Source organism: Coptis chinensis, chromosome 4 (assembly GCF_015680905.1).
Source record: "Coptis chinensis isolate HL-2020 chromosome 4, ASM1568090v1, whole genome shotgun sequence".
Classification (NCBI taxonomy): domain Eukaryota; kingdom Viridiplantae; phylum Streptophyta; class Magnoliopsida; order Ranunculales; family Ranunculaceae; genus Coptis; species Coptis chinensis.
The window spans coordinates 91,489,884-91,561,972 of NC_141459.1; the positions used below are offsets into that span (position 1 = coordinate 91,489,884).

The 72,089-nt window shown below is 37.4% G+C and overlaps 3 protein-coding genes and 1 long non-coding RNA gene across 8 annotated transcripts; 2 read left to right on the forward strand and 2 right to left on the reverse strand.

The window, feature by feature from the left end:
• Nucleotides 1-288: 288 nt before the first annotated feature.
• On the reverse strand, nucleotides 289-7,251 carry LOC147505632 (uncharacterized). 4 transcript variants are annotated; one of them, XR_015193424.1, is made up of 3 exons: nucleotides 6,328-7,238; nucleotides 1,375-1,455; nucleotides 289-1,061 (listed from the first exon to the last, which is right to left on the reverse strand). It is a non-coding gene; the product is annotated as an uncharacterized LOC147505632 (long non-coding RNA). The 4 variants fall into 4 exon arrangements; XR_015193426.1 differs by lacking the exon at nucleotides 1,375-1,455 and having other exon boundaries at nucleotides 289-870; nucleotides 980-1,061; nucleotides 6,328-7,228; XR_015193425.1 differs by lacking the exon at nucleotides 1,375-1,455 and having other exon boundaries at nucleotides 6,328-7,251.
• A 2,076-nt stretch (nucleotides 7,252-9,327) lies between these two features.
• On the forward strand, nucleotides 9,328-24,170 carry LOC147505633 (tRNA nucleotidyltransferase cca2-like). Of its 2 annotated transcripts, none has more exons than XM_086558120.1 (14): nucleotides 9,328-9,803; nucleotides 9,879-9,996; nucleotides 10,134-10,186; nucleotides 10,647-10,696; nucleotides 10,785-10,874; nucleotides 18,020-18,129; nucleotides 18,277-18,407; nucleotides 18,946-19,012; nucleotides 19,634-19,726; nucleotides 19,950-20,012; nucleotides 20,177-20,315; nucleotides 21,595-21,762; nucleotides 23,561-23,658; nucleotides 23,735-24,170. In XM_086558120.1, exons 1-14 carry the CDS (start codon nucleotides 9,364-9,366, stop codon nucleotides 23,837-23,839), a joined length of 1,725 nt encoding a protein of 574 aa, XP_086414246.1. In that variant the 5' UTR covers nucleotides 9,328-9,363; the 3' UTR covers nucleotides 23,840-24,170. The 2 variants fall into 2 exon arrangements, with proteins under 2 accessions (XP_086414246.1, XP_086414245.1); XM_086558119.1 differs by having other exon boundaries at nucleotides 9,329-9,803; nucleotides 10,776-10,874.
• LOC147505634 (uncharacterized) lies at nucleotides 14,025-17,972 on the reverse strand. Its single transcript, XM_086603708.1, has 3 exons — nucleotides 15,491-17,972; nucleotides 14,876-15,339; nucleotides 14,025-14,193 (listed from the first exon to the last, which is right to left on the reverse strand). Exons 1-3 carry the CDS (start codon nucleotides 16,229-16,231, stop codon nucleotides 14,025-14,027), a joined length of 1,374 nt encoding a protein of 457 aa, XP_086459834.1. The 5' UTR covers nucleotides 16,232-17,972.
• Nucleotides 24,171-24,375: 205 nt separating the features above from the next.
• LOC147505635 (mediator of RNA polymerase II transcription subunit 9-like) lies at nucleotides 24,376-27,563 on the forward strand. The gene is given in 7 exon segments (XM_086558121.1): nucleotides 24,376-24,489; nucleotides 24,492-24,601; nucleotides 24,762-24,824; nucleotides 24,902-24,982; nucleotides 25,785-25,843; nucleotides 25,919-25,999; nucleotides 27,270-27,563. Coding segments are annotated over 6 exon segments (468 nt in total). The 5' UTR covers nucleotides 24,376-24,392; the 3' UTR covers nucleotides 25,977-25,999; nucleotides 27,270-27,563.
• Nucleotides 27,564-72,089: the final 44,526 nt, after the last annotated feature.

The following is a 72,089-nucleotide window of genomic DNA, read 5'->3' on the forward strand; positions in this document are numbered from 1 at the left end:
CTTATAAATAGAATAGTTGAACTACGCTTGGAGTTGGATTCCTATACACAGGATACGTAAACAGCCATTAAAGAACGTGGTTCAACTCATCATCTTCTAAATCTCTTCTTCTTATTGATTCAATACTTCTAGTTGTTCTTTGATCATCAACAAAATATTTATGTTTCTTGATTAGGAAAAATCATCACACAGTTGTGTTTCAGTAGATTTCGAAAAATACGAAGTAACTAGCAGCAATAACTTAACAAATTAACAACAAAAATTAAGCAATGCCATTTAAAAAGTTAATGACGTGAAGCCAACTTAAAATTAGCTAGTCGAAAATTTGATTTCCATTAACCTAGCCAACTTAAAATTTATGAAGATATATACATACATGAATATATACAAATCAATTGGTGCTGTTGGAATATACACGTAAGAATATAAAGATTGTCCAAGATATTAAATAGCCGAAGGAGAACAGTACTAAGTACAAGATAAAAATAAGTAGTTGAATTCTTGTATGTGAGTGTTTGCACACATTAGGCAGTTTTCATATAAAGCTTCTCCAGTTCAATGTGTTCTTTGGGAGCAGTGAGGCTCTTCTCTATTTCATGGAGTGAGTTTAGTTTCTCAGTTTTGTCCTTCTTCTCAGATAGAACTCTTAGTTGTAAATCGGTCTCTTGCTCCCTTTCCTGAATCAATTCTTCACACTGCTGAAGATCAACCTCCCTTAATTAACAACCCCGTCTTTTGTTGGTCTCCGTCTCGTCCTCCATTTATATTTGTTTCTGCTCCATCTGCTTCTAGTTCAAATTTGTTCATCTCGAGAAAAGCTTCATGCTTAGCTATCAGCTTTGAATCTCAACTTCTGTGGCTTACCATTAACTACATTATTTCCCAGGGCCAGGGTTTGAAATATTGAAACAGAAGCATCAATAGGATTACGATAAAACAATATGACTATATTATTGTTAATCTAAAAAGAATCACTCACAAGCTCCTTGCTAGCAAGCTTTTCCTGCACGCAAAGTAACCCCTTTTCTCTTATCAAGCATTGCTTCCCTCCTATTAACAGCCTGATAGCAAGAAAAGACAAACTGAGCTATGATGCACAAATACTCCTAAAATGTCATTGCACCCGTATCGATCGGGTATGATACCGATACGGGTACTGGATACTTCTAGGGTACTGGAATCCTTGAAATAGACCTGATCCGATAGTTCTACTCCGTTGAAATGTAAATTGTTCTTGAGGCTTCAAGTTGTATTGACTTTGACATGTGCTATAATAGTTTTTCACATGTTCATGACTAACTTTACTCAAAGAACTACTAACATAATTTTCAGAATACACATATATTTTAAAATATTCATATTCAGTAGTCGTACCCATAAGCCGTACGCGTATCCTAATATTTCAAAAAAGCCATATTGTACCCCATACCAGTGTCGCCATATTGGTATCCATACCTGTATCCGTGCATCATAGAAACTGTGTAAATATGCTTCCAAATAGAACAATAATCCAATTAGCATAAAATGGAAGAGAAAATAGCTTGATGAGGCACCTCTGCAAGTGTTAGTGATATTCAAACACCACACTTCCTATCCTAATTGCACAAAGAAATAGAAACCAACATCTCCTCCCTAGTTGAAAGGGTGGCCAAATTTAAGTACGAACTTCCTCATTCAGAGCTTCAAACTTGGGTTTTGAATCCTGACTCTTTCCTAAACCTACTCAAGTGTTCATGCTTTCCGCTGACGTACTCCTCTCTCCTATTTAGCAAGGCATGAGAGTGAAACAGTCTTTCTTGTTCTTGTTGGCAAAATTTTATATCTTTCAAATAAACACTGCCTTTCAAGAATGAGAAAAAAGCTTACTTATATCTGCCAATTGTCATTAGAATAGAAATGGAAGCACAGGATTCAGGGGTGTGCATGTGTGCAACTACAAAGACAGACCCATAGATTTCTCTACTATTACATACTCTCACAAAGTTGTACTTTTAAACTTCAGTTTGAACAACTGTGTGCCCTTGACGCCCCTTGGCTCTGCCCCCTTTGATAACCAAAATCTTCATAACGACCACCGTGGTTACCGACACGGAAAACTTTATTGTTAGCCATCAAAAGGTTGGATCAATGAAGAACGGAATAAAATTTCAGTCCGGAACGGACAGAAATGTCACTTATGCAGTACCCAATCGTATATGGTTGGTTCAGCGAAGCCTCTAAGACCTATGTTTGAGGAAGGATGCTCCAGCAAAGGGAACATCATGCCATGCAAACAATTCTCACCACTCACCATGACCAAATTCAAACAAAGGTGAAGTTTGTATCCTCTAGGAGTAGGGGGACTGTTAGTGATGTTCAGATAACTCAATACCACATGTTATAACCTCATGACATATATCACCATTAATAACTATCTTCTCTTACATACTGTGGTTATGTCCTGCACACATTCATAACTACATTATTCAGTAAAATTAGTGTTTTAACATATTGGTTGCATCCCTTGAGCAAATCATCCATTCTAAAATCTATGATAGTCAAAGGAAGCCAATACTAATGAGTCAAATTTTTACATCTATACGCTATTGGTAACTATAGGATCACCCCCCATCCCCCCTCCTCCCCCCACAAATTAAACTGCACATCCAAGTGAACTTGAGTTGACTGTTAACTTTGTGGTCAAGTTAAATAATTAGGGGGTAATCCTAGTTAATCCAATATATATTTCAACGAAAACCCAATTCAACTTCCAAATTAAACCACTTCAATTCACAAATATATTTTAGACCCAAATCTATATTATCTTTAAAACCCCCAACCGAAAGCTAGAATCATAAATAATGGAGCATAGCCACATAACAATTACTCACAAAAATCTCAAATCTCAACAAATCCAAACAGACCCTAAATCTTAAAACCATCAACATAAACGTTCCACACCCATTTCATAACATATCTTGACAGCAAATTAAACAATAAGCACTTGGCAATCGAAAACAAGTTCAATATTAGATTTCATACATCTATATAATAAAGCAGCTTGGTCTTTTATGCATTTATATCAAGCGGTTAGAAAAAAGCAATTTTGGGAGATCCTACGGTAAACAATCGCTTTCTTCTAAGAGTCTTACTAAAAACAACCAAATAGTCCTATATATACTTACTGATATTTAAAAGCAATATATGTCACAAAAATATCAAGTGAGAAGAAAAACAAAATGACTAATTGGTGTAAAACAGAGTTACATAGAAATTGGTTATTAGTAATTGGATGTTAGAGGAAATGACCCAACAGAAATAAGAGCTTAATTTTTTGTCGGAAAAAAAGAAAAAGATGAAGATGCGGAATATGGTCTAAATCCGTAACTTCAAATTTGGTAAACATGGAATTGTGGTGTAACTGATAGAGGCATGAAAAATAATTATGTTTGGATCAGTTTGATAGGTGACATTAATTAAGGTACCTTGCTGCTAGCCCAAATAGAAGGTACCTCCCCTCGCTTCTTCGGCCTATCTAAAGCAGTTTTGGGAAATCCTACGGTCAACAAATCACTTTTAGTTACCAAAAGAAAAAGAAAACCCTACGTCTTTCACTCTTTCCTCTTCCTCACGAAGATACCTTATAACCTTTTCTTCTTCCTAACCAGTAAGATAACACCCCTTCTTCTCACCTTATCATGTTTGAGTGCAAAGATCTCCAGATGCAATGCAATCCTCAATTTAAGGTAAAAAAACTCATTATTTCGTTGTTAGTGAGTTTTGTTGCTTTTTCCATAGTATTTTTAGTAACCTTCTTCAACACTATCTTCTTCTCTTCAATAATAACTCTTAACATGATTTATCTATTTCGATTCTCTCCACCACTTTAAGCCTCTTCATCAACAGGTAAGATTAATTTGTATTTAGTTTACATAATGGTTCAGTGCATAGTTGTGGGCGCAATGAAAACTCTGCCAATTTGGATTTCGGCGGGATAAGATTTCGGCAAAATCCCATAATGGTGCTAACCCGAGGGATTTTGTACATGCTCTACCTTTGTCCCTGTTTAGCATGCTAAGTTACTTTAAAGCAGCTTGATTTTTTATGCATTTATATCAAGCGGTCAGGGAGAAAATAGTTTTGGGAAATCTAATGGTGAGATAATCTAATCGTAATTATGGGCATTAAAGTCAATATATGTTTTAGGAGTTTTCATTTTCTTAAACTCTTACTAATCACTCGAAAAAGTAGTTAAAAGGAGATTGACTTTTGTTAATCTCTTTCGTGGCTTCTTCGTCTTCTCTCCCTTTCTCTATCCCGAAACATCATCTCATTTCATCTAGAAAGCAAAAGGTTCTTTCTTCCCAAGCAGCAAGGGTCTATTAGTTAATTCATCTCCAGAAAATAATATATAGACGGTGTTGTTCTTAAAAAAATGGAATGTGTTTCATAATACCCTCAATATAACAGAGTTCCCCCAGTGTAGAAGTTTCTCTATAATTGTCGTTTTCTTTCTTTTGATAAGTTTTTGAACTGTATTAGTTGTATGAGTTTTGGAAGAGTGTACAGTATTAATTACACTTGCATTTTTGCAACAAAAAAGAAAATACTGTCTTTTCATTTTTTGGGTACCATGCTTACAATCCCAAACTTCGGTGGAATTGGTGCTATTAGCCTATTAGGATCAGTATTTATTTATTTACAAATTAGGATTATTGCAAGCTAGCTATGCATGCAATACATGTACATGCTTCATTGCTTCTTCTCTCTCTTTTTTAACAAATTATTTTTTCTGATCTCTTTAAGATTTTCCTTTCTTTATTTTTTTAAGTGCCAAAAAGTTGGAGAGAACCACAACCCATACGCCACCAAGGTGTCATGTGTAGCATTGTAACACCTCGAAATAATTAGGTGTAACATCTTATATTCTTAATTAAAATGTTCTAATAACCAGTGTTCTTTGGTTCTTTCAAAGTAAAATAGCTTGGTTTTTTTAAGTTGTTATATTAGACGGGCACGGGCAAGGGCAAGGAGAAGACACTTTTAGCATAATCAAACGGTGAAGTGAGATTAACAATTAAGAAAATAAAGGATTACCCGTAAGATTTTCTTAACACTTTGTGCATCTATCATATCTTGCGATGAAAATTATGCCTCCATGAACTCTTCATTCATTCATCAAAAGCAGTCAATACTTTTTTTTTTCTGAAATCAATCGTCATTCAATGGAGTGGATCTTGAGTTCTATTCATCCATTTTCTTCCAATAGTTGTGTCTCCTCTCCCACTCAAAAGCGCAACTAAGAATCTTAAGAACGTACACACTATTAAAAATAATGGCATGGCCTCAAAACTCTACAATAGCTAAAAGAATTTGGTCGCCCTCAAAACTTAGGGATATTGTAATGACTTAGGTAGTGGCTTGGAGTTATGACAGTATGTTGCTTCTCATACAAAGTTCAACCACTGGAGTAACGAGCGAATGGTATATAGACCCCCTCTCAAAACAGGAGCTTCTTTTTTAATTTAATTTATTCTTTTGTTGTTAAATATATGTTGAATTTTTTGTATTCTCTGCCTTTTCTGTTATAATCTGGCTTTGCATGGAAATACGTGATTGATAATGGAGTAATTGCTTCATATATTTGGGAAGTCATGCGCTATAAAGTTAGGATTTGTGAGAGCCCCCCCCCCGTTCAAAACAAAATTTGAACTTAGTCAAAAAATTGGGCACGCATAAAATAGGAGCAACATACAAAATGTAGAAAGCTAACAATGATTGGCCATCCTAAGCATAATGCATGAGTTGCTAAGGTCTTTGTGTAAGCAATTGTTTCTTGCAAAGAAATTAGTGTAAAATGAGACATGCATTTATTTCGCTAAATTTACCCCTAATGACAATCCAGTGGTATCGCCACGGGTTAAATTCTAGTATATCTATAACACAAAAAGTTGATACATTTTTGTACATATAATTCTATGTCTAATTTTGCCAAACATTTTGTTCAAGTTTAAGAGTTTCCAAGGGTCCATCGTTTTTCAATTTTGCAACACTCTTTTGACAACTTTAGGCATACTCAAAGGATCTGATATTTTATAAACATGATCTCCTCACCAAAAGATGCACCCTAACCGTTTTTAAATCTTTAAAGAAAACGAATATATAAACTTCAAAGTTTGTGTGGACATATAGAAGACCAAAATCCTCGACCCACAGAAACAAACAGAAAAATGAGGTTATATCAAATTCAGAGGGGTCCTAAGATCTTTTATCCTATGAGATTCATCCTAAGTTATAACCTACAACGAAAAATATAACAGGGAATAGAGGTGGGGAAATATCAAATACCTGAAGAGTAAATCCAAGACCAAGACCCATCATAGCCCACCATACGAAAGCAAAGGAGAGTGATCCTCGAAGTCTAGTAGGTTAACATGGAATTCAAACTCATCATATTGGTATGTACGTATCTTCAAAACGAAATTTCCTTAAGAAGTTTCTAGCATGTAACCCATGGATCAACACAAAAATATAACGCCTTTATTCGTCACTCAACAAGAACTTACGAAGTATATCTATACTTTCATCATTCGGTCGATCTGCCAAAAGCAAATCTAGAATCACTGATGTAGTTTCTGCATTCACTGAGATACCCTTCTTAGCCATTTCAACCAGAAATTGCACTGCCTTATGAATATCCTTTTCCATGAGAAATCCTTGAACTATAATATTCAATGTGTTGTCATCTGGAGCAATACCCTTCTCTTCCATATCCATCAACAAGCTTTGAGCATCATCTAACATATCTCTCTTACAATACGTTATAGGTTACGGTGTTTGGCTGCACCTCTTTTGAAGAAAGGCTGTAAAATAGTTCCTTGTCTTTGCACATGTGGTGAATAATAGTGGGTACAAATCACAACATCGGCTCTCAAGTCTCAACCCCCTGCTTTCCATCAAACGAACCAATTCCACTGCTTTTGAAAGTCCACCATTAGCACACACACCTTCTATTAATGTACCATATGTGACAGTATCTGGACTTTGCCCATGAGTTTGCATCTCTTCAAACAATTTCTCTACATCTACGACTCTTCCAACCTTACAAGGGTGTTATATGCAATAACATTAGGCTCCACTTTCTTGCCAGTTCATATCCTTAAAAAGTTGCATAATCACTGTGTTATAACAAACAATATCGGGAAGTGGCAAGGGTCGCATGTGAATCAAACGATTGAAAAAGCCCAAAGCGTCATCATTCGTCAAGACCAGGTGAACCGTGAACGTGAACCTGGCACGGGGTCAGTTGCATTTCACAAATTTAGGCCCAAACGACCAATAATTTCGGTTTTAGGCTTGGTTCACCGATAATTACGGTTTTATGACAAAAATGGATCTATCACTAATAATTTCACTATAAAGACATTTTCGGGATGATGTTAGCAAGTTATTTTTTATTAATACCAATTATGACATTTTTCTCCATCTAGTAAAAAAACTCAAACTAGAAACTTGTAAAATATTTTTGAGATCTAATTGTTTCCATCTTTGAACTAGTTGATTTGTGCATTGTGAACTTGTGATTAGTGATTTAAGATATGAGAAAACATTTCTTTTCTTCTCCATCTAACAAAAAAAACTCCAACTATAAATTTGTAATTTTTTTTTAGATATAGTTGTTTCTATCTTTAAGTTAGTTGATTTGTGTATTGTGATTAGTGATTTAAGCTATAAGAGAACATTTTATTTTCTTATGACAAACACTCTTCTCATTTTTCAATTATAGATTATTGATAATTGAAAAATAATTGGGTCGATTTCAGCACCGGTTCGACAAACAATTGAACAACAATTGAATTTTATTTTTTCAAATCCTTGAATCTTGTGTTACTTAATCAATTGCGTGATTTATGTTGATTTTTGATATTGTTATTGTCGGTGATATTTTTAAGTTTGGAGTAGTTGTTCGATACACATGCAAATACCACTATGCATGTGTACAACACACATGCAAAAACTACTATGCATGTGTATAACACATATACAGATACTATATATGTGTATACATGTGCATAATAAACATACAAAAACTATTATGCATGTGTATACCACACATACACACACCAATATGCAAACACCACTATACATATGTACAACATGAAATAAATTAAAATTTTCATGTTAGTCCTAACATAAAATGTGAGTGTGTTTGAAAAGTCACATGGGAGTTTTCTCCAACAGCCACAACATTTTGATTTTGATTTAACTGATAAAAACTTAAATAAGGATAATATAGTATTTCAGCAGTGGTCAACCTCGGTTTGTCATATAGCCTTAATTATTTGCGGAACTAAACTAGATGGGGCAAAATTAAACTCAATTTTGTCCTACGAGCTAGGGGTGGGAATTTGACCCTAACCCGGCCCTGATCAACCGGACCCTAAGCCCTATAAAGCCCTTACAACTAAAGCCCTCACAGAGTTTAGGGCAGGGTCGACCCGACCCTAAGGCCTTCTAGGGCAGGGTTAGGGCTAAGATTCTGAAACATAGGCCCGACCCTAATTCAGCCCTAGTTATAGTTTCACATTTTTCACTATAAATACACGTACTATAATTGTCTAACTCTTTGTTAAATATTTTAAATTAAAATAACATTGCCATTTGTAATTTATCACTTACACCCAAGGGTACTTTCAATAACTTGTCTTATATAACAAAACTTGTCAACCTATCTAGCGACCATGAAGAACAACAATGAGCACTTAAATAAAAAAAATAAGACTTTATTCATTTGATCATCAAATCAAAGTCTAGAACTTATTTTTCTCAATTTATTTTCCCACTTACTTCTTATAAATTATATTTTTATTCACATCCAAACCAAATCTAGAACTAAAAGTTTCCGTCTATACCATTAAAGCGAAATACAGAGCATAAATTTGTAACACAGAAACCAAAAAAACAACTTTTGTCTGAAAAATGGTATTTATAAAGCGAAAAAAATATATAGGCCCGACCCTAAAACCCGACCCTAAAGCATTTAAAGAGGGCTTAGGGTAGGGTCAGGGCTTGAGATTTAGACTTGTGACCCGGCCCGACCCGACTCTATGCTGACTTTAGGGCTAGACAGACCCAGCCTTAATATCTAAAAGGTTTTTAAATGTTTAGGGCCGGGCTAGCCCGACCCGGCCCATTGCCCACCCCTACTATGAGCCCGTGGTTGCATTTTCACACTATTGTTTTTTTTCATTAAAAGTGGAAGCCCAAAACCCAAACCCAACCCAAGATATGAAAGCGCAAGCCCAAAACCCGAGCAAAACTCTCGTTTGACCCGTTTCAAGACACAGACCGAATCATGAAAAACCAAAAACTAGACCAATACTCATGGAAATAGCTTTCAAGGCTCACCGCCTTTTATTAACTTACCCACAACGCCACCTCACTTTTCTCGCGCCTTTCAAACTCCCAAATTTCCATCTAAACTCAAAACTAGGGTTTTACAAAAGTTATAATTGCAGAGCAGTACAAACAATGTCTATTTCTTTAACAGAAGGACAACAAGAAGTTAAAGTGAAAGAAAAAATCCAACTTAATGAGAAAGAAAAACAAATATTTGATCGGTTACTTCAAGTTGTTACTCATTTTAATCTTCAAACTCAACTTCGTGTTGCTGGTGGTTGGGTTCGTGATAAGTTGTTAGGGAAAGAATGTTATGATATTGATATTGCTTTGGATAATATGTTGGGTAAGGAGTTTTGTGAGAAAGTGAATGAGTTTTTGTTACATTCTGGGGAAGACAAGTGTGGAATTGGTGTCATTCAATGGTAATTATTATATTATATTACATGCTGGTGTGATGTCGATTTTTTTTTTAATGTGTTGAACTCTTATTTTTTCAGCAACCCTGATCAGTCGAAACACTTGGAAACGGCGAGGATGCGGCTTTATGATATATGGATTGATTTTGTTAATCTGAGATCGGAAAATTATAGCGAGAATAGCCGCATTCCTACTATGGTACATGCTCTTATTATTATATTGATATTTGGTTGTATTGACATTATGTTAGTGAAATTTGGTGTTATGAGTATGAGTATGATGAATCATAGTTCAGTTCTTTATTTGAATGTTGGTTCCTCAATTTTTTTTTGCAGACGTTTGGCACAGCAAAAGATGATGCGTATCGAAGAGATTTGACAATCAACAGGTAAAGGCTCTGTGTGTTTTGTTACTTACGTGTTTCTTAATAGAACTTACTAGTTTTCTTAGGTAGTTGAGAGACAAAATGCATATCCTTTTGAGTATTTATGTTTTCACATTGAAGTGTATGGGTCTATTACGACCTTGGTCATAGTTGTTGTACTAAGTAATAATCTTGAAAAGTATTATAAAACTAAGTAAACTTTAAACTTTGTATGTTAAACATCACAATTCATATTATTTCCTTGAGAGCTGTTTTCTTCTATAATTATGAACAACTTCCGGTACATGTATATGATCTGGCCTAGTGTCCTTTCTTTTAGCATTTTTGCATGACACAGTCGACAACATCACTATATATTTCCCCATGAAATGGACTCGTTATGTACAAATGTGCATGTTGGCTCTGTGATTTATAACTACTCTCTCGCTTCTCTCTATTTTTCTAACTTTTTTTTCTTTGGCAGCTTGTTTTACAATATCAATACGAATGCAGTTGAAGATTTTACTGAAAGAGGTTAGAGTTGATAAATTTCCCTATGTGCTTCAATGCTGTAGATTCTCTTCCAGGATTTTTGACAAGTGGTTTTTTTTAGGCATTAAAGATCTAAAATCTGGAAAGATAGTAACTCCCTTACCTCCGAAGGAAACATTCTTGGATGATCCCTTGCGAGTTCTTCGAGCTATTCGTTTTGGTAAGCTAGATGCTCTGCTTATTTATGTCCACAGTGAGGACGGTTCCTGTGAGATTATCTTTAATTTAATTGTTATATTCTTATGATTGTAAAACGTAAATGTCTATCTGGTATAGCATGTAGCCGAAAGATTGGTGCCTTGTTGTTATTTTCGTTAAGTTAATGAGGAAGTCTTAGGATATGCATGTGATCTGCAAGATCTACTTGGAAAAGGCATATTGTCATCCTAGATTGTGCTTCCTATAGTGTTTTCTTTAGGAGATTGGATGATGTATCTTTGTCGCGGAAGCAAGAACAATAGATACACAATGTATAAAAATACCCAAAACTAGGGTTTAATAAATAAAAATGAATTTCATAAATTCAATCTAATAATAAATCAAGTCTGAAAATCTTAAGGTTTACATCTGCTTATATAGAGAACTAGTTAGCAAATCCTAATCATAATAGAACTTGGGAAACTAAAATAGAAGCTAGTCTAATTCTAATTAACTAAGGATTTAAAATAGAAATAGAATAAAAGATAAACTCTAGCTGTAGCATTATGCATGTGCTGTGCACATGATAATCTATTGCGTCCTCGTATCAATCCCCCCAGCTTGAGAAGAGCTCGTCTTCGAGATTAAGTCCTTGTACTTATGGTAGAAAGTAGGATCTATGAGTTGAAATTTAGCATTAGAAATCCATGAATTTTCTGAGAATGGACGGCTACACCACTTCACCAAATAACGATCATAAGTACCCTGACGAGTCGTAGTAGTAGAAACATCAATGATAGTTTCAATCCGATATGTAGCAGTAGCAGTAGCCTGTGCAGTTAAATCGCTACTCGGTCGCTACTCGCTTGAAGAGCGAATAGCGAGTAGGTGTAACCGGTCGGGGATTAATTGGGATTAATTGGACGATTTTTCATAACACTATATTTCTTTACAAATAATTATTAAATATATTTAACGTTGAAATACCAACATAATGAAGCCAATTAAGAACCCAATCAATCAATAAACAATTAAAACACTCAATCAACTAAAATAAATATGATTAAAGTGTAGAACTTTACGTAATCGAGGGTTGGTCGAATCGGGCGAATGCCGAAGTTCAATGTTTAACATTGAAATAGTGAACACAATTATTTCGGCTAATCGGGCCTAATCGGCCGAAAGTACGGGGAGTTTTGAGCCCGATTGTGATCGGGGATTAAATTGTTAGTCGGTCGGCTAAGAAATGAGTAAGCGAGTACTCACCGATTGATTTTCGGAGAGTACTCAACGATTTAATAGCCCAGGCAGTAGCAGGAACAACACTATGATCTATAGGTAGGGGAATAGGTGGATTACTATCGCCAACAAAAGAAGTGAGATCCGCTATATTATGAGTGCGAGATATATGCATCTCGGGAGGGAGGTCCAATTCATAAGCATTTTCTCCATGACGGGCGACAATGGGAAATGGGCCAAATCGTCGCATCATTAACTTGTGAGATGAAGGCCGACGTTCTTTTCTCAAATAAACCATCACCAAATCACCAACCTCGAAAGTCACCAAGCGCTTTGTGTTTGTCTGCATTAGTCTTGTACATGGCATAAGATTTCTCCAAACGCTTATTGACATCCTTATGAATAAGGTGAATCCGGAAAGCAAATTCCTCTGCAGATGCACAAACGGGAACAGTCGATGGAATAAGAGCAAGATCAAGAACAGTAAAAGGAATCATGAAAGGAGAAAGGCCTGTAGAACGGTTGACAGAGTTATTATAAGCAAAATTTGTTTGTGCTAGAATTAACTCCCAAGATTTGGGATTATCATCAATCAAACACCTCAATAGGTCACCCAAACTACGATTTACAACCTCAGTCTGCCCATCAGTGCGTGTGGTGGAAAGCTATAGAAAATTGGAGCTTACTCTTAAAAAGCTTCCATAATGTTTTCTAAAAATAGTTAGTAAACTTGACATCTTTGTCAGAAGTGATAGTGTGAGGTAAACTATGCAAACGAACTATCTCACGGAAGTATAAATGAGCAACCTGTGTAGCATCTGTAGTACGAGTGCAGGGAATGAAATGAGCCATCTTGGAGAAACGATCCACAACCACAAAAATAGAATCCTTTCCGTGTGTAGAACGTGGTAAACCCAACACAAAATCCATGGAGACATCAACCCAAGGTTTGTCGGGAATTGGAAGTGGAGTATACAAACCAAAGATTAGTGTGCTTTACCTTTCATTTATCCGCACACATAACATCGCCAATAAACCGGTTAATATCTCTACGATAGTAGGCCAAAATACTTCTCCCCTCGATAGAGGCAATGGTCTTTATGATCCCAAAGTGACCACTCAACCCCCCAACATGCATTTCAATCATAATCTGATCACGGAGGAAAGAAACGGGAATACAAAGCTGTGAACCCCGAAATATGAAACCATCATGGAGAAAAAATTCACCAGATACAACCATGATGTGCTAAATAGTTGGCATGAATAGGACCAAAATTGGCATCCTGAGCATATAAGTCGCGTAACTCATCAAAACCAAACAAAGAGGTACGGAGAGTAACGAAGAGATGTGAACGACGACTCAAAGCATCATCAATTCGATTATCCTTTCCAGTCTGAAACTGAAAGTGGAAAGTATATTTCTGCAAGAAAGAGTTCCACTTGATATGTCGAGTACTGACATCCTTCTGAGTATTAAGATAACGAAGAGCTTTATGGTCGGACTTTATGAGGAATTCACGATGAATAAAATAATGATGCCAATGTCGTACAGTTTGGACAACTGCATAGTACTCCAAGTCATATGTAGAATAATTCAATTTAGCATAGTAAGTTTCTCACTATAGAAAGCAACCGGCTTGCCATTTTGGCTCAAAACAGCACCAATGCCGTACTTACAAGCATCACATATTACCTCAAAGAGTTGAGTGAAATCTGGCAAAACTAAAACAGGAGCAGAAGTCATCTTCTTCTTAATCAAGTCAAATGCCTCATTAGCTTCAGGAGTCCATTTGAAAGCTTTCTCACACGTCAAAGTAGTTAAAGGAGCCATAATACTGCTGAAATTATGAATGAATCTTCTATAGAAAGAAGCTAACTCATTAAAACTACGAACCTGAGTCACTATAGAAGGAATAGGCCACTCAATAATAGCCTAGACTTTGGAATCATCAACATGAATACCATCGGCAGAAACCACGAAACCCAAAAATACCACAGAGTCAACCATGAAAGAACATTTCTTAAGTTGTAAATAAAGCTTCTCAGTATGCAAAACACCCAAAAGAATCTCAATATGCTTGATATGTTCAGACTCAGAAGAACTGTAAATCAAAATATCATCAAAGTAGACAACACAAAATTTATTCAAATAAGGCTTCAAAACTTAAGTCATAAGACGCATGAAGGTAGAAGGAGCATTAGAAAGACCAAAGGGCATGACCAACCACTCATATAAACCGTCTTTTGTTTTAAAGGCAGTTTTCCATTCATCTCCAAGGCGGATACGAATGTGATGAAATCCGGATCATAAATCAAGCTTGGAAAACACCTTAGCACCATGCAATGAATCAAGCATATCCTCAAGGCGTGGAATGGGAAAACGATATTTCACAATGATTTTGTTAATAGCCCTGCTATCAACACACATCCTCCAACTCCCATCTTTCTTAGGAGTAAGTAAAAGCCGGCACAACAAAGGGGACATACTCTCTCGACAAATCCCTTAGCTAATAACTTCAAGAACTTGCCTCGTAACTTCGGTGTTGTGTTCGAAGGAGCCATGCGATAATGTGGTAAGTTAGGGAGGGAGCTCGAGGAATAAAATCAATAGCATGTTGGATATCTCGTAAAGGGGGGCAATCCTCCATTAGCAGGCTCAGTACAAACATCAGAATATGAATCTAGCATTGGTTGTAACAAAGGTGGTATAGTAGTAGGGTTTGCAAGAAAATGACGAAGAAGAGCAAAAACATACCGCAATGACGCCCCGATGCGCTAGAAAACCCGGGTTTCACCGGTGGGCGTGGCTGAGAAGGTGGGCGAAATGGAGTCAGTGGTGCCAAAACAATTTTCGCGCCACTAGAAGTGAAAGTATAAGTGTTCTCACACCCATTATAAGTAACAAGGAGATCATATTGCCAGGGACGACCAAGTAACAAGTGGCATGCGTCCATGGGTCCAATAGAACACCAAACATCATCCTTGTATTTAGGACCAATGGAGAAAGAAACTAGACAACGGCGTGTAACCTTGACTGTGGCACCATCCTGTAACCAAGAAATAGTGTAAGGTTTAGGATGTGGCTCATCCTTGAGTTTCAGCTTGTCCACCATATCTTTAGAAACAATATTATTACTAGAACCGCTGTCAATGATAACATTACACAACATGCCATTCAAAGTGCAGCGAGTACGGAAGATATTATGACGAAGCCATGACGTAGGATCATGCTTAATAAACTGGAGTAACTAAAGAACGACATTTAACAATCAATTGGGGACATTTGGAATCTGCATAAGTTAAAAGCCATCAATCTCGGTGGCGTCTTCTTAGGATGGGTGAGATTTTCTTCATCCCGTGTTAAACCCACGCATTTGCGTTTAGGGCCGATTACTTAACATGTCCAATTTCCTTACACTCATAGCATGTGATTGGACCCACTCTGGTAGGAGGAGGTTTGGATGACGAAGGAACATGGATAGAAGTGGCACTAGCAGTAGCTGAAGGGGATGAGCGAAGCAAATCTTCAGCTTTGAGAGCATATTTAATAGCATCGGACATATCATAAACATCTTTGAAAGCTAATGCCTTTCGAAGTGGTTTGCGCAACCCATTCAAATAACGCCCAACTTTTTGATTGACGGATTCAGACAAATCAGCCCCTGTGCACAACAAAAGAAACTCCTTAGTATACCCAGCCACACTTTGAAGCCTTTGTTTCAAGTTTTGGAGGCGCATGAATAAATCCCATTCATAGTCATGAGGAATAAATTCTTTTTTCAACTCTCGGCGCATCTTATCCCATGTAGTAATCTTATTGTAACCTAATTTAGCACGAGTCAATTGAAGTTCATCCCACCAAACAAGTGCATAGCCTGTTAATTTAGTCGCAACTAATTTAACACACTTAGGATCCTCAAAATTTTTATAATCAAAAACTTTTTCAATCTTATTTAACCAGTCGACAAAAGCATCAGGCTGTAATTTTCCATTAAATTCAGGCACGCCTAATTTAATATCACCCATCTGATTCTTCTCTAAAATGCGCAATAAACGATTAATATCAAAATTACCTGCATTATGGTGCACATTTTGTTGAGGCTCAAGCCTTTGATTGCGCCTATAGTGGTTATTGCGCATTGGTGGAGAAGGACTAGATGGAGAATTTGAAGGGTCCGGAGGATCAAAAGATGGTGCTAACCGACGTGGTTGGTGGCGATTCGCGGTGTACGTGGTGGAGAATCAGACGTATCAAGTGTGTAGGGTGCATCCTGCTGGCCACGTCTATTAGTTGTTGGGCCCTTGACATACTAATTGGGAGGCCTCAAATTGTGTGGGTGGGCATTTAGACCAGACCCATTAGGTGCTTTAAAACGTCTGTGGGCTGGGTGGTTAGAAGCCCGTTGGGTATCCTTTAATTGAGCCCGACCAGCAGGAGTGAGAGAGTCATCATCTCTGCGAACACCTCTTCCTGGTTTCACTGTTTCTCTTCGTCTTTCTCGGGATGGAGTCAAACCACGATGCTGATGAGCAGGAGACGTATGTCGACCCTGAAGATAGTGAGTTGTTGGTAGCAAACCACCTTTGTGCGTTTGATTGCGAACTCGGAGCGATGGTTGGAGATTTCTATCACCACCTCTATGTTGATAATAGATCGGAGATTCCAAGGTCTTGCCTTGAAAAGGAATAATAGGAGGAAGATGACACCGATCTTTTCGAATAGGAGATGATGGGGTCAAAGGTGATTCCTCTCTGTGGCGAATGTCTAATTGTTGCTGTGTGGGGTTGTGAGAAACACCCAAATTGACAACTTTAGAATGGGAAGTTGAAGCTGAAGAGTTATGGCACGAGGGTGCATGATGGTGACGATGCGAGAGTTGAGGGCGTGAGGAGCTTGAGGAATTGGCGGAGTCAGTATCAAGATTGGAGTCGTGGGCAGGTAAGTTGTCGTCTGCTACCTTTTCAATCTCTAAAGTCTGTACAACTTCAATTGCTTTTGCTTTGCCTTTCTGATTCTGCATCATCTGTTGCATCATCGTTTGCATATCCAAAATTGCGTCTTCTACTCGATTCAGCCTTGTATTAACTCTGGGGGGGTCTACCACGACCTCGTTCTTGATTTGCCATAGCAAAATAACCAAGAAAGTTGCTGGAATCTGATACCAATTTGATGTATCTTTGTCGCGGAAGCAAGAACAATAGATACACAATGTATAAAAATACCCAAAACTAGGGTTTAATGAATAAAAACGAATTTCATAAATTCAATCTAATAATAAATCAAGTCTGAAAATCTTAAGGTTTACATCTGCTTATATAGAGAACTAGTTAACAAATCCTAATCATAATAGAACTTGGGAAACTAAAATAGAAGTTAGTCTAATTCTAATTAACTAAGGATTTAAAATAGAAATAGAATAAAAGATAAACTCTAGCTTTAGCATTATGCATGTGCTGTGCACATGATAATCTATTGCGTCCTCGCATCACTGGATTTTGGACTGTGCAGAGGAGATGGCTCGATAAGTGTTTTTCATTGGTATCAGCAATTCAGCGTAAGTATACTACAAGTCATTGCATTTTTAGGCTTCCTTTATATAATGCTAACTATACTCTATCCCGGTGCTTAAACTTTTTAATGTACAGCGACAAAACGTTGTTAGCACTATCCACCCACCCCCGGCCCCCCCCAACCAACCAACACACACGCACCCCACAGAGCTTCAGTTCTTCCTGACTTCCTGATAATTTGCCAATTGAAAAAGTAGGAGTGCGTGCTCCTTTTCTCTTGCAGATCAAAGCATTAGTATTTCATCATCATATGTAAAGTTATGAGCAATAAGGGTGTTTGGCTTGTAATATGTCTATTCTTCCAATGTGCTTTTCCTGGAAAACTCTCTCTTTTAACTTTACATTTAACCCTTTTAGGTGCGAGATTTGGTTTTGTACTAGACAAAGAGTTAAAGGAAGCTGCTTCCAGTGATGAAGTAAAGGCTGCTATTGCAGATAAAATCAGTCGAGAGAGAATCGGTCATGAAGTATGTTTACACTCTTCCAGATGTTTAATATTGGCATGGAATGCATCGCCTATTGCTTTAAATTAAACTCCTATTGCCATTTCTGTATGTTTCATCAATAGACATTAGTTTAATTTCTTTAACTCTGTATTCTTGGCCTCTTTGCAGATCGATCTCATGATCTCTGGAAACGAACCAGTTAAAGCGATGGCTTACATTTGTGAGTTGCAGTTATTTTGGGTTGTATTTAGTCTTCCATGTCTTCCTCATGAATCTGGGTCTCCAAATTTTGAAGACAGGTTTTTCTTTCCTCGTGTCTCTCTATTTCTTTGGTTCTTTTATAGCCTGTTATTGTGCAGAGGTTGAATATTGTGCTTACCAAAAACAAAATATTGTGCTTACCTCTTGCTAGCTCACTTGGATCAAACTAACCACTTGGTTATCATAGAACAATACAATAGTCGATAGGTTTAGGTGACAGGGAGCAGAAGTTAAGCTAGAAACAAGGTCATAGGTAATCCGGATATGAATTATATTGGAAGTTATTGTAAGCCAATTGAGTGGAAGATGTATGAGCCATATTGAGGCGATGGTCATGTTCACTGTCCAATAATATTTATATATTTATTTATTTATTTAATTTTATATATTGTATTAAGAAATGTTGCTTAATATTATTTAAAAGCAAGGATCTAGTATTTTTTTTTTTTTTTTTTAGTTAGGCACCTCAGAAAAAGAATGTATGTTTCTTTCTTTGTCCATAAAGTTGTTGATATCTTTGTTGATCTTATTTTGCACTGTATTTATTCTATATACCTTTACTTCACTGTGGATCAGGCTTTGTGTTGCTTATGTGGATGCTGCATGGAGCCTTCTACAAGTAGTTGGATACTCGACTTTTAATGTGAGTTCTGTGTTCTAGAGACCTCTTTAATATCAATCTAGTTTCAACGTGGACTCCATTACTATATGGTGCGTATCATTATCATTATTTTTTTTTGTGTTAAGAAGCCTCTGATAGGAAACACATTTTTTCCAGGAGTTTTATCATTTTAGTGGTTGTTTTAGACATAATAATCAAATTCTTCTCCACAAATCCATCCAGATTTATGTATCAAATTTTAAAAAGAAAACTTCTGTACAAATATATACAGACTTTGCTCAAAAGAAAGCCATGGGCAGCTTCTGATAGGTGTCGTGTCGTGGAATGCTATACACCATAGATACTATAAAGTGAGGTAGTGAGCACGGCATAGTTGAATGCTGAGTATCCTGATTGCTCAAAAGTTTGCTACTCTGCATGGACATTGCACAAGAAGCTTGATGAGCAACATAGATTTTTCAGTACTTTCACCATATGACACTATGCACAGAAAACAGTTTATCTTATTTTCTTATTTGATTCGTTGATTTTCCAAAGGCATCACTCCACACCTCTCTTCCTCCTTTACAAATATGTGTTTCTTTTCATACTGTTAATACTTAATAGTTTTAATATATTTATACTTGTTTCATTTGAATTCAGGATGACCAAAGAAGGCTTTACCTGTATGGTGTTCTGTTTCTTCCGCTTAGGAAGTCTATGTATTCAGACAACAAGGGCAAAAAGGCCATAAAGGTATGTTGGTTTGTATTATTGATTGGTGTCGGTATAGAGACCAGGTAAAAATGGTTTGCTATAGGACTTGTGTAAGACAATTGCTAACTATGCCTTTGAGTAATGAAGAATATGGTTCTATATCATTTTTTATCAATCGTGCTTCTGCAGTCTCCTGTCACTTTTCTTAACTTTTATTGCATTTCTAAAACCCAGAATTGAGCATTAGTGCCTTCTGCTGCAGGTTCCTGTTGTTAATCATATTTTCCGGAATTCTCTCAAGCTCAAAGCCAGCGATGCAGAAACGGTCAGATTAACTCCTCTGTGTGTGTGTGTGTGTGGTCCACTGATTTTACATATTTTGTGCGCACTCCTTATCTTTCTTTTTGGTGAATCCATTTGTTACCAATTTAATTCTCATATACCTTGAAATGATGAATAGCAGTTGATTGAAGTATCCGCTTTTGTCAGGTAATAAACTTGCATGTTGCATCAGAGCGATTCGTATCCTTGGTTCCTTTCCTTACATCAAAAGTGATGAATGTTGAAGAAGATTCTGAAATAGAAAATTTCAATGTACCAGACACTTCAAAACAACGGATAGTGGCAGGTTTAGTAATTTCTATAGTTTATCTAGTTATCACTTATTCTGAGTTTCTAAGTACTCACTTCATCGTGCTAGCCGATCGATATGATATTATTACAAATGAACAAAGTATTCATATTAGATCAGTTGGCAGCTTTTAATAATTATGTTCTGGGTTATGGAAATGAAGAATGGCATAATCAGTTTCTGCCCCTGTGCCCTGCCTTCTTGGCATCATTTTATATTGTTCAACAGTACTTCAAGTACACATTTTGAAGTCCCCCCCCCCCAACCCCAAGAGATAGATAACTTCGCTGACCATTAAATGTATTCAATTTCTGTAATAAATAAATAAATTTGATATTTTAAGGTTATAACAGTCTAATGATAAAGCGTCAGTATATTGAAAGAAAGGAAGGAAGCAGCATATATAGCAGTGCACCATCGTAGGTTCTGCATGATTCTTGCAAAAAAGTTCATAAGCAAACATTTTCCATGAGGCAAATAGGTTTTCTTTTTTGTCCACACATTCAAGAAAATGCAGCAACTTAATCCGAAAGCGGTCAGTATTCCAGTTATAGAAGTCTCTTCATAGTTTTTTACCCCTTTCTTCTGTCATATCTGATATCCTCGACTGGGTACAAATGTTGGTTAGTCTCTAGGAACTTTAGACTAGCAAGTAGCAACTGAATTGTGAGAACGTTGCAAAAGAGTTTGCTGCTTATTCATTGCTCTTCTCCTTTCTTTTCGTTCTTGTTAATTAAATGCTTTGGTTGGTCGTGGTGGTTCCATGAATAGATCCCTAATAAATGTAGCCTTTCGTCTTTGCTTGTACATCTTGTCATTTTGTTCCATGTTGAGAGCATTTACCAAGCAAGCTACGGCTGTAAAGATGCTGTCAACAGATTTCATTGTCGCTGACCAGAACTGTTCAATCAACCTGGAACTAGTGTTTGCGTGCCCTTTAAAGACGATAACTGGAACAACAACGAAGGGAAGGGGGATCCAAGTGCTAGATGTAGCGGTCGCGCACCCTTAACTAAGTTGTTGATGCAGTATAGCTGATAAATTCTTGAACTGCAGAAATAATGTTATTAACATCTTGTAGTTGTACTTGTACAAATGATTAATCTTTTTTTTAAGCGTTAGTATAAATCATTATAGAAATATTGGCAACTATATTTATAAAATATATACTGGTCGAACTGCGAAAAGAACTAGCACAATAGTAATGTATCTAACAGACTAACATGGCACGTAATAGCAATTAACATGTAGCTTACGGTTTGTATCTACTTGCCAGGAAAGCTTTTACGGGAAATCAAAGGTTTTTGGCGAGTTTCATTGTTGATTTCCACTTTGATATTCCCAAGTGATTCGAGTCTTGCTGAAGGTTCTTCGGAGATGTGTGCTGAATTGGACAAGAGCAGCCAAATGTATAGAAGAGTTGAAAATATCATTCTAGAACTAGGTAAGCTGACAGATACCTTTTTGAAGTTCACTTTTTTTCCGTCAGGTAAGATGGAATTGTATTAATATAAAAAAGTAGAATACCTCCTCCGTGCTTGTTACCATGAACTTTGGAACAAAACTAGTGATATGAATATCCATGCTTGGTGCTAGGGGTGACTTCGGATTTGGATCGGATAAAGGGCTTTCGGAAAAATTTCCAATTTTTTTTGGATGGCAATATCCTTTCCAAATCTGATCCAATTATTTTTCGGATGACAATTTTTTTTCGGAATTCGGAAAGTTCGGAAAATCGGTTTTTTTTGGAAATTTCGGAATCCGCAAAATATGGAAGTAAATCAGAAATTTGAATTATATAATCGGATTCTCTTTTAGAATAACCATTTTTTATCCAGTTAATACATTCATTTAGCAATCATTTTGAAATGTATTAATTGAATAAACAACTTAGACCTTTTAACACGTTCATTCAGCAAATTTTTTCTTCATGTTAATGCATTAATTTAGTAAATAGGAATATGAGATAAATTGAGACATGTACTAGAATGACAATATTGATTTCTTGAAATTGTGAGAGAGACAATGTTCTATTTCTCTAGGGTTTTTATTTGGTTTGTAAATTATATGTAGTTTTAATTTAGCAACTATATGAAAAGACCGCTATATGTTAAAAATTCGGAAATTAATCAAAAATCGGATTGGATTGGATTTTGAAAGCACATCCAATTCCAATCTAATTATTTTTGGAAAAATTGGATATCGGAATTTCGGATATCGGAACACAAATATCATTGGCAAATTTGGAAAAATATCGGATCGAATTCGGAAAAATTGGGTTTTCGGAAAAAAGAGACACCCCTAATGCTTGCTGACATTAGTAAGCGACGGTTTTTCTATTTGTTTTGATCCAATTACTCAATCTTTCAATATCCTCTTAGGAGTTGAAAGGTTTCAGTCCACACTCTCTAATTTATTTACTTTTTTGACCAGTATTTTGAAGTAGCCAAACTAGTAGAAATATCTTGTTAGCGTTTTGATGTTTGTCGTTATAGTCTTAAACTCTTAATGATATACTTGTAGCTTGATTGAACTACATAGTATATTATTTAAAGGCACAAGCCAAATGCTCAAAATTTGCTAGTTGAACTAGGCTTGAAACTTTGAAGGGTTAACTAGTATTACACCCCCCTCTAATTTATTTACTTTTTTGACCAGTATTTTGAAGTAGCCAAACTAGTAGAAATATTGTTAGCGTTTTGATGTTTGTCGTTATAGTCTTTAAACTCTTAATAATATACTTGTAGGATTGAACTACATAGTATATTAGGGTCACAAGCCAAATGCTCAAAATTTGCTAGTTGAACTAGGCTTGAAAAATAAAAAGTCAACTTGAGTTGCAATTTTTTTTTTGGTGTAAAATAAAAGTCAAGAGTTCTTTTTTTTTAATTAAGGGGAGACTCTAATTTCCCATCTAGTAGTGGGGGGAAATCCTAATTGGCTCATCTAGTGGAGGGGGTGGGGGGGGGTTAATATTCGTTAACCCAACTTTGAAAGTGAAAGGCATGAGTAGATGAGCCTTTTCTGTGATAAGGTTTCTTTAGGCTTGGCTTGGCTTGGCATTAACAAGCATATGAAGCCTCCAGACCTTTCCTAAATTTCTATCAAGAGGTTCTTATGAGAGTCGAGACTTTTGTTTGCCAGTAGAAATACCTGATTCTTATGAGAGTTGAGACTTTTGTTTGCCAGTAGAAGTAAAAAAGTGTATTACATTACAATTCTAAAACAGTTATTTAAAATAGGTCTTGACAATGTGTGGGAAATGAAACCTCTAGTCAATGGGAAAGAAATCATGAGCATTTTGCAGCTGAAGACTGGAGGGCCGCAAGTCAAGGAATGGGTAAGTTATTATTATAATTATTTTTCCGTGTTATGGTCTGATATGAATTAAAGCTAATCACTGATCTCCTCTGCAGCAAAATAGATTGGTTGAGTGGCAGCTTGCGTATCCCTCTGGCACTGCAGAGGAATGTCTTGACTGGATGAGGCAGACACATTCAAAACGCGCAAAATTGAAGTGACTGTCAAATCTGAATTAGCAAGAGCAGGTTATGGTGTGGGAGAAAAAGCAATAGTGAATGTTAGATGAAAGAATTATCTGTGGTCAAGTTACTCTTAGAACAGTGTAGTACATTTTTGTCTTCTTAGGCATCTACAGTTTGTTTGTGTGGAACTGTGGATGAACTTCAACTTAGAGAATGCTTTAACGCTGTAGCCAGTGGCAACATGATGTACACTGTACAGTGCCGAGGGACTACCAAACTACTTACTGTATATGTTTGCTTGCCAGAAACTTATCAATTCTTCTGGATAGATGATAATGATATTATTCAGTGGTGTTTTCTCCAAAAATTTAGACAACTAATTCAAAGCAGCAAGAGACGGAGAGTAAAGAAGTAGAACTTTTGATATATCTGAAATGTTAATATTTTACTTATTTTTCGATAACGATTAGTCACATATCGATATCTCATTAGATTTTCGATAAATCAAAATATCAATATATTTCGCAGAATTTCATCTTATAATTCCATTTGAGAAAAGTGAAGAAGCTTAAAAGAGCAAAAAAGGAAAATGGAGAACCCATATTCAGGAGGAAGTTGGATGATGATACCAAATACACCAACTCACAACAACACTCTCACACCCTCATCCTCAAATCAAGATCTCTCCTAACCCATCTCCAACAACAACAACAACTTCTCCAACAACAACGCCTTCTTCAACAGCAGCAACAGCAACAACATCATCAATCTTTAGCTTCACATTTTCATCTCTTACATGTACGTCGAACTTCTACTTTCTTCATATTGCCTAGTTTGTTAAAATAGTGTTTGGGGCAATGGTTAAAAGTTCTATTTTTATTGATTATTGTCTAGTTTTGAGATGCCCCACTGTGTTTATATGCTGTTAATTGATCTTTTGAGGGTTAATATGTTGTAGTTGGTGGAGAATTTGGCGGATGTGATTGAAAACGGAACAAGGGATCAGCATACTGATGTGCTTGTAAGTGTTTTGTGTCTAATATGTATATCAGATAAATTGTGTTTCCAACTTGTTTGTGTTTTTTTTTTTGGTTGTAGATTAATGAGTTGACTAGCAATTTTGACAAGTGCCAACAACTTTTGAACTCGATTTCAGGATCCATTAGCTCAAAGGCTGTGGTAAGTTATCCTTGCACTAGTTTTTTGTCGTATAAAAATGTGAACTCGCTGACTGGATTATCAGTCAAAATGTCGATCCTTGGAGTAATTTCAACTCATGTGTAATGTGTAAAGAGACTGGTGTTTCAACTCAGTTAGTGTTGCTTGTTACATTTTCATTCTTTACCAATAAAAAAACAAGTATTTTGCTCCAGCTGTCAAAGTGACCTAACCCTCTATTTTTGGGACTTGGGGATCACATTGTTAGCCTTATACGGGGGTTGTTTGATCATTTTGCATGGTGTACCCAAAATTAAATGTGCATGGTTGTGCTTATGTTGAGGGTTTTGCTTATTATCTTTGCACCTTGGCGCCACAAGTAGGACAATGTTGTAACAAACCAGAAGATTAAAGGTGGCTGTCCTTGAGCATGTTTTGTTAATTTGAGCTTGGTTATAGAAGTGGTAGAGAAATTAAATGTATACTTTGATAAGTGTGCTAGAGAAATCCTTTAGGAAAAAGAAACTGATGTTTACTTGCCCTCCCCTAGTTTTGTTCCGACATTGCCAATCAGTGATTGTGTTAGGTCAGTGGACTGTATTTACTTGTCGATAGCCCTGATTCAGTTCTTGTTGTTATTCCTCTAAGCATTTTAGTTTTGTCATTCCTTTTAAGGACAAGGAAGATACTTTGTTATTCTACTAGTTATCGTTTCATACTTTCATTCATAGCTGCTATAAAATGACCTCATACTGAGCGAGAAAAATAGTGTCCTCGTTTGTACAAGAAGTTTCTTACCATTGTTTTTTTACTTCATTGACAGACAGTTGAGGGACAGAAGCGAAAATTTGAGGAGAGTGAGCAACTGCTGAATCAACGGAGGTTTTTCCTAATCTCATTAGCTATTCTAGTTTGTTGCTTGTTCCACGTATTAATTGCAGAAACTATTCATTGCAGGGAGCTAATTGCTAAGTACAGAAGTTCAGTGGATGAGTTGGTTAAGGAAGATAGATAATATACGGTTTGCCCTTCATATTGGTAAGGATCCTTTCATGCTATGTTTGGCAGTCACACTCCTGTGCTTTTAAACTACATATGACCATTAACGAGCGATACATATTGCACAGCAATCCCATGTCACATTTTTAAAAATGATCTTATCTAGTCGAGTGAAAGTGGTTTGTATCTTCTCACTACCAAGTCAGAAAATATCAATGTCAAATTATATATCGGACCCCTGGTTTCCGGCATATACCGCTGACACAACGAAGCATATCAGAATGATATCTTGGGTCAAGGCTAAAACTCATGAAAAGGGAAAACCATAAGGAGATATTGACGGCTTAATACAAATGTCGGTGTCTGACAGCTCTTTTTCATAGAAATTTCACAATCTTTCCTGCGATGCTCACTATCATAAATGCTGGGGCCCCTTGGTGAGTTGGTTGCCCACTAGATAAATGTTCTTCAGCTTACCTCTCATTGTCTCGAAGGAACTTACCCTGCTGTGAGCAGCTTGGCCATGCCGTTGCTAATTGTCTTTAATTTGTATGTTCTGCTGCCGGCTCCCGTGTGGCTGTGTCCTTCCCCTGATTTACCCCTTCCAGTTTTCTTTCATGAAACTCGAGTAATTGGCATGCATGTCATGTAGCTATGATATTGTCTTAGTAGAACCACTTTCACAATCTTCATAAAATATTGATTTAAATGTTTTGGAGCTTTCACTAGGGTATTTGTGAAATTGTTGCTACAGATCTATTGTACTCTGGTCACTTATGCCGTTATGTTGGCTTCCAGAGATAAATGCATGTTATGCATGTATGTGGAACACTCTTTAACCATCTATCCAATCGAAATTACAATGTGTCCATGGTCTTGATAATTCTCTATCCACACTCTTCTCTAAGCTGGCTTCTAGATATGAATTAGTATTATGCATCTTACCAAGCAAAAAAAAAAAATGTATTATGCATCTTTGTATATGGTATGTACGGCAAGACTTTGCCTCGCTGAAAACATTTGGCTAAATATTTCTGTGTAAAAATTCAGTTTCTGCTCATAAAATGCGTAAAACACTTTTTGAATAGCATGTTACAAAATGCGTAGACATTGTAAAATATTTCATACAGTTTTAGATATAGGCGGATGAGCTTCACTTATACAAGAGTTATAACCAAATTCAGGTGTATGTTGAGACTACAATGCCAGTGTTACACGTTGTAAACCTTTGTTTTTTTGTTGGTTATGGGTGTTCTGCTTTGACCATTAATAAACTGTTACCTAATACCTACTTTGCTATCTTTGCAAGGGTAGGGCCTGGGCATTTGTGGCACACTTTGGATATGCAACTGAGCCGCAGGAAGATTGCTTGCTTCTAATGATGGATAAATGGTTCTCTAACTTAAAAGAAGGGGGCAGTGGATCTAGCATCTATGACATTCAGAACAAGTTGTAGATAGTCTTCAGCTGATGAGACCCCAGAACAGAGTCTGTAACAGCTATATATTGATATTCTTGATCTAGATATTTAGTATTATCTTTTCTGTACCCAAAACGTGTTTCAGAATCTTTTTTGCCTTCTATCCAGCGGTTTTTGTTTCAACCTTTTTGGCTCAATAGAAGACCAAGTTAAGAGTTGCCGAATACCGAACTTAACAAGCTTGCAATATTCCACTGTTATGGTTACTAAATTTTCAGTGTTCAGTCCCCGCATTGCCTAATTTGACTTTGTCATTTTGAACTTGGTTGAGTGAGGTAGACTCCCAGTTCACATGGGTTGGGTTGATTTCAGCAACAGACAACATACGCTTAAAACCTGTCCTCGGGACATAAAAGAATGATTGGTCAGCGTAAACTTCATACAAGAGCCGTGCACTGTTGCTGGGCTTTCAGTCTTGCAAAATCCGTCAAACGCTTGCCAGAACGTTAATTAAAGATTTTTATAGCAGTATCCCATTGCGGTTTCAAGCATTACCCAAAAACCAGTGTGCCGTATTAACCTTCTGTCCCTTATATGAATCATTACTGATCACTGCTAGAGCTTCAGGTGCTTTTTCTCGGCCATGACTTCTTTGTAAAAAGAATCGACTAATATGGTAAAGGTTGTTAGATTAGCTAGCTAAATTTTCAGAAGCCAGCTATTATTTCCTTGAGATACCAAGGAATGTACCACCTAATGGCTAATGCACTCACAATCTCACATACAACGCGTGATGGATCGGTATTGATTGCTAGGTGTCGCACCCAATTACCGCGACCCTTAACTTTACTGGTAAAGCTCTATTTTTGGTCGGCTGCACCAATTAAGTTGCCTACATACTCATTTCGGAATCAAACCGCTGTAGTTCACTCCTTATTCCTCTTCCCTCCCCCCTGTCTGCCTCCCTTATGAGCTCCCCTCTCTCCTCTTCTCTCTTCATTTTTATATCCTTTTCTTAGGTTTATTTCATGGGGCATAGTATGGTCTTGGAACTATTCTCTGGGCCCAACACATATTATGGTGTTGGCCATATCTCTTAGCCCAATACACACATGCTCCCTCTATGAATATGGCTACTACACTGCCCCCTCACGAGTGTGCGGACTTCTATAAATCCGCGGATCCGAGAAGTCCTCGACCTTCCTTATCTGCCAAATCCTCAATCTATCAAATGTCTGTATCTCGAATTCCACAACCTCTGCTCTTATTCAACTTGTACTCGGCGCTTTACATCTCATATATGAATCCCACTGACTCAATGCTCCTTGTACATAGTTAATTTGACTTCATATTATTCTCGAGTGTGCTCATCTACTTCGTGATTTGGAATATGCGTTCTATGGTTGCCCCTTGTACTTTTGTGGACGAATCTCGATAAGCATATCCTTATTCACCTCAATCCTTTTGCTCACATATCAGCAAATGGTTTCTTCCCTTCGCTCTCACTCTTCAAACTCAATCCTCATGCCCGCGAAGTGTCTTAACCCAGCTATCAACTCTCCTCTACAAAACTCACTACCATGTCCGCGACGTGTCTTAATCTAGACACCAGCTCTCCTTCATAAAACTCACTATCATGTCCGCGAAAGGTCTATTCCCCTTCGCCCTCACTCTTTAACTTAATACAATGCCCACGATGTGTCTCAACCCAGCCAACACCTCTCACACAGAACTCACTACCATGTCAGCGGAGCGTCTCACTCCAGCCACCAACTCTCCTTCTCAGAACTCACCACCATGTCTGCGAAGTGTCTCACCTCAACCACCATCTCTCCTTCAGAGAACTCACCACTATGTCTGCGGAGTGTCTCAGCCCAGCCATAAGGTCTCCTTCATAGAACTCACTACTATGTCCGCGGAGTGTCTCAGTCCAACTATCAACTCTCCTCTACAAAACTCACTACTATGTCCGCGATGTGTCTCAATCTAGACAACAACTCTCCTTCATAAAACTCACTATCATGTCCGCGAAGGGTCTATTCCCCTTCGCTCTCACTCTTCAACTCAATACAATGCCCACAATGTGTCTCAACCCAGCCAACACCTCTCACACAGAACTCACTACCATGTCAGCAGAGCGTCTCACTCCAGCCACCAGCTCTTCTTCTCAGAACTCACTACCATGTCTGCAGAGTGTCTCACCTTAGCCACCATCTCTCCTTAAGAGAGCTCACCACTATGTCCATGGAGTGTCTCAGCCCAGCCATAACCTCTCCTTCATAAAACTCACTACCATGTCCACGGAGTGTCTCACCCTTTCGTTTCTCTTTCGTAGAACTCAACATTGTATCTGCGAAGGGTCTCATCCCCTTTGCTCTCACTTTTCAAACTCAACAACTTGTCTGCAAAGGGTCTCATCCCCTTCGCACTTATTCCTAGAACTCGACATCATGTCCGTGAAGGGTCTCATCCCTTTCGCACTTACTCACATAACTCACTACCATGTCCGCGATGAGTCTCTTCCCCTTGGCCCTCACTCTTCACAATCAATCGTCATCCCCGCAAAGTGTCTCAACCAATCGGCTCTTGTACATAGAACTCCTTAGTGTATTTGCGAAGGGTCTCTACCCCTTCGCTCTCACTCTTCAAACTCAACATACTGTCCGCGAAGGGTTTCATCCCCTTTGCTCTCACTCTTCAAACTCAACCTATTGTCCACGAAGGGTCTCATCCCCTTTGCACTTACTCATGGAACTCGATATCCCGTCCGCAAAGGGCCTCATCCTTTCTATTTCTCTTTTGTAGAACTCAATAGTATATCTGCGAAGGGTCTCAACCCCTTCGCTCTTATTCGTAACACTCAACATCTTCGTAAGAGTCTCATCCTATTCTCCTTGGCACTCTGTAAAACTCTACATCATGTTCGCGAAGGGCTTCATCTCCTTCGCTCTCTGGCTTAGAGGCAGCTCATTTTGCCCCAAGCTTGATTCAGACAGTGCGGTTCACGTAGGGCTCATCCCCCCCGCTCTCTGGCTTAGAGACATTTTATTTTGCCCCAAGCTTGATTCGGACACAATGGTCCACGAAGGGCTCATCCCCCCCGTTCTTTGGCTTAGAGCCAGCTCATTTTGCCCCAAGCTTGATTCTGACACAGCAGTCCACGAAGGGCTCATCCCCCCCAGTTCTCTGGCTTAGAGGCATCTCATTTTGCCCCAAACTTGATTCGGACACAGCCGTCCATGAAGGGCTCATCCCCTCGTTCTCTAGCTTAGAGGCAACTCATCCCTATCTCTTCCCACATAAAAGTAGACCAAACATCCTCTAGTAAATCATGTGCGGACAAATTCTCAAGGCATTAAGAGATAATAGTGTACATGTATGTAACTCAGTGCAAAGATATCATGCCCTTAATGTGAACTGTAAGTCACCACTATATAGAGACACCAGCAGACTCCGAGGTTCCCCGTATAGCTAGTATGGGGCTTGACCACCCCGGTCTTACTCAATGTTATATCATGCAATAAACCTTTAATGCAGAAAATAAACTCTTTGATGACAATATAGTGTATGCAAATAAGGTAGTAAATGAGGTGAGATGGATCCACCTCTCAATACCAGCTCAATCTCAACTCTGTTCCGCGGTACCGCGGATCTTTCTCTTTCTCTGTAACCTGAAACTTTCATATTTGAGTTTTGCCCAAATAACACGTGAGTTTTAACAAAGAACATTAATTCAGCATAACTATTTGCATACAAATATAATGGCGATCATGTGCTCCAAACAGTGTACCATCCGTCTTACCCTGAGGTGTACAACCACGTTTCTCATTCATGGTCCGTGACCTCCCAGAGCGAATAGGTTCGCGGAATACTACGAAGTTTGGGGACAATCCTAATCTGTCCCCATATACATCTCTGCCAAGGATGGGGGGACAAGGCTTGCTTGCCTCCAGTGTAACTAGAGCGAATAGGTTTGCGGAATACCACGAGGTCTGGGGACAATCCCAATCTATCCCCACATACATCTCTGCCAAGGACGGGGACAATGCTTACTTGCCCCCAGTGTAACTATGGCTGACGGCCGAGTCACTACTCGTCCGTCCATTATGTACATGACGGTAAAAGAAACGAGTTACCTGTCGCAGTGTATGCCTCTCTACATTTTTTGTAATCATCTTACCATCTGTGTTCGACGCTCCAAGCCGTCGATCTCAGCCCCAATATATTGATCTCATTGTTCCTCTGTCTCCAACTTCCTCGCCATCGATGTTGTTACATTGAATACTCTACAAAAACTAAAATCACCAATAACACAAAGGAGGGGACTGTGCTGCCCCTTGTTAGACCCGTCCCCATTATGGCAATACTCGGTGTGATTGTCAAACCCCTTTTTAACATCCCCGCACACACCCGAGGTGGTACACCTATCCTGCTACCACCGTCCACACCCTACTAGTCCACCACTGCCCACACTTTACCTCCAGTTCCCACACTACACCATCACCCACACTCCATAAGTCCACACACTACTCCACAGCCCAAATAGCTAAGAGGCCCAATAACATCCAAATAGGCCCATTTTGCCAAGATCTGAAATGGGTCCAAACCGACCCATTTCCCCATCTTCTCCACTCACTACCAGATCTGACCAATTCACCACCACCACCAACAAACATAATCCTCATCCCAGCTGAAGTACCACCCTCCATCACCATCAAATCTTTGGTGGGAACGTAGCGGAAGCTGATTTTCCATAATGATCATACGCTCCTGAGATATTGAATAAGGAACATCAGAGTTGACACTATTGTTGTTCTCATCACCAAGTTCAGAGATAATTCCAGCCACAGTCATCACTCTAGGTAGTCTCTTCCCAACTCGACCAAAATTCAAAGTATCACCAGAGGCAAGATCTAACAAGTTATACCAAACTGCTAATGCCTTCCCCTCCTCCCCGGAGTTTAATTCATCTACAACTGCTTTTGGCTCGATTTCATCATTTCCCATTTCTGATACCTCACTCTACGAAGCCAACAAACTTTCCTTAGAATCATTATCGCTATGGACCTCTGCTACTTGAGTCTCACCATTTGCTTTAATAATACACACATCACTCTTCATACCATTTTTGCGATCAAATTCATTATTATTCCCTTTAAACTGTTCAGAAAGCAACCCAGAATCCTTAGGCGGATTATCTTCACAACTCAAGTCTTTTCTGTCAAAGTCAATAACTTTAGGTGAAACCACCTCCTCAGAGCCTGATTCCGACACCATGAGTTGAGAATTCGATTCAACAATGAAATAGTCCAACCTTATTATTAAGCTTTCAGAATCACCCGAAATAACAAAACTAGTTTCTAGGCTTTGGAGCACTTCCCAGTCTTCCAACTCTCCCATGGCAGCGGTGTTCATTCATTCATTTTCCGCAGAGTGAGTTGGGAGAGATTGTTTATTTTAGTTCCCCACAGACGGTTCCATTTGTTGCACCCAATTACCGCGATCCTTAACTTTAATGTATTAAAGCTCTATTTTTGATCGGCTGCACCAATTAGGTTGCCTACGTACCCATTTTGGGATCAAGCCGCCGTAGTTCACTCCCCCCCCCTTCTGCCTCTCTTATGAGCTCCCCTCTCTTTCTTCTCCTCTATTCCTTTTTATATCCCTCTCTTAAGTTTACTTCATAGGGCATAGTATGGTCTTGGGCCTATTCTCTGGGCCCAATACATACTATGGTGTTGGCCCTATCTCTTAGCTCAATACACACATACTCCCTCTATGAATATGGCTACTACACTAGGTATAATGGTAGAGGCTGTGAATGTTATTGTTATTATTGGTTGATGGTGGTCTGGAACAACACACGCCCAGACACACCGACAGGCCATACACACTGACAGGCCATAATATATAAACATTTATGAAACCCAAACGTTGTTAACACTTTGATTATTGGTTATATCAGAGCTTAGAGATTAAATGAGGCTATGCAACCTTTCAAGGACTTGAACTGCAGGTGTTTAGATCCTAATGTTATTGTAGATGGGATATGTAAGATTGGGAGATGCAAACAAGCTTTTTATAGATATGAAAACTCTTGGGCGTAGTTCGCTTGCAGTAATAGTTCCTGCAGTGAACACTTCGGAGTAAAGATGGCCATCCTTTATAGTTGAAATTGAAAATATCTCAATTCTCCTAGGATAGTTAAGGCTAAATCTAGGGTGTGCTGGAGAGAGTAAGGAATTGAATGTGAGTCACCAGATTAGGCAAAGGGTACTGGTGTATTGCTCCAAAAAGCAACTTCTAAGGGCTCTCATGCCTGCGCATGGGTACACACTGTGCACCCTAGAAGTACTCGTTAGTTAATTGCAGTACTATTATTTGTCAATCAAAAACTCTTGCTTCTAACAGTACCATTAACAATAAAGATTTCGACTCCAAACTCTCAGGTGTCCTCCACAATATACACATTTGCAGGGTCTTAGAAAATTTTAAAGGTAAGAGTTTTGAGAAACCTAACCTTTGTCTTTAGACCGTGAAAGCGTCTAACCCTTTCTCTAGCATCTGGTTTGGTGAATTTAACAATAATAAAAGTGATTGTTGTTTCTGAATTCTAAGAGCATCTCTAGGTGGTGGAGGCATAAATGAATGTTTGAGGCAAGCACAATGACCAACTCTAGGTGGATGCAAACCAGAATCTCAAATTTCATGTAGGCCTTATCATGCGCGACATTATTACTGTCACGTGTTATGCGAAAATAAATTCATGCAACACTCCGATTGTAGCCATTTGACACATTTACCACAGTGGGAATGTCATGCGCCATTAGTAGTGTCACAGAGGTTTCTGGTCAAAGTCAAAAAAAGTTTAGGGGGATATTAGAAGTGGCGCGTGACACTACCACTATCGTGCCGCATCTGCATCCAAAATTGCAAATTTGCTTCCATGGATGCGACTAGACAGTTGATACCTCCACATTTACCATTTTGCCTCCACCTAAAAATGGTTTTTGGCAAAATTCCGAATGGTGGAGGCAAATTTGCAATTGATGCCTTTAGATGCTCTAAGAGTTATGTGCTGCTAGAAAAAAACCATAGAAAGTACATTATGTGAATATCAAGTATGTTATTGCTGAACACTTGTCCCTGATTTGATTAAGCATAAAGAAACTGTAAACCACATTAACCTCCCAATAAGGGGAAGGCGCACTTGACTCCCACTATCTCTACATAGAGGGATGTATTGACTAGTTGGACTTTTGGTCTTGTCTCCATTTGGGCAGAGCAACAAAGTCCTGAACGAAACCAGATATGATGTAGAGCAAATTCCTACTTTATAGCTTGGACTTAAAGAGAGAATTAGATTGGAATTATTAAATTTCCTAATCCATTATACATATTTCCCGCCTAAGCCAAAACAAAATGGGTGTAGACGGGTTGCAAGCTTGCTTGTCGAATTGAGAGGCAGGGAGTGACTCTCCAGGACAGATCGGGGAAAAAATAACTTTAGAGGACACTTTTATTTTAATTACTCACAAAGACCCGGTAAATAAAAGGTCAAGTATATCCTTGACGCGAAATTAAAAACTATTCGGTTAGAAGAAAGGTAAAGTATACCCCTGGTACGAAATCAAGAAATAAGCCAAAATGCCCAATTTCTAATTTAAATTATATTCTAGGACAGCTGGGTTTTGAAATCATTGATAAGAACATTTTTTGGCTTATAACTACTAGAAAAACCAAATTTCACGTTTTAAATTATTAATAAGGACAGACTTGACTTTTTTATTTTTTACTTTTTCCAATTTTGTCCTTTTATGTTTGTTATGCACAGACGTCGGTGCATACTTCACATACCAAGAGGTGGTATATACTGACACTTGTACATACCATTTTTTTTTTGTGATGCTTGGTATGCACAGACATCGGTGCATACCTAAGGTAGTATGCACCGACACCTATGCATACCAGGGTACTATTGTCTTTTTCGGACAAAAGTCAACTATTGTCCTTGAGAGTGTTTTTGAAATGATGGTGGGTTTTTTGGTTCGTTATTTTGGAATTTTGTCCTTTTCAGTTTTGTCCCTCGTACGAAATAATAAACTGCCCGGCCCAACCGAAATGACCCAGTGTATATAGTATGAACAATGATTGTTCATACATATTTTGGGTATGAACAATCACTGTTCATGAACCTATCTGGGGTATGAACAATTCATACCTCAACATAATGTATGATGAGTAAGAACACCTATTGGAGTATGAATAATTATTGTTAATACATCAACGTGAGCTATGAATAATTATTGTTCATACATCAATATATTGTATGAGGTACGTTCACATATTTGAGTATGATTTTTATACATCAGCATAAGGTATGGACACTCATTGTTCATAGCAAAACGATAGAAAGGGTAAAATAAAAAAATATTTATTTCAAATCCGAGCCATTTGTCCTTAGGGTTATTTTCACTCGAAAATTGGTTTTTCTGATTATTTTCACCGGAAATTTGTCTTTTTGAGAGTGATTAAAAAAAATCACTGGTTTTGAGAGTGATTTTCACTCGAAAATGGGATTCTTGATTGAGAGGCACTGGTTTCCCCTTGATAAACCAACACCAATTCAACCGGCCACCTATTTCACAGTAAGTATACAAAGTATAAAGAGTTTTGAGAATTGGAAATTGATTATTTTCTCATTAGATATCTGTGCATATAAATACAACCTATAAAACTGAATTCCTTGATCCTTGGAATCAGATAAAAACAACTAACACAGGTGTCAAATACATAAATGTAACATGTGCTATTAGGATAACTATGAACAAGATTAGATAGACCCAAATCAGTGAGACTATTGTGAATTATGTGATGTAATACTCCCCCTCAAGTTGGCATGAAAATATCAAGAACATCCAACTTGACAAGAAAGGATTTCAATTACAGTGTCTTCCCCAGAGGCTTAGTAAATAAGTCAGCAAGCTGTGAACCCGTTGAAACATATGACGTTTTGATGGTACCATCTGTGATCCTGTCGCGAACGAAATGGCAATCAATTTTAATGTGTTTTGTTCTCTCATGGAACACAGGGTTAGAAGCAATATGAAGGGCAGCTTGGTTGTCACAAAATCATAAGGTGGACTTGGTTTGAGTTACTCCCAAGTCATGAAGAAGTACGTGTGCACAACCATAAAATTTCAGAATTAGCTGCTGCCATGGAGCGATACTCTGCTTTAGTTGTAGAACGTGCAGTGATACCGTTTGTTGTTTCTTTGTATGCTAAGAAATGGGTATGTGTCCAAGGAAGGTGCAATATCCCGTAATGGAGCGTCTTGTGTCTGGACAAGCAACCCAACCCAAGATAAAGTGAATTGGTGGAGGGCAGAAAAATTCCTTGGCCAGGTGAGTACTTGAGATATCTTAGAACATGCATGGCAGCATCAAGATGGGGATTTCTGGGGCTGTTCATGAACTGACTTAACACAGTGACCGAATAGACAATGTCGATCCGCATGATGGTGAGGTATAGCAATCGACCAATAAATACCATCGATAAGTGGAAGCATCCGTGAGAAGGGTTCCATCTTTATTGTTGAGTTTGAGTGATGGTTCCATCCATAGGAGAAGAGCATGGTTTTGCACCGAGTAAGCCAACATCCTCCAAAATATCCAAGGTATATTTGCGCTGAGATAGACAAATGCCTTAGGTAGATCTTGCAACCTCTATACCCAAGAAAAACTTTAATGGGCCAAGATCTTTAATATGAAACCTTTGGTTCAGAAAGTCCTTCAGAATTTCAATAGTCGGGGAACTTGTTCTAGTGACAATAATATCATTGACATAAACAAGCATCATGAAGGGCTCTGGAGAATTTAGCAAACCAATATCTATATGCTTGTTTTAGACCATGCAATGACTTATGTTGCCTACACACACGACGCTCTCCCTTACTAAAGAACATAGGAGGAAATGTCATGTATACCTCTTCATCCAAATCACCATGTGACGAGTTTGAATAAGTCGTGTTTGAAGACAGTAGAATGATGATGAAGAAACAATAAATAAAGACGTCAAAATAGTGCAAAAAATACTCTCTAAATCATGTTGATATAGAGGAGTAGTCGTGTTCGGTTCACTCTTGCTTGTACGTACTTAAATGTTTGTTTAGATTAACTAAACTAATTCACTATGAGAGAGTAATAATATCAAAACAGTAGATTCACAAATAGAAAATAATGATTTGATGAATGGTAAGAGGTATAGAGAAGATTCAATCCACCACGCGATTTGATTGACTATTAGTTAGTTATCAAATCGCTTTTCCTTGATCCATAGTAAAAAACCTACATCTCTATTCTCTATAGTCATTGTTGACTAGCAAGAGAGATTAGCACCCCCACAAATCTCTTTGATAGGGTTTCTAATCTTTAGCCCTTTGTTATGAGTTCTATCTCTAGAAACTCATAACAAATGATTTGAACTCTATTGCAAAAACAATAACAACTAATTACTAATTATCATCCTCACGTGGTTCATAAACCCCCTCTAATAGAAGTTTAGTCGCGTGTCATCGGAATCATACTAACTAAATAACAATAGAAAGACATACTATAAAGGAAGAGAATTGAATATTAAACTAAGCTTTTTATTGATAGGTTCTAATGGAGACTACAATTATAAAAGTAATTCTAACCCTAAACTAAACTAAAACTAATATATATTATGCTAATGGAGGAGAAGAATAAGAGCTAATTAAAACTAAACTAATGAGGGAGAGGGGAGAGTTTAAGTTTAGCCTTAACCCTCTTTATATAGGAGAGGGTTAGGGTTACATTTTTGTGCATGGGCCAAAAAGGGGGACTTTGGGCCTCTAATGTGATCCCAAAGTCCATTAGGTTAAGTCTAAAGAGACCACAATTGTTAGAAATTACTTAAGTGCCATTTTTGTCCACTTTTACAGCTCTGATTGGGGCAAGACCGGATTCATTGGAAAGATGGTTCTGATACGGTCGGTTTGACATAAAATAGACCCAATTCGGAGGCCCGAGTCCAATGCTACGACCTATTGAAGTTATATGAACTTTTCTACCCGAATTGACTTTGACTGGGTTTGAAAAAGGCTTTTCTTAATGATTCTTGCGCTTTAAATGCAGAACTTCCTCAACAATCATCTTGACTCATTTTCCATGCAAAAAGATGTCTTTAGTCACCTAATCAGCTTCAAGTCCTGAAATACACAAATACACAAAAACACGTAAACAGTACTAACTCTCATCTATTATAAACATAATTGGCCTAAGTAGAATACTATTAAGGGGTTTAAACTACATTTTTGGGTGCTTATCACACCACCCCCAAACAACATTTTGCTTGTCCTCAAGCAAAAATGAAAAATAAAAACAGATAAGTGGCAAAAAATGTGGTCCTAACTAATCTCATTTCACAAAGTGCGATTGCATTGACCATATGCAATAAGGCCTTAAACCACTAGGAATTCCCTAGTGAACGAGTTATAGGCCTTTTGAGAGTTTTTCAGAAAAGATACTTACAAACTTCATTTATACTACAATGGCTAAGAGATAAATGTAATATTTCCTAATTAATCTCATATATCTATACATCTTAATAACAATATAATAAGAACAATTTTTTTGAAACCTAATATAATACACACATAATAATCAAATCATCTTAAGATAAGCAACTATACAATGAACTATGCTATAAAATGCAATGGCAGGTCCGTTTCTGGAACTTTTGGAATAACGTCCTTAAGTAGGTCCTCATAATTTGTCAAGATAAAAATACTCTGATTTTTCCACTCAAGTTTTGCTCACTTCAGTGTGCACTGGGCATACGTTTCCTCACAATCTCAATGACGTCCAAAGAAACCGAGGTTGATCAATCATATCTACTACTTACTATCACACCAAATTAATCTTAATTGAACTAGATGTCTTTATTAGGTGATACGAGGCTGAGGTGATGGTTTAAGAAGAAACAGAATGGATATTCAAAATAAATAAGTCTGAGATAATAATGTCTTCAATATATGTAACTTAAAGAAAACTTTGTTCTTACTTTGCTTCTACACTTAGTTTCCATCCTTAACCCTTTTGTTTTGACTTTTGACTTATTTGATTTTATTTTTTTGGAGTTCTAACTTTTTATTTTTAATTTAATTTTATTTTATTTAATTTTATTTTCTTTGGATGAAAACTTTTTTTTTTTTTTTTTAAGAAGCAACTAACTAATTTTGGTTTTCCATAGATATTTCTCTTTATTTTCCTTACTTCATCCTATTTCTCAAACTCATTCAAGATGGGTAGGCTTATTATTATTTTTTTATTGGTTTTAAAGATGGGTAAAGGATTTGTGGTTGTGAAAAGGCTAGTGAAAAGACTCAGTGGGGTGACTAGCAGATATTTACTTATAGGTATAATTTTTTAGTTATATCGATCCAAAAAGGGCCTAAATTCCTGCTTAGGATATGATCGATATGGTGATCAAGCAAGTGGATGTGTGATTTCTCTACTCGGATTTTGCTTTTCCTTTGTATCATCACTCAGATATTTCACTCTTACGAGGCATTTTAGGCTAGATGCTCACAGGATATGTATTAAGTACTCTAACCTAGGTCTCAGAAAAATACTGCCAAGTACAATCATAGATGTTTATGCAAGATGTTCATGGTTTGTGAAAAGGCTAATGAAAAAGACTCAGTGGGGCGACTAGTGGATAATTACTTATAGGTATGAATTTTTAGCTATATCGATCCAACGAGGGCCTAAATTCTCGCTTAGAATATGGTATGGTGATCAAACAAGTAGATGTGTGATTTCTCTACTCAGATTATACTTCTCCTTTGTGTCATCACTTAGATACTCACTCATATGAGGTTTTTAGGCTAGATTCTCACAGGATATGTAAAATTAAGTAGTCTAACCTATGTCTTAGAAAAATACTGCTAAGTACACTCATACATGCTCATGCAAGATGTTAATGAAAAGATGCAATGACTATTACCTACATATTAACCTAAGTTTCTAAGGACTACACTTAATTTTATTACTACTTGAGATTTCTAGACTAATATCATCATGGAAAAAGAAATAATACCATTATCCCTAAGTGCATAGTATAAACTATTTTTATGCTTTTCCTATTTTTATATGACAAATAATACGTAATATACAACCTAATATGTGCTTAATCATTTATAACGTGTTTCTATACCACCCCCAAACAAAATCATATTTTGTTCCCAAAGAATGGAATGAAAAAGAAAGGATAGAGAGTACCATAGAAATGTGTTTGGAAATGGGAGCACCAGTAAAAGAAAGTTAAACGATACAAAAAATAAAGAATAAAATGTAGACGCAACTCCTATATGAGTTCCATCCATTATGGAGATAACAGGAAGTAAAAATCACTTGGGACATAAGTGGACTCTAACAAGAAATTTAAATTACTACCATATATAGTTGTGTTAATCAGGCATTATCCTCCATTTGTTCCTCACTTGTGAAATGAGGCTCCTTCAAGTCTTGACAATCTATGACTATCTTCCATGCCTTCCTTCTGTTGCCATCTACCCTAGCCAACCTATTTAGTGCAATTTTGGTCGGACGGAGTATATGGGGCTATTAGGTGAGGTTAGATGCGCTAGCCATGCCAAACCATAACACGTAGAGACTGGACTATAGCATTGGTCGAGTGCATTGTGTCAACCTTAACTGAATCAGTGAAACGTGTACAAAATTCAAGGAAGAAAAATAGCATAATACGATTGACTGTGACTGGCATAAGAAGAAACCTATGCCTTACAGTCTGTGCTCTGGCAAGACTATCCATTATGGTTTTGGATATATCGTAAAACCAACGCCCCTCAGCTAAAGCAAGAAAGGCGTTGCATGCGGTGAAATCTGCAGATTTGAAGTGCCAATTGCCAAGGACATTTAACTTAAGAAAAAACATTGCAAGACATGTATTAAGGGCCATGCTTCCTAGGCATACGTTACGTTGGTTGTGTTCTTCTACTTGAAAAATACCCGCACCATAAATCTTGATGTAAATAAAAGTATATGTGAAAACAGGTTGTTTAACATACTAAATTCATTCATTCAATCAATATATTATACTATATAAATAGGTTGTTATATGGGAGTATTCATTTTCAATCCATTCTTGCTTGCACGTACTTAACACGAATTTAGACTAAACTACTATTAACTAATGAGAGATTAATATGAGATGGTAAAACAGTAAACTAATATGCTAAAACAATAGATTTAAATGATGAGAAGAGGTTAGAGAGGGGTTAATCCACCACACGATTCGATTGGCTATTAGCTAGCTATCGAATCACTTGCTTATCCCTAGTGAATACCAAGTCCTCTTGGATCAAGGATTCACTAGCATGAGAGATTAGCACCCCCACAAATTTCTTTGATGGGGTTTCCAATCTCTAGCCCTTTGGTTATGAGTTCTATCTCTAGAAACTCACAACTAAGGACTTGAAACTCTATTGCAAAATGATAATTAAACTACTTATCAATCATCCTCACTTGGCTTTATAAACCCCCTCTAATGGAGGTTTAGCCTTGTGTCATCGGATTCATTTTAATGGAATAACAATAATAAGATATAATGTAAAAGACAAGAATTGAATACTACAGTTTGAAGTTTTTATTGATTAGGTTCTAATGGAGGCTACGAGCTAAAACTAATAAACTAAACTAAACTAAAACGAGAGAGAGAGAGAGAGAGAGAGAGAGAGAGAGAGAGAGAGAGAGAGAGAGAGAGAGAGAGAGAGAGAGAGAGAGAGAGCTAAACTAAATTAATGAGAGGTATTAATAAGTTTAGCCTTGACCCTCTTTATATAGGAGAGGGTTAAGGTTACATTTTCGTGCATAGGCTAAAAAGGGAGACTTTGGGACTCTAATGTGAGCCCAAAGTCCATTAAGTTAAGTCTAAATAGGCCACAACTGCTATAAATTACTTTAGTGTCCTTTTCATCCACTTTTATAATTATTATTGGGGCAAGACTAGGTCCATTGGAAAAATGGTTCTGAGCTGGTCATTTTGACATAAAGTAGGCCCAATTCCACAGCCCAATTCCAAATATATGGCCTGTTGAAGTTCTGTTGACTTTTCTGTTCTTATTATACCCGAATTGACTTTGACTTCCCAGCTTTGATTAGGCCTGAAAAAGGCTTTTCTTCATGATTCTTGGGCTTTAAACATAGAACTCTTCTAGCAATCATCTTGACTCGTTTTCCATGCAAAATGGCATCTTTAAGCACATAAACAACTTCAAGACCTGAAATATACAAAAACACGTAAACAATACTAACTCTTATTTATTATAAACATAATTGGCCTAAACATAATACTATTAAGGGGTTTAAACTACACTTTTGAGTGCTTATTACACCACCCCCAAATGGCATTTTGCTTGTCCTCAAGCAAAGATGAGAAATAAAAACAGATAAGTGGCAAAAAATGTGGTCCTAACTAATCTCGTTTCGCAGAGTGCGATTGCATTGGCCATATGCAATAAGACCTTAAACCACTAGGAATTCCCTAGTGGATGAGTTATAGGCTCGTGAGAGTTTTCCAGAGAAGATACTCACAAACTTTATTTATACTACAACGAATAAGAAATAAAAGTAATTGTCCCCTAATGTTATCTCAGATATCTATATATCTCAATAATATTTAAACAAGGATCATCAATCTAACTCCTAAATTAATACATATATAATAATCAAATCATCTCAAGATAAACAACTATACAATGAACTATATATGCTGTGAAATGCAATGGCAGGTCCGTTTATGAAACTTTTGGGTAGCGTGCCTAAGAAGGTTCTCACAAGGAATGTGTCAAGACACATAACACTCTAATTTTTCCACTCAAGTTTGTTAACTTCAGTGTGCAGTGGGAACATATTTTCTCACAATCTCAATGACAATCCAAGGAAGTCAAGGTCGATCAAACATATATACCACTTACTATCACACCAAATTAATCCTAATTGAGATAGAGGTCTTTATTAGGTGATACGGGACTGAGGTGATGGCTTAAGAAAAAACGGAATGGATATTCAGATAAACAAGTCTGAGATAATAGGGTCTTCAATTACATGTAAATAACCTTGTTCTTACTTTGCTTCTACATTTTGTTTTCATCCTTAGCCCTTTTGTTTTGGCTTTTGACTCTTTTGATTCTATTTTTTTGGAGTTCTAAATTTTTATTTTATTTAAATTTTATTTTTCGTTTATTTGGATGGAAACTTTCTTTTCTTTTCTTTTTATATTTCTTTTTCTTTTGAAGCAACTAACTAATTTTTGTTTACACAGGTTTTTCTCTTCTCTTTTATTCACTCATCCTATTTCTCAGTTTTATCAAGATAGGTAGGCTGATTTTATTTTTTTTATTTTGTTTTATTAGGTAAAGAATTTGTGGTTTGTGAAAAGGCTAATGAAAAAGGCTCAGTGGGGCTACTAGCCGATGATTACTTATAGGTATGAATTTTTAGCTATATCGATCCAAAGAGGGCCTAAATTCTCGCTTAGGATATGATATGGTGATAAAGCAAGTGGACGTGTGATTTCTCTACTCGGATTTTGCTTCTCCCTTGTGTCATCACTCATATATTTCACTCTTACGAGACATTTTATGCTAGATGCTCGTAGGATATGTATTAAGTACTATAACCTAGGTCTCAAAAAAATACTGCCAAGTACAATCATAGATACTCATGCAAGATGTTCATAAAAAGATACAATAACTATTACCTACATATTAATCTAAGTTTCAAAAATTAAATCTTAATTCAAGTACTTCGTGATATTTCTAGACTAATATCATCATGGAGAAGGGAACAATACCATTATCACTAAGTGCATAGTATAAACTATTTTTATGATTTTTATAACTTTTTATAAAGAAAAGTGTGTAATTTACATCCTAAATGTGTGCTTAAACATTTACAACGTGTTTCTACCCAATTGGAATCATGGTTTGTCCCCAAAGTATGGAATGAAAATAAAAGATAAAGAGTACCATAGAAACGTGCTTATAAATAGGAGTGAAAAGGTAAGATTTGGTCAGACCTTATAATTATCGGATAATTGGGGAAGAAGGAGGTTTGATATGGATTTGATTGAGTTCATTCCAGACGAACTACCTACGTATCTAGCTCTCTCGAGGGGAGGCAGAATCAAGTCAGACATAGTTCACGATTTTGAATGAATGATTTGGTGTTGTCTCTTCTGGAGAGCCTAAGGGGAAGATGGAGAGTGGAGAAGAATCATAGAATTCTCTCCCCTTTAGATCATGTCTCCTCTTGATTTTATAGCCCATCCACTTAATGTGGTCTTCAATGAGTTTTAATGCAGATGCAATAAAGTGCATGGTTGTTGTTACATAATTGTTGTAACGTCTGCCTTTCCATCTTTGAGCATTACAAGACTTGGTTGTGGTCTTGGTATAAGCGACCTGGTTGCGGTCATGGTATGAGCGACTTGGCAGGTCTTGATATAATGACGAGTTATGCTAGACACGTGTATAATATACGTTGGTTATGTATATTAGTCCCTCACAGGGAACACCTGAAAAAGAAGGTTAATATATACTAATATAAAGAAATTAAAACATACGCAACTCCTATATGAGTTCCTCCCGTTATGGGGATAACATTAAATAATAATTAGCGCTTGGGACATAAGCGGATTCTAACAGAAATAAAATAATACCATATGTGATACACATAAAACAATAAAGTTTACCTACGAAATGAACGATGAAACTCAAAACGTAAGTGAACTAAAACTTATTTTTACTAATTGCTATCAAGTTTTCTACTCTCAATTCTATCGAAATAGAGTGGAGTAACAAATTCGTTCCACTCCTAGTTTTTTAGCATATAATGATTTCGTAATTAACTAATCGGTCTTAAGTCTAGTAAGAGATTTACGAGGGGAATTCTATACTACGGGGTGGATTCAATTGACAAGTTACGAATAACAGAATGCTACGAAATACTGAAATGTGAATCTAGATAAAGAATTAGAGGGGAAGTGAATCCACCTCGAATCCAACTTAATCACCTAGCATAGACTGTTGTAATCCAATTATTACGTTCTTACGGTAAGAATTGCTCGTTCTAATCCCTAATTAGCATGACATTTCTGCCAATTATAACTAGCATGTGAGGTCGTCCACCCATTCTCATGGCGAAACACGACCTTCTAGAATGGAATAGACTCTACAACGACTCTATACTATACAACTAAGTTTTCATCAAGGCTTCATCAACCCCTCTAATGGAGGTTTTAGCCTTGATTCATCAAACCATTATTTCTCATTGAATTATAACTAAACATCATACCAAAATTCTAACTTGGCTAATTTAACTAACAATACTTCAATCTAATTTAACAACTCAGAAATGATACTCAACAAGAATTAAAATTAGATCTATAAATTGAAATGACAAAATCGAAATTGACAAACTAGCTATTCTATTTATCAAACTAATGAAGAACAATGATTCTAAAGATTAATCTAAAACAAGAATTGAAATGAACTAAACTTAATTTTATTTAATGAAAACTAGATCTAGAATTATCTATAGTTTTAGGTCTAACTATCTACCATTAACAAAGAGCTAAGCTTTTGTTTTTATATGTTTCAGATCCAAAAATCGTGCATGGGCTTGGAGCCATGTTTTGGGCCAGAGAATCAGGCCCAAAACCCAATTCTTTCAGTCCAAAAAGGCCTCTTCAGCTGCAGTTGGCTTTGACAGACTTTTCTTCCACTTTCATTCCTCTGATTGGGCCAAGGCTTGGACCATTAGAAAGCTCTTTTCGAGCCGGTCGTTTTGACATAAGGTAGACCCAATTCCGAGGTCTGAGTCCAAAGATACGACCGACCCCGGAAGTTCTCACGACTTTGTGTCTTTGTTTTACGCCCGCGTTGACTTTGACTTTTCAGCTTTGACCGGGCTTTAGAAAGGCTTTGTCTTCTTGAATCTTGGCCTTTAATCACAGAACTCCTTAGCAACCAACCATTGCTCCTTTATCTCATCAAAGTGGCACATTTTTGCACATAATTGACTTTGAAGCCTGAAACGCATAAAAACATGTAATCAGTATTAACTCTTAATTATTACTCACATAATTGGTCTAAAAGTATGACTGTTACAGGGTTAAAACTACAGTTTTGGGCTCTTATCAAACCACCCCCAAACAGCATTTTGCTTGTCCTCAAGCAAATATGAGAAATTAGAATAAGTGACCAAAAATGGAGTTCTAACTACTCGTTTTATTGAGAGTGACATTGCATTGACCATATGCAACAAGTCTTTAAACCACTAGGAATCCCTAGTGGATGAGTTATAGCCTCGTGAGAGTTTTTCGATGAAGGTACTCACAAACTTCATCTATACTACAACGACTAAGAAATAAAACTATTGTTTCCTCATTCATGTCTCAACTATCTATACATCTCACTAGCAAATGAATAAGAATAACCAAGTCAAAAACCTAAACTAATATATGCATAATAATCAATCATCTATGATACAAATATATATACTATGAGTAATACCATGAAATGCCTAGCAGGGTTAAGTTGAAAAACTTCGAATAAGCGTCCTTAAGTAGGTCCTCACATAAATGTCAAGACAAAACCACTCGATTTTTTACGCTCAAGTTTAAGCTACTCCGATTAATGCGATGGGCACGCTTTACCTTACAATCTCAATGACAAACAAGGAAGTCGGAGGAGTCGATCAAATACATCCGCCACTTACTATCACACTAACCTATTCCTAATTGAGCTAGAGGTCTTTATTAGGTGTTGGGGATTATGAGATGGTTTAAGAAGGAAGGAAATGGATATTCAAAAGGACAAGTCTGAGATAATAGAGTCTTCATATTATGTAACTTAGAGAAAACCTTGTTATTTTCTTTTGCTTCTATACTTTGTTTCTATCCTTAGCCATATTTTTCTTTTTCTTTTCTTTGGCTTTTGACTCCCTTTTATTCTATTTTTGGAGTTTTTATTTATTTCTATTTTTTTTTTCTTGGATGGAAACTTCTTTTCTTTTCCTGAAGCAACTAACTAATTTTTGTTTACACATGTTTTCTCTTCTTCTTTTCTTCACTCATTCTATTCTTAGACTTATTCTAGATTGGGTAAGTTGAATTTTTATTTTGTTTTGTTTTGTTTGTAAGGGTAAAGGAATTGTGGTTTATGGAAGGCTAAAGAAAGGCTCAGAGGGGCGACTAGCGGAAAATAATTCATAGGTTTGAATTTCTGGCTATATCGATCCAAAGAGGGCCTAAATTCTCGCTTAGGATATGGCATAGTGATCAAGCAAGTGGACGTGTGATTTCTCTATCCGGATTTTACTTCTCCCTTGTGTCATTTCTCAAATGTTTCGCTCATATAAGGCTTTAGGCTATATTCTCATAGGATTTGTAGAATAAGTACTCTAGCCTAGATTTCAGAAACTTACTGCTAACAATCATAGATACTCATGTAATATATTTATAGATAGATGCAAAGATTATTACCTACATATTAACCTAAGTTTCTAACAATTATTCTGATGCAAAAGCTACGTGAGACTTCTAGATTGTTAAGAACATAGAGAAAGAAAACAATACCAATATTCCTAAGTGTATAGCATAAACTTATTTATTTATATTTTTGAAACTTTTAACTTGAAAACAAATGCATATTATACATATCTATATCCTAACAGATGCATTAATTACACGTGTTTCTATGCCCCCCCCCGCCAAACAAGAAGCATGTTTTGTCCTCAAAGTATTTAAATAAAGATGGTAGAAAAATACCATAGAAACGCGTGAAATTCTGGAACATCTGCAAAATAAGGTTAGAACATAATAATATAGGAAATAAAAAAAAACTGATGCAACTCTATAAGAGTTCCACCCATTATGGGGTTAACAGAATTAAATTGCTTGGGACATAAGCAGACACTAACTGAAACTAAAAACTTACCTTATCTCCCGCTTAAGCATCCTCCTCCTTATCAAAGAGTTGAGGTTCCTTCGCATCCTGCCAGGCCATTATAACTTGCCAAGCTTGCCGCCATTTATCATCTACTAATGCTAACATGTTAAGTGTTATTATGTCTGATGGGATGTACGGGGCGACCAAATGAGGCTGCACTTGCCATCCCGGCCAAGTCATAATTCGCGAATGAGCTTAACCACCCAATTGGTGGGTCTCATGACTTCAACCCTTTTCCAATCTGTGAATTGTGCCGAAATGGGTAAACAACTTCGTATGATCGCGGCTTACCAAAACAGGCATAAGAAGATACTTACGCCTCATGCTTTGGGCTCTCTTAAGACTAGCGACTAAAACTTCGGGGGAATGTCATATCGGCGACGTCCCCGCCTAAAGTGAGGAAAATGTTACCAGCGATGCTTGTTTTTGCGAAGTGAAGCGCCATTCCCCAAAATATTCATCGGGATGAATAACATGGTGGTGCCTACGTTTAGGGGACGGGCTACCAAGGGCAATGCTATATAAGCCCGGTCCATTACTCGAAATACCGCTTCCCCATAATACTCATGGAAATATGTATAATCATAAAGGTATGCATTATCGGTCATATATCCCCATGTGTGAACAGGATCGGTATTGGTAATCCGAAACTAAAGCTACCACATGTTTATTGAATTCTAGTGTCGTGTCATCGACACGGACCGGGAGAATTCTTGTTCTCCATCGATTACAATAGAAACTAACGTGGTCGTAGAAATAAGCGATAAAGTCGTCTTTGAATATGAATCGTCATCACTTACCGTTAGAGATGAAGCCATCCTAATCAAGCAGGGGGATCTGTTTGAACCAATGTCCATAGGTCTCGGTTCCTAACACGTCTTCGAAAGACTGTTCAGGTATGACTATAGGAGATGTCATCTCAACTACTCTTTGGACATCTCCAAAAAATCTTAGAACAACCCTCAGAAATTGGAAATTTTCGTGTTTACGGAGGCGGTAGCGAAGTCGCTCCCACTTGGGCACAAAAGGCTTCGGGTGTTTTGGATTTATAGTGTTTGGGCACGAGTCGCGCTCAACTTGGGTGCAGGTGCTCTCTGAGTAAAAATTTCTGACAGTGTATAGGGCGCAGGTGCACTCTACTGAGGCGTAGGTGCGCTCGTAAGTGCTGAAGCAGAAGTTTAAGAGGAAAAAGAAGGAAAAGCTTGGAGTGAAAGGTGAAGGATGATGGTGGGGTGTAGTGTGGTTTGTGAGTGTAGAATGAAGGTAGTTTAAATAGGTTCTGAGTTTCCAAAACGAATCGGTAAGTTGCCAAATTGTTTAAGGCAATTTCGGAAATAGAAAATTTCCAAACCCGAAAACGGAAACAAAGCATATTTTTGATTTTATAACAACCTTGGTATCTTTTATACTGGATTTAGAATAGTAAATTCTAAACTCTCCTAGATTTCATGCTACCACCACACATAATCATAGATATGCCGATATCGGCCAAATTCTCAACCTTTACTCCAAGACAACTTTACAGAAGATGATCATATAACGAATAATGCTCGGTATAAATATTTCCACCCCCAAACAATTTGGAAAGGTGGGATTAATGATAAAGACACGCACAATTCGAAAATAACCAATTATATTAAAAAAAAAAAATTTAATCCAAACAACATAAAACAAACACATTAATATTTAAATTTAACAACTGAATTAAAATCCAACTAATAAAACAAGAAAAACAATGAAATAACAGCGAACACAAACTGCTGGTGAACACCTAGCCATGTGATGAAGATGGACCCTGAGATGGAGATTGGTCCTGGGATGAAGAATGGCTTGAGCCATCGTCCTCGGGTGACGACGCAGCTCATGCCTCTCGGACTTGTCGAGGCGAGAATCCTCCAAGGTTGGGCGCGACGTAGCATCTCTATTTGAAGCAAAGCGTGCTTCCATCTCAACCTTTAGTACTATATAGTGGTCCTCTTGGCGCTGGTGCATAGTCTCCATGTTAGACAAGATATCTTCCTGACCCCTTTCGAGCATTTCAACTCTCGTCTGAAGGTTCGTTTGTTTATTTTGAAGTACAATCTGTCTATCTTGGATATCTTCACAAATACCATAAATGCAACGCAAGCCAGTTTGCAACACTTGCATGCGTTCTAAATTAGAATTACAACTATCTAATGCATTTTCATCCAGACATGTCATATATTCCATTTCATCCGCCAACTCAACTATATTTCCTTCAGACAACGGCCAAGTCTCTTGGATGCAATCCGTATAAATACTTGCATTAGAATGCAATTTGATCTTAATAGGAGCGGATATTGCGATAGCTCTAAATGAGAGCATGATCTTAGTGATCAATACGGGAAGAGGCGCAATGCTCTTTCCCACTCCTCTAATCACCTTAAAAATTAAATCGAGGATGCAGAAATTATACTTATTCGTTTGCAAAATCCAGAGAACGTGTAGACATTGCAGACCGATGTCGCTGACTTTTTCTTTCCCGAGGACGTTCCTACCAATCCACTGAGCTCTGGCCCGGTTGATTGGTTCGGTTACTGGCGGACGCAATGAGAACTCATATTGTATTCACCCTCCACGACAGTATCTTTCATCAAAGAAGGAACTCCAGTATACTGGGATTCTTGAATGGTCTTTTCTAGGTTGCTTTCAGGCGTAACGCCAAACAACTCAGCTAACAACTGTCTCATTACTTCCCTCCTCGTTCCTGCTACCTTAATGAAAATCCTATCCCCCTCTAATTCTTGCTACTTATAAAACTGTTCTACCAAATCAAAGTGGTAGAACTCCTCAGTCGAGTACCAGAGTCCATTCCAATTTCTCCTAATCATCTCCGCGTCGTAAAATGGCGCGAAGCGGTCGGCAGCAAACGCGTGCTCCGGAAAAATCCGACGTCTTAAAATAACCATGGGAAATATTGAAACAATCTACGGGTTTGTATAATGGAGTGTGGGGATGCGATTTTAGACAACTTTACTAAAAAGAACTGATGGTGGTGGCGTCGATACAAAGCGGCAGCGACTCAAATTTCTAGATTTTTGGTGGTTTCGGAGTTTTAAAATTGTTGGGGTTGGTGGTGGTAATGGTTTGGAGAATATTTCAAATTGATTTAAATGCTTGGCGTGGGTGTAGTTAGGTTTTTTTTTTTTTTTTTTTTTTAAATTTTTAAATTTTAAATTTTGGTGTTTAAGTTTTGTTTTAAACTTTGGTAACCGGCGGGATTGGAAAAGGAAACAAACTGTGCATTTTTGGGAAGGAAGGAGACGCACAGACGTGCGTGCGGTTTGGGCCCAAGCCCAATCGAATTCTGAACTTTTCCGATATTTCGCGCTATTTCAAATTCAATTTGCCGCTTCGTTACTAGACCGATTTTGGCGAATGCATTATGGAAATGATCAGTAGAGAATTTCCAATCCAATGATACCTGCATCGAGTAATCGTAAGACTTTTTCCCTAACCACCACTTTCATGGCAGAGTTCAAACGACGCTGATGTTCGTGAGAAGTCTTCGCGTTATCCTCCAAATGGATGCGATGAGTGCAAACATTAGGGTCAATTCCCTTAATGTCGGCTAGGGACCAACCAATCGCAGACCGATGTTCCCTAATCACCCTGATTAAACATGTCTCTTCATCTTTAGTTAACTGAGAAAATATAATTACCGGATGACTACCATCCGGATCAAGTTGAATATATTTTAACTCTGGGGGAAGAGGTTTAAGCACTGGGGTGGAAGGAATGTTAATAGATGTTTCATTAGGGTCCCCATTTTGCATAATGAATACTTGCTTAGGTAGCAAGTCTTCATACTCAGTATATGGAGTAACCGGCGGGTTTACAATTGGTGTGGACTCAAGGATGGTGTTGACTTCCTCTAAGTAGGAGTCATTTACAAAATCTGAAGTTCCAAAAGAAAGGAATTTGTACATATTGTTTTCGGGAAAAGTGTTGTTAAAATAATCTTGAGCTAAGCTCTCGATCATGTTAACCTCCCCATCTATAGGCGATTAAGTAATCTGTTTCATCATTTTAAAACATTTACCTCAATGAAAAGATGGCCAAAAGATAAGGACATCTTACTATCGCGACAATTTATAAGCGTTGGCGGTTGCCAAGAAGGGGCCCTAAGATGATTGGTATGAGTCGTTAGCGACTTACGATCGAGGATAACAAAATCAGCCAGGATAGTAGAAATCCACGAACCTTAATAAGCACGTTTTTCCACTACACCCTTAGGATACTTAATTGACTGTCCGCTAAACTGCAACGTTATTCTTGTAGGTTGCATTTCTGTAGACCTATTTGTTTATACAAATAATCTGGGAGTAAGTTAACACTTCGCCCCGTGTCTAATAAAGCCGTGCCGTCATGTGGGAATCTCTAAGGTGCACTTTCTGATGGGGCGACCAGGGTCCTTCTATTTAACAATTCCATTATTTTCGGATAAAGTTGGGAACTATTCAGTTAGAAAGGCATCTTTAGGTATGTTGGTCTTACGCTTAGTAGTGCACAACTCCTTAAGAAACTTAGCGTGGTTATGTAGCTTTTTAATAGCTTCGAGAAAAGGAAGGTTTATCATTAGATTTTTGAAAACGTTCCTAATCTCCTCAAAGTTTGTATCCCTGGTTAGCATGGCTAATTTCTGGGGAAATGGTGGTTTCTCTTTATATTTAGCGTATGGCTCAACTGGATGTCTAACCTTGGGTATCTGTTTCTTAGGTTGTGGTTTAACTGGTACCTCTACAGTGGTAGGCTCTTCAGTTTCTATTTCTCGATTATCTAGTTCGATATCGGTGTAGAGAATCTTGATGGGGTAACTATAGGCATAGTTACTTTATTATTAACCACTTTTCCAGAACGGAGAGTGGTGATGGCATTTAGGTCACCTACGATTGTAGTTTCCGTACTAGTATTACCATTTGCCTCAAAGGTTGTGTTTGCTGTTTTAGGGTTTGGTATCGCTTGTCCTGGAAACACGCCTTTTGGTTGGGCTTTCTCTTGGGCTAACTATTGTATGCCCTGATTTATGGATTGTAAGATCTGTTGGTTTGATTGAGTCATTGTTTGGAAAAGTTGTTGGGTAACCTGTATAAAGGCGTCAATACGATCCGGTTGTGTAGGTGTAGTAGTCACAAGTGGTGCGACTGGAACTAACGTTGATTATTTATGGGTGGGTTGTGATAGTTACTATTGTTAACCGGAACGATACCTCTATTGATATTATAACTATTATAATTACCCTGACCTTGTGTTTGACCTTGTCGTGGTTGTGCTTGGTTGTTATAATTATTATAATTCCCCTGACCTTGTCCTTGTCTAGGTGGAGCTTGGTTATAATTGTTTGCTTGCCTAACATTTTGGTTATTAAACCCTGGAGGTGTAACTTGTTGATTGTTTCGCCAACTAAAGTTGGGATGTTGTCTCCATGGGGCATTAGGAATAGGATAGCTATTAATGGAGCAAACATTATCTTGCTCGATTGTTGTTGTTCATAGGCTTAGAGGACAATAGGAGTCGTGGTGCTCGAGGACTCAAAACGAAATTACATGGGTTGGAGTTTACATTCATGTGGGGATAGCTTTTTTGTTGAGCGTAAATAGCCTTAACCTTTTTAGTTAGAGATTGATTAAATTTTTAAGTTCGGATCGGGTTTCATCTCAAACATACCCGGCGCCTTAAGCTGTTGAAGAAGAACTAGCGAGTGGGGATATCATCACTACCCCCAATTATTATTGCGTTTAGTTTGATCTTCTAAAAATTTGTAAGCCTCGAGGCTCCTTTACTTAGGAAACTACCCCATTCATTATGTCAAGGACTTCTTTATGGTGATGTAGAAGTCCTTTGAAAAAGGCACAAACTAACGTGTCTTTTGCTAGGTTATGGTGTGGACACTCTATAAGCGGATCGGTGAAAGCGATTCCAAGCCTCGAGAAAATGATTCATGAGGATTACGCCGAAAAAAATGAATCTTGGAAAGCATCTCATCCGTCTTTAGGGGTGGGTAAAATGTTCCATAAACAATTTGAACAAGTTTAGCTCACGAGTCCTGAGTTAAGCGCTTTGGGCGTTAACCAAAGCCGCCTTATCGGGCTAAGGTGAAGGAAATACCCCGGTTTAATTTGTTCGCACCAACCGTAGGATCATGGAATGTTGTAAGGACTTGTTCAATCCTACGTAATGCCGATAAGGTTTTTCATGGTCTAAACCATGAAAAGCGGGTAACAAATTAAATATGTTTTGGGGATCGAAAATCCCCAATCGGTCTGCTAGAATGATGCAAGATTTAGGGCTATCATTTCAAGGCTTTGTAAAAGTCGGAGAGAGGAGTCTCTCTTTCTTGACCATTATGTCGGTGTGGTGGGTGGTATAGTAGCTAGAGGTGTAGTGATTGGTATACTCGATAGACTTGTTTGTTGACGCGTTGACGGTTAATTACATTCGGTGTTTTTCTCCCACCGGACCTTAATCTCATGCAAGTCTAAGTCTAAACACGACAACACTCCAAACAATCTTGATATATTAATATAAACCTCTAACGGAGATCGCGGGGTATGGAAGAAAGGAATACGACAAGGTCCTTGCTTCGCTTATGAATGACGCGTCTTGTTTACGCGTGTTTAGTGTATATAACAAGTTAGAACACCGAAAAACTTATAAAATTGAAGTTCAAACAAACCCGCGGGAAATCGGCAAAATTCAACTTAGTATGCTGGGTGCGCTCACTTTGGGTGCAAGTGTGCTCGGTGTAAACTTCGAAGTTCAAGTGTTTGGCGCTGGTCGCTTCGGCTTCGAAAACTTTAAGCGCAGGTCGCGCTCCTTTGAAGGCTGGTGGTCGCTTCGGCTTCCAATAACTTAAGCAAGCGCTCCTTTGGAATGCGAGGCAAAAAGGCCCCGCGGTTTTTTTTTTCTCCGAGGAAGTTTAATGCTGAAAAAGACAACCACAGCTAGAATCGAACAAGGGTGGGTGGGTTTAATGAAACTTAAAAATGACTAATTATAGTAAGAAAACAATACTAAAGGTAACTAAGATGGCAGCAGACTATTTTATTTACCAAACTAATGAAGAACAATGATTCTAAAGATTAATCTAAAACAAGAATTGAAATGAACTAAACTTAATTTTATTTAATGAAAACTAGATCTAGAATTATCTATAGTTTTAGGTCTAACTAGCTACCATTAACAAAGAGCTAAGCTTTTGTTTTTATATGTTTCAGATCCAAAAATCGTGCATGGGCTTGGAGCCATGTTTTGGGCGGAAGAATCGTGCCCAAAACCCAATTCTTCAAATTCAAAAAGGCCTCTTGGTCATTGTAGTTGGCTTCGACAGACTTTTCGTCCACTTCTGCTCCTCTAATTGGGCCAAGGCTTGGACCATTGGAAAGCTCTTTCCGAGCCGGTCGTTTTGACATAAGGTAGACCTAATTCCGAGGTCTGAGTCCAAAGATACGGCCTTCGGAAGTTCTGCTGACTTTGTGTGCTATTTCTGCCCGCGTTGACTTTGACTTTTCAGCTTTGACTGGGCTTTAGAAAGGCTTTGTCTTCTTGAATCTTGGCCTTTAATCACAGAACTCTGTAGCAACCAACCATTGCTCCTTTATCTCATCAAAGTGGCACATTTCTGCACATAATTGACTTTGAAGCCTGAAACGCATAAAAACACGTAATCAGTATTAACTCTTAATTATTACTCACATAATTGGTCTAAAAGTATGAGTGTTACAGGGTTAAAACTACAGTTTTGAGCTCTTATCAATATGTTCACAGATCAAGCATGCACATGGCTCCTATAAGATTAGCTTCCGAAATTCCGCAAAATAGTAAAATTTTACGGAATTAAGGTACCTAATTACATTATACATCCCAATTAAATCCATGGGTTCTATATTTTGATATTTATGTATGCAATTTTAATACATGAATGTATAATGTGCTAAAATAAACCACCCCCAAACAATTTTAGAGAAGGGGGTTCATGAAATAATTCAATAGCACGTGTATAAAATAAACCACCCCCAAACAATGTTCTTACGTATATGGTAGATCTTGATATAGTGACGAGTTATGCTGGACACGTGTATAATATATGTTGGTTGTGTATATTAGTCCCTCACACTGCCCCCTCTCATTTGGTCGTTCGTAGGACGATCTGATGAGAGATTAACTCCACACGTGGGAAGAACACCGGTTACGTAATGATTGAAGATGAGAATGATGCTGCTTTGACAAGTACTAGATTAATCCTAGAAGTGTAGGCCCTCAATTAGTGATAAGATTGTAACTCAAGAGAGCATTTGGAGCTCAAGTGAGCATTCTGCTCTAGTACATTTTGGAGTTCGTGTGAGCGTGCTGCTCTAGCGAGCGTAGGTCTAGGGATCCATAGTGCTTGAGTGAGTGTTCTGCTCGAGTGAGCATAGGTCAAGGGACCATTTAGTGCTTATGTAAGCGCTCTACTCGAGTGAGCGTAGGTCGAGGAACCTTTAGTGCTTACGTAAGCGGTCTGCTCGAGTGAGCATAGGTCGAGGGACCTTTTATCACTTATGTAAGTATTTTGCTCCAGTAGGTCAAGGGACTTTTTAGTGTTTATGTAAGTGTTCTGCTCCAGTAGGTCAATGGACCTTTTAGTACTTATGGAAGCGTTATGCTCGAGTGAGTGTAGGTCAGGGGACCATTCGTGCTTAAGTAAACATTCTGCTCCAGTAGGTCAAGGGACCTTTTAGCACTTATGTAAGCATTCTGCTCTAGTAGGTCAAGGGACTTTTTAGTGCTTATGTAGGCGTTCTGCTCCAGTAGGTCAAGGTACCTTTTAGTGCTTATGTAAGCGTTCTGCTCCAGTAGGTCCAGGGACCTTTTAGTGCTTATGTATGCGTTATGCTCCAGTAGGTCAAGGGACCTTTTAGTGCTTATGGAAGCATTATGCTCGAGTGAACATAGGTCAGGGGACCCTTCGTTCTTAAGTAAGCATTTTGCTCCAGTAGGTCAAGGGACCTTTTAACGCTTATGTAAGCGTTCTGCTCTAGTAGGTCAAAGGATCTTTTAGTGCTTATGTAAGTGTTTTGCTCCAGTAGGTCAAGGGACCTTTTAGTGCTTATAGAAGCGTTATGCTCGAGTGAGTGTGGGGACCCTTCATGCTTAAGTAAGCATTCTGCACTAAGTCAGTCCTAGAAGTATAGGTCCCCAACTAGTGAGAAGTGTTAAGGCTAAGTAGCCTATGAGCTATGTAGCCCTGAGCTCGAGTGAACGTTTTTAATGTGGAGAACGTTTGATCCCTATAGAGCGTTTTAGTTCGAGTGAGCGTTTTGATTTTGGAGGTTGCAGTTGATAGCTAGCCTTGAATTGGCATGACTGTAGCCAGCCCCAGTTTTGGAGCTTGATTGACCTATAAAAAATGTGAGCTAATACCATAGATGTGGTAGTAATTCTGGAGATAAATTGAGCATTGAGCTCAAATTGTAGCTGGATTGTACTTGCGCATATGGCTGTTGCGAGCCCCAGTTCAGAGTGTAGCTAGCCCCTAGTTTGTGCTGTAAAATGACTTGACAAGGAGCGAGCTGTAGAAAATGAGATCAGTTGTATTGAAACTTAATACGGTAAAAGTGTTGCACATAAACTGTTCCGAAAACTTCAAGCTAAAAAAAGACTCAAATTCGGATGAGTGGCAGGCCTTGTCAGAAATCAGAATATGATCAACGCTAGCTAGCGAAGATGTCAGCTTTGGACAACCTGCAAGGTGGTACTTAGGAGGTACTCTACTGATTTTGGCATGCATGTCACTGATATGTTCGCTCTCTTTTTATGGTACCTGTTCTCCAACTTGTATTGGATATCAAGAATTGGAAATACAGAGTATAGTGTAACGTTAACGTTCATGTCAAAGGAAGACTAATGAACAATGAAACGGTTGAAAAATGACTTTTCCGTCGATTTCAAGATTTGTCATATTAGATGGATTGCCAGCTATGAGTGGCTTAGTAGAATGTCACACACAAGGACTGTTTTGTAGCAAGGTAACCTTTTGGGTTCTTAAACCACCAATCGGCTTAAATGTGAACCAGTAGTAGTCTTTACTGGCATACGGTCCAAGGTTTGAGGTCGCATGGTGTGGAATGTGACCAGAACTAATCAATTTTCAAACACAGAGACTAGCTCGCATGTTCTTAATTATGTTCCAGTGAACAAATTATCTAATGACAATCTCAAAAAGTGAAAACATCTCGATTAACTGACTCCTCGATTTCAACCAGATCGAATTACTTGTCATTTACAAAATTAAATATTCCAAAAATTAACTATAGAGAACGGAAGCTTGATGTTGAGTCTTGCTGTAGATGATAGCTGTAAGATGCAAACAGAAGCTTGATGGCGCATGGTATCTAATATGTGACCAGGGTGACTATTTTGCTCAAGTCGGCATGCTAATCAAGTTCAAGATTAATGGTAGGGTCGTCTCTAGCACAAGACATAGAGAGGACTAGCATGGCATCTTCAATGGTCTATGCGGAAGATTTAAATGAGTTTACCAGCCATAAAACGTTAAAAACCAGTTTACTAGCATGGCATTTACATGCTGGATTATGCTGTTTGTAACGTCTGTTTGGAATCGAGACTTTGAGTCTAAAGTTACTCGAATTGGCAGCTAACGTTAAAATATATGGTACCTTATGCTAGATATTAGGAATTGGAAATACATGCAAAGCATAGTGTAACGCTTATGCCAAAGCCCAAAGCAAGACTTGAATGTAATAAGCAGCGGTTATAAATATTAATTGAAACTGAGATGGCTAAAGTCAAGGAACTCTTAATTGGAATATCTCCAATGATTTTTTGATGTTGTAAAGTACAAAGGTTCTATGGAATAAAAGAAATTTTTGCAGCATAGGTATAGTATCAAAATGATGCATGCATATGTATCGCCTGCAATCTAATTGTATTTAACGTCGTGTGCCAACAGTAGCTGATCAGGTCACTCAAGTGTTGGAATCTCTTGTGTATTTCTAAATACTTGTGTGTGTGTGCAAAGTGGAGGAGATGAACAAATGGTATTCTCGCCACTTTAGTGCATAGTAGATAGTCCCACATTGGTTATCCACCACATTGGGTAGGGTTCGGGCCTGGGCTTGGGCTTACTGTTGTGGGTAGTGGTTTGACCAATAGCCTAAACTTGTTTTGCCTTTTTCTTGAGCAGCAAGTTTCAGTGTTCTATTAGGAGTTGGTCTCTCTTTCTCCTAACCTCTATAAATAGGACTGTGAGTCCATAGAGAAAAGAGACTTGATCAGAAACTCAACTCAAAGAAGCGAAAACTCAAACCCGGTCCTTTTCTTCTTCTCTTCTTCTGTCGGCCCCGAGAGAGAGTTATATTCTTTGTTCTAGAGGGTAGTCCGTTCTAGTGCAAAGTCAGACTGCTGTTAACCATTGAATCCTGTGGAGGAAGACGCCCATCGCTGTTGCCTTTCGCACCATTGGAAGGGCAAAATCTTTCCTGGGGGACCCTAATCCGCGCCTTGGTTATTCCCGATTCTTCTGTCCTTGTTTCTTCATTGCTCATTGTTCCTTCGTTCTACTTTAGTTGCTTTGTGTTCATACAACTATTCTAACAATCTTAAGGAAAGAGTTTTGTAGTAGAACAAAGGAGAGTACTTTAATCTGGCAATCAAAAGATAAGTCTTTTACTTTGAATTATTTTTGTGTTATTGTGTTATGACTTTAGAAATTTTCTAATAATTTCGTTTTTGTTAGGAAAACCAATTAAAGATTCAATATTTATTGATCTTTTGTGGTTTATCAAACCCTATATGGTTGTAGACCTTTCTCCTACGTTTGTGGGAGTCAAATATGAGATTTCTATCAAGAAAAACGTCAAAGTTCGTCTTTTTGACTGCTGCGCCACTTGTTACGGAAACTGCTATAACTTTCAGCTCAGAACTCGGTTTTGCAATCCGCTTTTTGGGTTGAAAAGCTGATTCAAAGAGCTTTCCAGTGGTATAAGGCTTGATACCCAATTATTCATGAGCTGGTTCAGAATTACAGTTCTTTTGAACTGTTTTTTCTAGGAGGAAAATATGGTAATCCGATTTTTCAATCGGTTAGGTATCGTATTCTTTCACTCTTTGCAATTCTTTTGGTTTGATTATATGGTGATATTCTTGCCTTGAGTTGCATGCTTGTTTTTCTTAGGAGGGAAATCCCTAAGCTTAAACTTCTTTAATAACCTAGTCAACAAATTATACGTGTTTATCACTGAGGAATTAATTGGTTTGACTAGAAGTAGTTTGATATTAATTTTCTTTGTACATATGTAGATGTATGTAGATGGTCTAAGAGAGACCTTAAGATAGTTAATATCAACCACACTCAAATCTTGGATAGTAATTATAATGTATTCAATGCATAATTGCTTATCTTTATTGAGTGAGCGTGTTGTTAGACGATGGTTATAATTGTACTGTTGTGAAAATACATGTTAGATGAAGTAACTTGTAGCTTATATCCAATATAGCATATGTTAAAAGTTGTGTAGCATGCTAGTTTTGGATATTAATCATCGTGGATTTACTTTAAACTTGATAATAGTTTATTGGTAAATTTTTCTAGTTGAAGACATTAATGGATTGAGCCATTAGATGTTGTGGTAGTACTTGAGGTCTTGTTGATAGGGTATTCTATCTTACTTGAGCTCATATAAAAAGAGGAGGTGGAGTCCTCAGTTGTTTTGCATATTCAGTGGCTAGATTTGCTTAAATATTGTATACTTTTTGTTGAGGGGTACAGTTAAAGTTTACTTTTCACGAACCTATGATATGATATTTACCATGTTTAGCATGAATGCATTATTTAACATTGACATGAAGTTTAACCATGTCATATATTATTAAGTAATGAGCATCGTTGTCTACGAGAGGAAACAATATGGGAAACAATCAATATCCTCTTAAACCTAATTTAGTCAAGGAGATGTAAGGTAATGGTTTGTCTTCTTAGACAATATCCTCCAGTGACTATTTTAGACAAGGAGATGTAACGCTTATAGATTGTCTTATTAGGCATTATCCTCCTATAACTATGGATAAATAGCCAAGGTGATGTACACGTGCGTGGATTGTCTCCCTATGACAGTTGGAATGTTGAATGATGAAAAGAAGGATGATAATGATATTATCTCGGGTAAAACCTTTTTCATCTAATTTTTCTATTCTTTAAAATTCATTTGAATCACTTGTGGATTTCCTTTCATATAGATAGCATGAACATAATATGACTATGTTTAATATGATCTAGAGTAAAGTATATTCTTGTCATAAGAGTGCATTTTATTGTTGTTGTTTCTTTTAGTGTTTGTAGCGGTATAATGTGTTTTGCATGTAAGTTTGATTAGGTTGAGTAACCATTGAACTGTGGGGGGTAGTGACCCATATGCATGACACTGTTTTACCATAGTTCATCTTACAAGATAATTGGAAAGACACTGAACTACAAAGTATGGAAGGGTCTTGGGCCTATCCAAAAATGTTTCAAAATGTGGGGAGTGTCTTGCCAATGCTATTGTGAATGAATCTAAAAGAAATATATATATTTTTTTTGAGACCTAGAATTATCAAGTAGATGTTCATTGGTGAAACTCATAATAGTGATGTTTGTTTTAAGTTGTCATGAGTGATAACAATTTTGTAGATACCACACTATTATTGAATGTCTTATATGCTAATTTTATTTGAGGTTGTGCTTTCTGAGAAATTGGTATAGAGTGGTTGAATGTTCATAATGAACTACATAAGATAATCCCATTATTTCTGCACAAGAAATTTGGAAGACTATCAATGAGTATTTCCACCATTAACGGTGATGATGTTTATATGTTTCTTAAGGAAGATTCATTAACCTATAAGGAAGTTGTAAATGTCATGAGAAGTGTCTTTTTGAAGAATACAACTCCTCTAAACCTGGACTCTTGATTTATTGGGGGATCTATAGGTTGAATTGGATCTTCAAGAGAAAACTAAAAGCGTGATAGTTGTATTGCAAAATACAATGTTAATAATAATAGCCAAGGGGTTTCAATCAGGAGACAAAATTTATACTATTTTGAAACCTTGCTCATATAACTAGAATTTCTTCTAGAATTCTAAAGACTCTAGTTGAGTAGTTGTCTTGGAACTACAATACCAAGTAGTACCGGTGATGATTTGAAGGTATACAATTTAGTTAAATCTTTGTATGAGTTGATTCAAGTGCCTATAAATGGCATGAGCAATTCAACAACATATTAGTGTCATATGGATGTCAAAGTACCGTTGTTGATAAAAAAAAAATGTGTACTTTCTTTTAGAGCAAAGCAAGACATATGTGTTAATCTCTCTTTGTTTAGATGATTTAATATCATGAGTGCTAGCATTGAGAATGTGTATGAGACAGAGAAATTCCTATTTGAAACACGTCATAAACCGTCATTGAAAATGATAGTTTATTATGTTGTTAAACTCATTTTAGAATCGCTATATTCAGGTTGTCAAGATGTTGGCGTTTGAATATGGTTGAAAGCCACTTGGCAATACCTTAAACCAGACCGGCCGGATGGTATAGGGGAATTTCGGGCACTACAGAATTGAATGATTGGTGAATATAGGAATTAAAACTCATGTTGGTCTCATTATATTGTTATAGCACTTAGTAGAAATATTTTTCATTGAAAAGTATGGGTATTATGATAGTAAGCATGTGTTAACACATTTTGTGGCAAATATCCATCTTATGAAAAATAATCTCCTTGTGTTTTCTCATACTAAATATGTCAATATCATTGGTAGCCAATTGTACTTGATGGATAATGTATGTGAGACATGACATTGCCTACATTAATGGCATCTTGGTGATAACCCATTGTGTCCTTATAAGGAACTTTGATGTATATTGTCGGATTATCCAAGTACTATAGCATTACGAGCCATTGATTATGGTGATATTTAGTAGATTTCCATTATTGTTAGAAGGGTAATATGTTATAAAATTTGGATCCGGAGTAATGTTTATGTGTTTACCTTTGGTGGAAATTGAGTGTCTTGGATATCATCAAGCTAATCGCCTTAGAAAAGGCATGTGATGATCATTTGAGTGGGTTAGCAACCTCTTGGCAAATCTTCCCATTGGCTCTAAAACTTGACCTCGATGTGTATATGCTTTGCAAATCTGTCTCATCATTGCAATAGCTAAGACATGTTATCTTATGTCTTGATGGGGAAAAGAATACATGTAAGTTGAGATATAACTTAATCAAAAGCATGGAATGGAGAAATTTTGCTAGAGATTATGTTAGGTTGGACTTAGTTTGGCCACATGTCTAACTGCACCACTTCTTTGGAGGCAAGTGGTTATCGTCGAGGGGATGGGACTTTTTTGCCTTAGATAGGAGGACATTTTGGAGGTGCGGAAACCCCACCTATGTGATTGGAGATCCCATGAATTAGGTTCAAAGGGAAAAACAAGTCACCTCATGGGGCTCTGGTATGCTATTGTCTTTCTTTGAGGCGTCCACCCTATGACTAGATAGCATTATTGTATACTTTGTATAAATTGAATAGCAATGAGAAAAGGTGAGTTATTTTACTCTTAATGAAATCCATAGTCCATTATTTTTTATGAGATAGTGTATTCTAAGCGCTATGTACACTTGATGGATATCCACCTACGTGAATGTAGAAACTGGGTCGGTTCTTATGAGTATTGAGTGCAAGTACTCTAGAGCATTCACATAACACAGCAAGACATGAAGGGCCAAAAAAGCTTGAAAAACACGATGGTGCTTTAGATGACAATGGGCATATAATGAAAAAGAGCAATGTGGGTGCATGTCCTCTATTTTACTACAAGGGAATGTTGGTTCAAAGATTTTTTAATCCACCACTTTCCATTATTATAAGACATGTTACCCTATGGTGGTTCAAGCCCGAAGAAAAGCACCGATTATCTTATGCATTGTTTTTCGATTCTCTCGGCATTTTCGTTAACCCATTTAGATTTTTGTAATATCCTATTCCAAAATAGTGGGGGACTATTAGTATTTTGAAATAGTGGGGGATCCATCTTTGGAATCTCTTGTGTATTTCTAAATACTAGTGTGTGTGTGCAAAGTGGAGGAGATGAACAAATGGTATTCTCGAACTTTTTTTAGTGCATAGTAGATAGTCCCACATTGGTTATCCACCACATCGGGTAGGGTTTGGGCTTTGGGCTTGGGGCTTCTTGTTGTGGGTAGTGGTTTGACCAATAGCCTAAACTTGTTTTGCCTTTTTCTTGAGCAGCAAGTTTAGGTGTTCTATTAGGAGTTGGTCTCTCTTTCTCCTAACCTCTATAAATAGGACTGTGAGTCCATAGAGAAAAGAGACTTGATCGAAACTTCAACTTAGAGAAACGGAAAACTCAAACCAGTCCTTTTCTTCTTCTCTTCTTCTGTCGGCCGACTAGAGAGAGAGTTATATTAAATTGAATTCTAGAGGGTAGTCTGTTCTAGTGCAAAGTCGGGCTGCTTTGTTAACCATTGAATCTGTGAGGAAGGCATGCTTGTTGCCTTTCGCACCATTTGAAAGGGGAAATCTTTCATAAGGATTTGACTAATCCGCGCCTTGGTTATTCTCGATTCTTCATGCTGTCCTTGTTTCTTCATTGCTCTTGTTCCTTCGTTCTACTTTAGTTCTTTGTGTTCATACAACTATTCTAACAATCTTAAGGAAAGAGTTTTGTAGTAGAACAAAGGAGAGTACTTTAATACGGCAATCAAAAGATAAGTCTTTTATGAACTCACTTTGAATTATTTTTGTGTTATTGTGTTATGACTTTAGAAATTTTCTAATAATTTCGTTTTTGTTAGGAAAACCAATTAAAGATTCAATATTTATTGACGGTCCTTTTTTTTGTGGTTTATCAAACCCTATATGGTTGTAGACCTTAAAAAAAATCCTACGTTTGTGGGAGTCAAATATGAACATGAATTTTTATCAAGAAAAACGTCAAAGTTCGTCAAGAATTTTTAAACTGGTTGCGTCCACAAATTTTTCAAGTACTTTGGAACCATGCTATATTTTTCAGACTAGAAGAACTCGGTTTTGCAATCCGCTTTTGGGTTGAAAAGATGATTCAAAAAGAGCTTTCCAGTGGTATAAGGCTTGATACCCAATTATTCATGAGCTGGTTCAGAATTACAGTTCTATTTTGAACTGTTTTTTCTAGGAGGAAAATATGGTAATGAAATTTTTCAAAAGGTTAGGTATGTCGTATTCTTTCACTCTTTGCAATTCTTTTGGTTTGATTATATGGTGATATTCTTGCCTTGAGTTGCATGCTCCGGTAGAGGCCGGCCGTGAGCTTGAAATGAAATATTTAGGAAAGAGGTTTGATTTTGATCCACGAAACTGGTGATGATTTTTGGACTTAAATTATCGGATAATTTAAGGTTTGATATGGATTTGGGAAATTGACGAACCGAATACTAATAGCTCTCGGGGTAGGGGGAGCCGAATCAAGTCGGGGCGTAGTTCATGATTTGGGATGAATGATTTGGTGTTGTCTCTTCTGGAGAGCCTAGGGGGAAGATGGAGAGTGGAGAAGAAGCATAGAATTCTCTCCCCTTTAGATCATGTCTCCTTTTGATTTTATAGCCCATCCACTTAATGTGGTCTTGAATGAGCTTTAATGCAGATGCAATAAAGTGCATGGTTGTTGTTACATAATTGTTAGTTGTAACGTCTGCCTTTCCATCTTTAAGCGTTACAAGACCTGGTTGTGGTCTTGGTATAAGCGACCTGGTTGCAGTCATGGTATGAGCGACCTGGCAGGTCTTGGTATGAGCGACCTAGCAGGTCTTGATATAGTGATGAGTTATGCTGGACACGTGTATAATATACATTGGTTGTGTATATTAGTCCCTCACAGGGAGCACCTGAAAAAGAAGGTTAATCTGTACTAATATAAAGAAATTAAAACATACGCAACTCTTATATGAGTTCCTCTCGTTATGGGGATAACATTAAATAATAATTAGCGCTCGGGACATAAGCGGACTCTAACAGAAATAAAATAATACCATATGTTCACAAATCAAGCATGCGCATATCGTGGCTCCTATAGGATTAGCTTCCGAAATTCTGCAAAATAGTAAATTTTTTTGGAATTAAGGTACCTAATTACATTATGCATCCCAATTAAATCCATGGGTTCTATTAAATCCCAATTACGTAACTAACTAACCTAGACTCTACTGGAGTAAACATGATAAACAAAAGAGTGGCAAAAAGTTTTGAAATGAAAGACCAAAATACGCCACCCCCAAACAAAATTTGAAAACTCTTTTTAAGCTTGAATTTTTTTGTTTGACCTATATTCCAGAAAGGTGGTAGTGTACAAAACTTGGGTCTTTTAAAGTTAGATTCCCTAGACTTACTAATATATGTTTATGTTTTTAATTTTTATATGTTTGATTGTTGGAAAAACAAAATGACGAAAAAAGAAATAAAAGGAAACTCACTCCATAGAGAAACACTACTCAAATAACGAGAAAAAAAAATACAATAGATGAATGCATGAGTTACATTAAAGGTGCATTCCCCTAAAATATGAAATGAAATGGAGTACACCAAAGAATACAATGAGTATTTTATAGTCAGATACTCGAGACTTTATCTAAAATATATATATTAACATGAAATTTACCATATATCAACAACCTAAAATAGTTGTGGATCTTTCCATAAATAGTTAATACATAAAGTACCCCCAAAAAGAATCAAGCACCAAGATTTCCTATGATGCAGCTTAGTGGAATGAGAGCGAAGTCTAATGGACCTAAAACCTAATCGAGCGTGTACTATCTTCTTTTTCCTTGAACGATAGGGTGTCTTAGTGAATGATCGTGAGAAAATGGATGGTTATGAAAGATATGTGGGATATGGATAAGTTTTAGAAGGGAAGGATAGAAAAAATGAGAAAATGTTAGGTGGCTTGTCCTTGGGTATTACTTCTTTACCAGATGGGTTTAGAAAGTCATGAAGCACAGGAGAAACAAGAAGGTTTAGTGGAAACTCTGGTTTCCGTTGAAAGGGTGGAGGGAAGGGAATCGAGGTGGTGGTAAATGATTAGTATTTATTAGGGATTAGCTTAGGTGGATGATGGTTGGGTGGTGCTCTAGGTAGTTTTTGAAAAGGTGAATCATCACAAGCTCTTAAAAACTCGTCGAATTCCTCATCTAGGTTGTTCACATCCACATAATTGTGGTATTCATCTGCATCTTTGAGGAATTCATCTATCTCGCCCATTGAGAGATTTACTTTATCTCACATAAGGTTGGAAGGTAGGGTGGAAATTTTTTCCTCTATTTCAGTTATGTGTAGGGAGTCAAAATTGTGATCTTTGTCTTTTTCTCTAAGAGGTGCATCAACTAAGGTGGGGACTAAGGCAATGGCAGCACTAATGTTAGAGAAAGAACTCTCAATAGAATTTATTTCTCCTTCTACAGGAAAACCTAGTTGTTCATGCGGTGTTTTATCCCTATACCTAGCATGAGGGGGAACATATATGTTAACCGTTGCTTTAACTTTTATTGGATTCCCTTTTGGTTGTGGTTTAACTGAGACTTCTACAATTGTAGGATATTCAGTTTCTATTACAGTACGTAAGGTTCTGTTTCCAGTTTCTGTTTGTGGGCGATCTTTAGGAATAGTCACTTTGTTATCAACTACTCTACCCAAACGAAGGGTAGTGATTGCCTTTAGCTCACCCCGGTTTAGATTACCATTACACTAGATACTGTTAACTTCGAAGGCAGTGTTTGTTGACTTAGGATTAGGCACTACTTGACTTGGAAACACGCCTGTTTGGTTATTATTTTGGTTAGCAGACATGTCAATAACTATTTGGCACAGAGACTGCATCATTTGCATCGTTTGTTGTAGTATGTTAGAATTTTGATCATGCTGATCTTTCATTAAGTTAGAGTTTTGTTGTATAATTTGATTTTGTTTTTCCAGCAAGGTCACTACTACGTCCTCTGTATATGGTTTATAACTGGTGGAGTGGTCATAGGAGGAGTGATTGGAACTAAGGCTTGTTGAGTGTTGATGTCTGGATGTTGATAGTTTTGGGTAATGGGCACTAAACCTCTGTTCTGGTCACCTAAATATCTTTGTCCTAGATGTTGGTTAAATTGGTGGAAGTTTGTAGTGGGCCTAATATTTTGATAATTTAAACATGGAGATGTAGGTTGTTGTTGTTGATTATAATTAATGTTTTGCCTCCATTGTGTGTTAGGGTTTGTGAAAGCATAATTATCTATGGGTTGTGGTGGAGGTGAACCGTAGAGTAAGAGACAAAAGGAATCGGTACGGTTGGGATTAAAACAGACATTACATGGGTCAGTGTTTATGTTCATGACTGGAGTGGGGTTCGGTTCATGTTTGTTAACAGTGAGGGCATCGACCTTTCTAGTGAGGGATTCAATTAGAGATATTAACCTAGGGTTGGGTATGGCCTCAACTATATTGGTTACCGTAGCTGTTGATGAACAAGTATTGGAACTGGAGTACTCACTACCTCCCTAGTAGTTATTCTTTATAGATTGGTCTTCTAAGAAATTATACGCATCTATTGCTCCTTTACTTAAGAAACTACCTCCGGTCATGATGTCTAGAGTGTCCTTGAGGTGTTGCATTGTGAAAGACCTTTAAAGAAAGCACGAACAAGCGTGTCTTTTTGATGGTTGTGGTGTGGGCATTCTATTAGAAGATCCGTAAAACGACTCAAAGCCTCTGAATATGATTCATGAGGGTCCTGATGAAAGAAATGAATCTTCTGAAGCATTTCATCGGTCTTTTGGGGTGGGTAGAAGTGCTCCATGAACAATTCTACCAGCTTAGCCCATGTGTCCACAGAGTTAGGTTTTTGGGCTATTAACCATGCATACGCTTTGTCAGCTAGGGTGAAAGGAAACACCCTAAGTTTTATTTGTTTAGGACCTACTTCAGGATGGTGGAAGGTGGTTAGTACTTGTTGTATTCTATGTAAGTGTTGATAGGGTTTCTAATGGTATAACCCATAAAAAATAAGTAGTAGGTTAAAGAAGTTAGGGGGGATTTAGAAATCTCCCATTGTAGCCACTAGAACGATACAAGACTATGGTGCATCATTCAATGCTTTGTAAAAATCAGAGAGAGGTCTCTCTATCTCTTGGGCCATTGCTACAGATGTGGTGTGTGAATTTCTAGATAGGCGTGTTTTAGTGTGCCTACGATAAACAAGTAAAGCAGGTTTATGTGTAATAAACCTTAATCTCATACAAATTTAAGTCTAATATGTAAAACAACCTAATTAAGCATGCAAAACAACCTGATTATTACTAGAAATTTAATCCACTTACAGAAGAAACGAGGATGTATAGGGGTGTTACCTGGAGCGTCCTTACTACGCGTATAAATAGCGCCTTCAACAGCCTTGAAGCATGTCTATTAAAAACTTTTCAAACCAACGACCATGCCACTTAAGAATTGAGGGAGGCTGTCTGTGCGTGCACGTTCCTTAATTAGAGAACCCCAATTCTTTTAGTTTTCTAGACACCGTATAGTATGAATTTTTTTTATACAATTACTGGAGTGGTTGGGCATACGAGTAATGTACTGTACCTACGACGTTATAATGTAGTTAATATAAAAAAATTAAATTAATTTAATTAAACTAGGGCAGCTTTAGAATAGGGTTATTTTTATTTTTTTATTTTTTTAGTAAATATAAATGAGCGCGGGGTGCACTCTAGATCGGCAAAATGAGGGCGCTGGCTAGCTCACAAGTAGAAACAGGAAGGTGAACTTTTTAGGGTTAGGTCACGGGAATGCAGGGAGTTGATTTCTCAACTCGTATGCACTAAGGCAGTAGTATAAATTTTTTGAGAAATTGTGAATAGTGAAAACAGTAAAGAAACCAGAAAACAATGAACAATGAATTCTATTCTAAACACGTCATATGTAACAAAGCAAGATGGCAAGCGGCGCCATTTGATATAAATAAAAGTAGAATATATTATACTTTCTAAATAGGTTAAACTCTCTAAATAGGTTGTTATATGGGAGTAATCGTTTTGGATCCACTCTTGCTTGCACGTACTTAACACGAATTTAGACTAAACTACTATTAACTAATGGGAGAGTAATATGAGATGGTAAAACAGTCAACTAAGATGCTAAAATAGTAGATTTAAATGATGAGAAGAGGTTAGAGAGGGGTTAATCCACCACGCGATTCGATTGGCTACTTAGCTAGCTATCGAATCACTTCTTTATCTCTAGTGAATACCAAGTCCTCTCAGATCAAAGATTCACTAGCATGAGAGATTAGCACCCCCCAAATCTCTTTGACGATGTTTCCAATCCCTATCCCTTTGGTTATGAGTTATATCTCTAGAAACTCACAACTAAGGACTTGAAACTCTATTACAAAATGATAATTAAACTACTTACCAATCATCCTCACTTGGCTTCATAAACCCCCTCTGATGGAGGTTTAGCCTTGTGTCATCGGATTCATGTTAATGGAATAACAATAATAAGACATAATGTAAAGGACAAGAATTAAGTACTAAAGTTTGAAGTTTTTATCGATTGGGTTCTAATGGAGGCTACGAGCTAAAACTAATAAACTAAACTAAACTAAAATGAGAGAGAGAGAGAGAGAGAGAGAGAGAGAGAGAGAGCTAAACTAAACTAAAAACTAAATTAATGAGAGTTTGAAGTTTTTAGAGAGAGAGAGAGAAGAGAGAGAGAGAGAGAGAGAGAGAGAGAGAGAGAGAGAGAGAGAGCTAAACTAAACTAAAAACTAAATTAATGAGAGTTATTAATAACTTTAGCCTTAACCCTCTTTATATAGGAGAGGATTAGGGTTATATTTTCGTGCATGGGCCAAAAAGAGGGATATTGGGCCTTTAATGTGAGCCAAAAGTCCATTAAGTTAAGTGTAAAGAGGCCACAGCTGTTGGAAATTACTTCAGTGCCTTTTTTATCCACTTTACACCTCTGATTGGGGCAAGGCCAGGTCCATTGGAAAACTGGTTCCGATCTGGTCGTTTTGACATAAAGTAGGCCCAATTCGAGGCCCGCGTCCAAAGATACGACTTGTTGAAGTTCTGGTGACTTTTATAGTTCTTTTTCTATCCGAATTAACTTTGACTTCCCATCTTTAAGTGGACTTGAAAAAGGCTTTTCTTCATGATTCTTGTGCTTTAAACATAGAACTCTTCTAGCAATCATCTTGACTCGTTTTCTATGCAAAATGACATCTTTAAGCATATAAACAGATTCAAAACCTGAAATACATAAAAACACGTAAATAATACTAAATATTATATATTATAAACATAATTGGCCTAAATATAATACTATTAAGGGGTTTACACTATATTTTTGGGTGCTTATCAAGTCTCATGGAAGTTTACCTAGTCATAATGGTTGTCATTATCATATATATAATTAACATGGGTGTGTTGGGCAGGGGTAGGAATTCCTAAAGAAAAAGACATTAAGTACTTAGTCAATTCAAAGGGTTCGTCATCTAACATTATGCTTAGTGCTTATTCTTCGTTGAAGTGGTCAAAGAATGTAATAT

Excerpts from the sequence above, each read along its gene's own strand:
- LOC147505634 (XM_086603708.1), bottom strand. The coding sequence starts at position 16,231 with ATGCGCAATAACCACTATAGGCGCAATCAAAGGCTTGAGCCTCAACAA. Across the intron at positions 15,340-15,490 it reads AGTGTAAGGAAATTGGACAT|TTACTCCAGTTTATTAAGCA; the intron begins GTTAAGTAATCG and ends GTCGTTCTTTAG. Across the intron at positions 14,194-14,875 it reads CGCCCACCGGTGAAACCCGG|TTCTTCTGAGTCTGAACATA; the intron begins GTTTTCTAGCGC and ends TTTGATTTACAG.
- LOC147505633 (XM_086558119.1), top strand. The coding sequence starts at position 9,364 with ATGGAAATAGCTTTCAAGGCTCACCGCCTTTTATTAACTTACCCACAA. Across the intron at positions 10,697-10,775 it reads TGAAGATTTTACTGAAAGAG|GCATTAAAGATCTAAAATCT; the intron begins GTTAGAGTTGAT and ends GGTTTTTTTTAG. Across the intron at positions 19,727-19,949 it reads AGGGCAAAAAGGCCATAAAG|GTTCCTGTTGTTAATCATAT; the intron begins GTATGTTGGTTT and ends CTTCTGCTGCAG.